This window comes from Lissotriton vulgaris, chromosome 6, assembly GCF_964263255.1.
Source record: "Lissotriton vulgaris chromosome 6, aLisVul1.2, whole genome shotgun sequence".
Classification (NCBI taxonomy): domain Eukaryota; kingdom Metazoa; phylum Chordata; class Amphibia; order Caudata; family Salamandridae; genus Lissotriton; species Lissotriton vulgaris.
The window spans coordinates 49,637,968-49,710,056 of NC_141694.1; positions in this window are offsets into that span (position 1 = coordinate 49,637,968).

Below are 72,089 nucleotides of genomic sequence, written 5' to 3' on the forward strand. Positions count from 1 at the left end.
GTGGGCTAAAGAACGGTGATGGAATAAACCCAGATCTGTTGACTGGGTGTGAGTGTTTGATTGATTCAGATGCTCCGTCCATCACCACCCTCTTTTGTACCGCTTTGTTCGCCATAAGTTGGCAGGGTATGCTCAGACGTGAGTCCCTTGCTCACTTTGCCACTGGATTCAGCAAGCCTGGCTGAAGACGACCGGAATGCCAGAAACCAGTCTTAGGAAGCTTGTTTCCGGTCCAGGGAAGACATGGCTTGGCAGTTCGGGCTGGACTGTTCCCATGAGGCACAGGGTCAGACTGATTTGCATATTGCCATGTCTGAACTGGGGTGGCAGAGTGGGCAAAAGAACAGTGATGGATTAAACCCAGATCTGTTGACTGGGTGTGAGTGATTGATTGATTCAGATGCTCCGTCCATCACCACCCTCTTTTGTACTAGTTTGACGTAAAGTCGGGTATAATAAAATCATCAAAGAACCCCAAGGGAATGGTAGTTCTTTGAAAACTCTATGAGTTCTTGGACACATCAATATTCAAGCAAGGGGATGTCCCTGACTGCTTTTTTTTTTTTTTTGAAAATCTGTTTATTAGCATAGTAGTTGGAGCAGATACATATATATTCGAGCGCAGCAATAATCTGGATGTCACATGCATCTGCTTGCTCGGTACGTACAAGTACATAGTATCATTGATTTTTCGTTTTGTTGTCCAGAACCATTTTAACATAGCAATCCCCTTGTTGTTCCTGAACCCTCCCCCCACCCTCAAGAATCCCTCCCTACACTCCTTCAATATGCGTATAACCGTAGTATTTACATCTGGGTCACCCATGTCACCGTAAAATGCAGCTTTGTCCATACACACAGGTTGGTAGGGGTAGAATTATCGATGGTACAGGGTTCCTCGTACCATATCACAGTGCACCACAGTTCGTGACGATACATGGAATGTCAAGGAGAGGTGGACATGTTCATTCTACATGCAGCAAGTCATTTGTGTCCCCATCGTCCCCATCATCCCCAGCTTCAAACATTCCCACTATGGCAAACCAATCCAGTGAAATCAGTGTTTTCCTGAGGCCTCTGTGTTCCTCCCGCTGTAGTGCTTCGCCTTCTGCCTTGCCCCACCGAATCACCTCTGCTTTCCATAAATCAGGGTCGGTGGTCTGGATGACTTCCACCTCATCGTGACTGCTCGCTTCGCTAGTAATAGGGCCATGTCTGTAAAACGTGTTGCTACGCTTCTTGTACGTGATGACGGTCCTAGCCCTAACAGTGTATATTCTAGGGTGAGTGATTGGGACAGGGTGCCAGCTCCCTCCAGCAAGTCATTGATAGTGGTCCAGTAATAACCCAACTTAGGGCATTGCCATAGCATGTGTATTAGCGATGCGTCGGTAGTGTCACACCGGGGGCAATTACCATCCGCATCAGGGAACATCATGTGTATGCGATGTGGGGTCAGGTAGGCTCTATGTAGCAACATCAATTGAATAAACTTAAACTTGGGGTTTCTAGCTACCTTCTTGGGAAACTGGAGGATACGCTCCCACTCCTTGTCTCTCAGTGGCCTCCCAATATCTCCTTCCCATGCCGCCCTGAGAGGTGACAGAGGGATCGCCCTCCCCGTTTTGATGCTAGCAGTGAGCCATTTGGTCAGGTGGCCGCCCGTGCCCATGAGGTAGTGCATTGTTATTAAGGGGTTTATATCTGGCTCTTGTCCCTCAGGTGACCACTTGTGTGTTATATAATGGCGAAGGCCTGCGTGTAGAAGGAATGAGCCCCTAGGAACGCCATGTGCGGCTCTGAAGTCTTCAAAGGACAATAGGCGCCCCTCCGCAAACAGGTCACCCACATGCGACACTCCTGCATCGTGCCAGGGCATCAGTTTGTTCGTCATAAGAGTTCCCGAGCCCAGCGGGATACCTAAAAGCGGGATCGTGGGGGCATAAGATGTCGTGGGGGATGTGTACTTTAATGCCTTCCGCCAGTATGTCACCGCCAGCCGGAGGAGCGGTGGGGTGTCTCCCGGCAGATCCGATCGGGGTAAAAGCAATGCGTGTACTCCCCCTCTTGCATGTTCATACTCCGACATGTTGATCTCGTGAAGGTTGCGACCTGCCACCCAGTAGGCCAGCCATTGCAGCTGGCACGCATAGTTATAAGCCCTAAAGTCCGGTAGGCCCATACCACCGGAGCCAGAGGGGAGTTGTAGTTTAGCGAGGCCTATGCGTCTGCGCCCGTGTCCCCACACAAGTTCCGTGAGTAGTGTGTCGAGAGTCTTAAATGTCACTGCTGGGATCAGGAATGGTAGGTTGGTGAAGTGGTAAATGAGGCGAGGGAGCATCACCATCTTAGAGATGGTCACTCTGCCGGCTACTGAGAGGGGCAATGTTAGCCAGAATTGAATTTGCGATTTCAGTGCTCTTATGGCCCTCCCAAGGTTGCCGTCTATCATCATGTCAGCTTCCCTGTAGATGTGCATCCCAAGGTATCGGAAGGTGGTTCCCGCCATCTGGAATTCGTGTGGGGCGAAGGGTAGGGGAGTAGACAAGCCTGCATTCCTAAAGGTGAATCCATAAGACTTAGGTTCGCTTATGGTGAGGCCTGAGATCGACCTGAAGTCCTCAAATATTTGGGGTATAGGGCCCAGGTCACCCTGCAGGTCCTGAAGGTATAAAATGATATCATCAGCATAAGCGGACACGATGTGTACCGTCCCGTGCCTCTGAATACCACAGCGGGGGGCCGCCGTCCTAAGCCTACAGAGCAATGGTTTGAGGGCGAGGATAAATAGGAGAGGGGAGAGTGGGCAGCCCTGTCGGGTGCCCCTCGCTATTGCTATGGGTCCTGAAATGTGCCTGGAGGTACGCACTCTAGCCGTGGGGAGGGTATATAGCAGTCTGACCCAGGCGATGTATTCGGGCGGTATCCCGAATTTCAAAAGTGTGGCAAACATGTAGTCCCATCTAAGGGAATCGAACGCTTGCTTCAGATCCAGCGATATGCAGCCCTCTGAGACTGCGCCCATCAGGTTTCCGAGCATCAGCTGGGCTAAGCGCCGAAGATTCATGGCCGTATTGCAGCCCGGTACAAAACCACATTGGTCTGGATGGATCAACTGTGGTATGTATTGCACTAGTCTCGTCGCCAGCACTTTGCTCAAAATCTTGTAATCGGTGTTGAGGAGGGATAGGGGTCTGTAGTCGACCAGCTGCAGTCCGTCCTTGCCTGGTTTTAAGAGGGATGTGATTAACGCTTGCATGGATGATTGTGGTAGGGAGGCTGTCCGTAGAGCTTCCAAATAGACAGCGTGTAATCGTGGGGCTAGGAGATCAAGGAACGTTGCATAGAATTCGGCCGGTAGGCCATCCGTTCCGGGGGCCTTGCTTTTCGGGAGAGCTCGTATTGCCTGCCTAATTTCCGCTACTGAGATGTTGCACTTCAGGTCTTTGCTTTGCCTGTCAGTGAGTTGGGGTAGGTCCAGTTCCCTCATGAAGGCCTCGAAGGCGGCCTCTGATAGGGGCCGGGGGGGGCTGTACAGTGTTGTATAATAGTCTTTGAATGCCGTATTAATCCCTACTTGGGTTGAGGTCGTGAGGTCGGATAGCCTGCTTGATCTAGTATTTCCAGAATTGGGTGGCAAACTGGGGAGTCACGTATAAGACGGGCCAATAGGGGGCCAGCTCTATCTGCTTGTGTATGCTGCCTATTCGTGTATTCTCTATAGTCCAGTAGCATCAGGTCTTCTAGTAGCTCTGCATGTCTAATGTGAGCCTCCTGTAGTGGTGTGAAGTGTGCATTTGTGCCTGCAGCCTCGCTCTCTAGGGACGCTAGTGAACCCTCAACTTCCTTCAGTTGACTGATTACCTCTCGCTTCCTGCCCACCCGAGCGGCCATCGCTTCTCCCCTGAGATAGACTTTGAAAGCGTCCCATTCTATCTGACGGGTGCTGGCTGTGTTCACATTCGTGGAGAAGTAGGCTTCTATAGTGTCAGACAGGGACGACCGGAAGACCGTGTCTTCAAGTAGATCTGGGGGTAGTCTCCAAGTCGGGATGGGGGCCAGCAGTCTGCCCCACTGCCAAGTGAGCTCAACGGGGTTGTGATCGGACAGGGTTTTCCCCATGTGTTGGGTCTGAACAATTGAATCTGTTAGGGAGCGGGAGCAGAAAACATGGTCGATTCTGGTGTGGAGCTGGTGAGGTGGGGAGAAAAAGGTATATTCCCGCTCTAGTGAATGCGTGCTGCGCCATGCGTCTGCCAAATCCCAGCCCTCAGCCCATCGTGCTAGAGCGTCTGCCTGTTTCCTGCTTTCAGTGGCCTGCAGGGGGGGGGGGTGACCTATCCAGTGTAACATCGAGCACAGAGTTGAAATACCCCCCAATTATCCAGTGGTGATCAGCCCAATCTGCAAGTATCCCGTTTACAGTTAACAAAAACTCCGATTGACCTGTGTTTGGTGAGTACAGGCAACCAAATACAATGGCATCCCCGTCCAACAAACCCCGCACAAATACATATCGTCCCTCCTTATCAATTTTCTGCTCTAAAATCTTGAAAGGAACAGAGTTGCGAAGCCAGATAGCCGCCCCCCTGGAGAACGCCGAATAGGAGGTAGCAAATAGCTGCCCTCTCCATTTTTTGCTTAGCTTCACGTTTTCAGCATTGTTCAAGTGTGTCTCTTGTAGGCAAACAATCTGTGTCCCTCTGCGGTTGAGTTGGGCTAAAATTCTGTGGCGTTTGTGTACCGAGCCCATGCCCCATACGTTCCAGGTGCACAATCGATAAACATTAAGAGGCTCCATGACCATCTGTGTGGAGCGGTAGAGTGGAGCACATGGGTGACCATGCCAGATCTGTCCTGCTACAAGGTAAGAGTGTCTTGCGAACATGTAACCCCTTAACAATAAGGTCCCCAAGCCAACGGGCTCGGGAGCCAAACCAAGGTGCCCAACGTGGGCACAAGTCAGTTAGGTCCATGTGCATACTGGGGGTAGTAGACCACCGGTGACTGTCACTTAATGGCCTGCATTGGCATGGTAGCCCTCAACAGGGTGGGCCCTCATGCAACCCACCAAATATGAAGGAGGGGATCAGTTATACGTTACCACCCGGAGAGGATCAAGTGTGCTGCCACTCAGAACTCTGCCGCCATCTGGGCTGTGATCTTTGGGAACAGTTGTAGGCTGTCCACTGATCCGGATACCTCAGTGTGGGTGTCGGAGGTGACGGTGATCCTGTCTCCGGTTGCTCCCGCATCGTGAGCGGCCAGTGCCTCCTCCGTTAGTCGCATCTGCGGTGACGAATGACCAGCCGACTGATCTCCTGTAGGTTGAGCTTTCGTTGGTGCCCCTTTTGAGGGTGGTGTCCGGTGTTGGAAGTGTTGTCCCTTCGGTCCGGCGGGTTCCGGCGACTGTCGCTGTGATTATCTGCAAATGGGTCTTGCGAGGCCGGCGGGGTTAGTGTGACTTCCATCCATTCTTCCACCTCCTCCGGCGAGTCGAAGAAGTGAGATTTGTTGTCATGCAATATCTTGAGTCTTGCGGGGAACAAAAGCGCATATTTCATATCTCTCTCTCTCAATTTGCGCTTCACTCCCATGAAGGTGGACCTGGCTCGTTGTACTGTGGGCGTAAAGTCGGGGTATACCGATATGTTTTTATACTCGAAGCGTATTGGTGCCTTCTCTCGAGCCGCTCTTAGAACAGTGTCACGATCTCTGTAGTGGAGAAGGCGCGCAATCAAGGGGCAAGGGGGTGCCCCCGGTTGCGGGGGTCGTGACGGCATCCTGTGTGCTCGCTCCACACTGTATAGGGCAGTAAGATCTTCCTGGCCCACTAGTTTCCGCAGCCAATCTTCCACGAACTGGGTGGGATTCCTCCCATCACTTCTCTCCGGAATGCCCAGGATGCGGACGTTGTTGAGGCGGGCACGTCCTTCCGCGTCGTCCACCCTGTCCCATAGCTGTCTGAGCTGTTTCTCTACGTTCTCCAGTTTTGTGGAATGTTCCGTCTGTTAGGGTATGAGGTCACTCAGCGCTATCTTCTGTTCCGAGACCCGCTCCGCCAACTTGTTATGGTCAGCTCACAGTAGGGATAGGCCAGTTGCCATACTGTCTATGCGCAATTCCAACGCCTCGCGTGTCGCGCGTATTTCGTTAAGGATAAGGTCCAACTTGGCGTCCTGGGATCCCTTCCCGGTCGGCGGGATGATGTCCGCGTTTGAAGAGGCTAGCAGGTCTTCGGAGCCCGTGGACTGCATGTCTGTCGGAGCGCCCTGGTCCTGATTTCTGCCCCTGTGTCTGCCCATTGACCTAGTAAGCAGGGCGACGCTGTAGTAGATGCGGCTGCCGGCCTCCACCCCTGCAAGTGTCCACTCAGAGTGCCGGACAGCGGTTGCGGCGTTTCTGGGTTCTACTGGAGGAAGGCAGTTACGGTGAAGACCCCAGCTCCGGCAGGGACAGCGTTGGCCCGCTTATTGCAGCGCTGTTGTAGGGTGGAGCGGCGTTCCGCTGGGGACCTTGCGAGCTGTTATGGTCCCGGTCCTGCAAGGTGTAGGGGGGAGACCGCAGTCCTCGGGTGATGGTGAGGAGGACTCCCTTCAGTAACCGGGAGCGCAATAGGCCCCAGGCATCCAATGTGGCGGCAGGGCTCCGCAGAATGTGACTCTCTCCTCTTCTGTGGGCCGGGTCTGCCAGCTCAGTTGCTTGGGGTCACACGTCTCATTGCAAGGTGCATGGGCCTCTGGTGCGCTGCGCCTCGTGGCTTGTCCCTGCACACTGCTCGCTGTTGTGTAATCCAGGGGTGGGCAAGGCGCCGCAGCCGATACACCGGGGCCCTGGTCCCGGCTCCGGCGCGGAGACATAATGGCGCCAGCAGGACTGCCTTGGTGTCGGGCCGCTCCGTGCTCCTCAGCGCGTGGTGCAGTCAGAGGACATCGGGACCCACAGCGCCGCTGGCGGATCTCGCGCTCTTCCCGACCCGCACTCCTCACCCGCGACGATGACGGCGTGGGTGCCTCGGATGGTTGCAGGCGGGCGGCGGGCTGGTCCTGGAAGCTCCCGCGTCCCAAGCGGGCCGCACGGCAGGGTAAGCCGGCTGGGGGTTACCGCAGTTGGGGGGGAGGCAGTGAGGCCACAGGCGGAGCGGGGACCCCCCGCCGTACCCCGATGTTTCGGCAGGTATCGTGCCCCACTTCCGGTCCGGGGCTCCATCGGGAGCGAGTCGGCGACTGGGGGCAGGTCGGGTAGGCCACTAATCGAGGCCGAGGCTTCACGCTGCTTCGCAGGCCGCAGCAGGCACCACGGCTCTGATGCCTCTCCGGCGATGTCCGGGGGGAGCAGCACTCCTCCGCTGCACGCCGCTTACTCCCGGAGACTTCGTACACAGGATTCAGGTGGGTTGCAAACCGGGTTGCAGGATAAATTGCTCGTATTTGGGGCTAAGGACGGAGCTCATGGACTACACGTCCACCATGATCGGCTCTTGGCCACCATGTCCCAGACTGCTTAAGCCGATTTTTCCAAGAAATCGTTGTGACTTTTTGGAACGGGTGGAAGTAGCCATGCCTGTATTTGGACAGCATGGTCTATGTCTAAATATGGTTATGATTTATTTGCCTATATAAGGGCAATGTGAATTGTATCTATATAAGGGCATGTATCGGCAAATTTCCCTCGGGTCCTAAAACGTCATACAGCAGTGCAGCCATGCGTTTCTGAAGTGGTGGAGTGTGGTGTTAAGCCAGGAGGGCTAACACCTCACTTCACCACTTCCCTTGTACATATTCCCCAATGTCTCCTTCACGGAGAAAAGTCTGCCAGGTCCTCATCCAACAGGAGCCACAGTCTTGCATTGGAAGTCCCCACACTCAAGATCATTGCCAGGCTGCCATCTGGGAAAGGGATGCAAGATCAAGGTTTTCCACACCACCCTTAGGTCCTCTGCATACTCAATGTATTCTTGTGAGTCTCAGCTAGAGGTTGGTGAAATTGCATACTTTTTTCTCACATACAACATGTTGATTTATTTTTTAAATTATCATTTTAGATCAAACACATTGAACAGAAAGTGTGCATGCCACTTGTACTCGAGGGCATACGTTGTATACAAAAGTCAAATAAGATACAGATGGGAGATTGGTTCAACGAGAAGTTGTCTCTCAGCCACTGCTCTTTAACTGTGCTTTTTCCACGCAAAACACTCCACCAATAACCACAAGAGACTACAACAATGTGAAGCAAAATGTTCCCAAGCCATAGTTGACTCCTTTCAGCTTCTACACCCTCAATTACTGAGTGTAACACTACTAATCATGAAAACAACTCCAAGCTATCATCCTGGAAACCAATGGCCCTGCTCGCACCACACTGTAAAGAGTGATCCATCCCCACCTTCCACTGGTACATTCATCGGGTGAACGTGCAGAGACCATCTCTGGGAACAACTGAAAAAAGGTAAAATAAATACCCATCCTACATCACCCCTGCAGAACTCAGATCCTGTAGGTGCACTTATAAAAAAGCTTCTCTACAAAGTTAGGCCTCCATTCTTGACAACAGACTACAGAGAGCAAGAAATGCCCCATATCCTCTTTAAGATTCTTAAGCAACAGTCCTCCAACCACTACCACTAGCTCGATGAATCAAGATGTGATGTGTCGGGAAAATTATTCTCCAGCAAAATGATTATCCTCAGATTTAGCATTCCCTCACCTACCACTGAAGAAACACCAACCTTTACACCAAGGAACATCTCATTGAAATGCGCCCCTTTCTGCTTGTCTCTGAACAAAACATTGAAAATCAGTTAGTGAGACTAAACCCTCACAAATGTACAGATGTGCATCATGCAGAGAACTTTAGACTACCACATCTGGCACACGCTCTTTAGAAATGTGTTTCCATCCAACTAAACAAACACATCAACAATGGCAACTCTTTGACCCCGTCCAATCAGGATTCAGAGCGAGGCACAGTACGAAAACATGTCTCCTCCTCAAGACTGTACATGGCTCACTCCAACTTCTTGACAAGAAGAACTCATCTTCTGTTATCATCCAAAACATCTTCAGCGTTGAAGGCAATGGGTGACAACCTCCTCCTCATTCTTAAAGTTTCAGTCCTACCTCTTAAACAGATTTCAACATGCGAATGAAGGTAACTCATCATCAAGACTTTTCCTTCTCCCATTCACTTCAATATATATTCGAATCAGTATGAGAACTCTGCCTGAAACCTGGTGTCTTCTTTCACCAGTGCACAGATGACATGCAGCTGGATCTAAAAACGTTTTGTCCAAGTCGCCTCCATATTTTAACAACCACAATAAATGGAATTCAGTCCCAGAGGAGATAAAGAGGGTCAAACGCAACTCTTAAAAGAGATAGAGCTCCTTATTATTTCTCCAAAAGAAAATCATAATCTTCTAATAGAAGAACATGAAGTGCATCTTATCGAAAACAATCGCTGGCAACATGTTCCCAAAGGTGTTCAGTGAAGTGGCTGCAGAGGGGGATGTTGAGGACAAGTTTGGGTGCAGCATTTTGAACATTCTGTAGTTTCTTAAGGAGTTTCTGGGTGACGTTGACGTAGAGTGCATTGCTGTACTCAAGTCTGCTGCTGATAAGAGCATCGGTGATGTTCTTTCTGGATTCAGTGGGGATCCATCTGAATGCCTTTCGAAGCAAGAGGAGCGTGTGGAAGCCAGATGAGGATACAGCGTTGATCTGGCGCTTCATAGCGAGGAGTCTAGTATGATGCTGAGGTTTTGTGTGTGGTCTGTGGGGGTGGAGAGGGGGTTCCCAATGCAGCGGGCCACCGAGAGTCATCCCATGCTGAGGGGGTGGACCCCAAGATGAGTACTTCGGTCTTGTCCGAGTTGAGATTGAGGCAGCTGTCCTTCCTCCAGGTGGCAACTGACTTCATCCCACAGTGGAAGTTGGTTCTGGCAGCAGTGGGTCCGTTGGGAGACGATCAGCTGGATGTTGTCCACAATATTGAGTCTGTGGTTCCTGACGATGGCTGAGAGGGGGGGCATGCAGACAATGAAGAGGGTGGGGCTCATGGAGGGGCCCTGGGGCACTCTGCAGCTGATCTCTGTAGGTTTTGAGAGGAACTGAGGTAGTCTGACTCGCTGTGTTTGATTGGTGAGGTAGGAGGATATCCAGGGCCTTGTCGCAGATGCCAGCATCATGGAGTCTTTTGATTAGGGTGCGGTGGGAGAGGGTATCAAAGGCAGCCAAGAGGTGCTGAAGGATGAGTGCTGTGGTTTTGCCCCTGTCAAGGAGGGAGCTTATGTCGTCTGTGGTGGTGAGGAGTGTGGACTCGGTGCCGTTGTTGCTTCGGAATCCGGATTGGGAGGTGTCGCGGACGTGGTTTGGTTAGATGAATTCAGAAAGTTGGGCATTGATGGCCTTCTCGCTGACCTTGGATGGGAAGGGGAGCAGGGACATGGGTGTGAAGTTCTTGAGGTCTGTCAGAGAAAGAGTGAGGGTTGAGATTCTATTAAGGCCCAGTAGGGGAAACCAGGACAGGTGCTTAACAGACCAGAGGTTCAGGAGCTCACCACAGATCATTGCATTGCCATTTCCCCCTGTTTCTGCGCAATACAGCGATCTCCTGTAGTTGCTTGTGCAGTGTCATCTTTCTCTGGGCTCCGCCACTGCCAGGCAGCCATCATTGGGTGCGCCTTTAGACATAGTCTCCCTGCATTGGCACCATCAACAGGCCTCTCTCAGCAGCAATGCAGGCTCCTTATCCAAAAGAGATCCTTAGCACCTCCAGCAAACAGCTTCAGACATCTGAGTGGCATGTTTCCTTCTTTACTGGGACACTGGCTGTGAAGGACATCAGCTCTACAGCTCATATGACTCTCGAACACCCTGGGGGGTAACCCACACTAGTAAGGAAGTTGCCCTGGAACTTGACCTGTGGTATTAATTCCGATCTCATATCATATTTGCAGACCGTTTTAGTATTCCCTAGTACAATTCTGGGACTGGTTTGGGGCAGTGAAGGCACTTTAACTATCTCTGCCTCCAAGTGACATCAGGAAGGAGGATGGAGCTAATATTCTCTTACATGGACCCAAAAAAGGTGACAAGCCTTTAACACCTGGCACTTATCAGCCATTTGAGAGCAGCAACTCCAGGGGAACATAATCTACGTCTGGTTGGAACACTAATTCTGCACTTTCAACAAGTCCTCTGTCCTCCCACAGTGCCTCTCAACCTGATGGGGGATAACATCTGAAGGTAACAAAGGACAGGGCCTGCATGATGGACATCTGTACATTTGTGAGGGTTTAGTCTCACTAACTGATTTTCAATGTTTTGTTCAGAGACAAGCAGAAAGGGGCGCATTTCAATGAGATGTTCCTTGGTGTAAAGGTTGGTGTTTCTTCAGTGGTAGGTGAGTGATCGCACTCACTCTTGCCTGGGGGCTTTCTGAAGCTTCCAGGGTGTCAACAATTAAGACTACTGGTCTCGCAGGCTAGGCTAAATCCAAGCTCCAAAGGGCACACTTTGCTGCCAGTGGAGATTCCAGTAAATTCCACCATGTCCACAGTCATAAATGACTTACACACATTCCTGGTCCACCCTAATTCAGACATAGCATACATATGTACCTTACCATGTGCACTGAATGCAAGAAAGGGCCAAACATCTTAAAAAAGCACGGGCCAGTAGGCCACTGCCCAAACAGGCCAAAGACCTGCTCTGCCACAATAAATGAACTGAATGCCACCACTTTCCCCATAGTGTGACCCACCTTCTACAGTAGTCACGCTTATTATGGTGGGCACACATGTTGCCTCCCTTCTGGACCCAGAGCCACGATCTAGGTCTCAATCCATAACTCTGTGACCCTCTGGGTGCAAATGTGGTTCATGTGTTAGAGGCCAAAAGAAGAGTAGGTTCAAAATACCAGGAACCTACTTTATCATTCACTCAGGGCACGGGGGACATAGTCGAAAAATCGGGCAACGAGACATTTCTGTGAGAGCAATTCCCTTACGGTGTCCCTTCAGTGTCGTCAGCACCATCTAGTGTCAGAGGTCCAGTCTCTGAGCACAGACCACCTACCTACCTATTCACTTTGCAATGTCATATTGGAACAAGCACATATTTTATGGATGCTGATGTTTAATGTAAGCAAATGTATAAAATATTCTTTGATTAAAATTCTAAGATTGACTTTTTGTGAGTACTAAGAAACAAAAGAATTTTGCTCGAAATATTTTGTTTGAAAAAAATGTAAGCAAAAGGTAAGGTCAACTTTCTCCAGCATTCATTTCAGGCTATTTATAGGTTTTTCTAGCAACGGTGCCCTTAAACAAAAGCACTCATATCTATTTTCTCACTTACCACTGTACCTTTGTTTGGACCCATTCTACTCAGTGGTCAGAGGAGATGTGTCTCTTCTCAAGGCCGGGTCACCCCCTTGCTCCCCACGCCTGCTGATCGCCAGCCTCCTTGCCTCCTTGCCAGCCTCCTTGCCTCCTTGACGCCGACGCCGACACCGTCGCCCCCCAGCCCCCCAAGCGGCCCAGCCACTGCTGAGCCGGCCGCTCGCCACTTTTCCCGCCGCTGGCCCCCTGCGGCCCCGCCCACCACTGGCCCATTGGCCCAGACGCTAGCCCAGCCCAGCTGACCCGCCCTCCCGTCCCCCTCTTAAGGGGAGAGCCTGGTTGACCGCGGGAGTGACCGCTGTGCCTTTTTCCAAGGCCGGGTCACCCCCTTGCTCCCCACGCTTGCTGATCGCCAGCCTCCTTGCCTCCTTGCCAGCCTCCTTGACGCCGACACCTTCGCCCCCCCGCCCCCCGAGCGGCCCAGCCACTGCTGAGCCGGCCGCTCGCCACTTTTCCCGCCTCTGGCCCCCTGCGGTCCTGCCCACCACCGGCCCATTGGCCCAGACGCTAGCCCAGCCCAGCTGACCCGCCCTCCAGTCCCCCTCTTATGTCGCCCCCTCAGCGACCGCGCAGCAGACGCGCGCAGCGGGAGCACCGATTGAGCGCCGAAGGTGCGCCAAAGGTAAGCCCGTCTGCGCCCGTCCGCGCCTGGACCGCGCCCAGCGCCAGGACCCCTGGCCCCCGCAGAAACCAGCCCACCCGCCGGACCTACAACGCCACCGAACTCCATGCACTCAACACCGGAAGAATCCCGGGGTGCTACCGAGCCACCCCGAGACGCATCCACGGACCCTTCTGCTGCAACTCCTGCAAGTTCACCTGCATCCAGACCTCCACTACACCAGAACCGACCAAGACCAAGACGAGCAACAGCCACAGCCACCTGAAATGCATCCTGATCAACACCCGCTCCGTCTACAGACACGCCGTCGAGCTCTGGAACCTGCTCGACACCACTTCACCGGACGTCGCCTTCCTCACGGAAACCTGGATGAACGCCTCTTCAGCGCCTGACATCGCCATCGCCATCCCAGACGGCTACAAGATCATCCGAAGGGACCGCATCAACAACACAGGAGGAGGCATCGCCATCATCATCCACAGGAACACCATCCGCATCTCGACCAACACCGACGACACCCTCGCACCTGCCGAGCACCTTCACTTCCAGGTCCACATCAACCCCAAGACAACCCTCAGAGGCACCCTCATCTACACACCCCCGGGACCACGCACACAATTCAGCGAACACATCGCCGACTTCATCAGCCCGCACGCCCTCTGCTCTGCTGACTACATCCTCCTCGGGGACCTCAACTTCCACCTGGAGAACAACAACGACCGCAACACCACCACCCTGCTGGACAACCTCGCAAACCTGGGACTCAAGCAGCTGGTCACCACCCCCACCCACTACGCCGGACACACACTCGACCCCGTCTTCTCATCCAGCAAGGACATCGCCTTCAGCCACCCCACCGGACTCCACTGGACGGATCACAGCTGCGTCCACTTCAGCTTCAGAAGGACCACGATCCGCCACCACCAGCAACAGGTTGCACGCAGAAGCTGGAACAAGATCACAGCCGACCAACTCACGACCTCCCTGAGCATGAACCCTCCCACCAGCACACCGAACCCAAGCCAGGCGGCCACCAACCTCACCAAGTGGATCAGCGACTGCGCTGACGACCTCGCCCCCCTGGAGGACCCCGCCTAGCAGACCCGGCAGCAAGAAAGCCCCATGGTTCACCGACGAACTCAAGAACTCCAAGAAGAACTGCCGAGCCCTCGAGAGAACCTGGCGCAGAGACCCAACTCCGGACAACATGGCTGCCCTCAAGCTCGCCACCCGAAAGCACCACCAACTCATCCGCGCCACCAAGAAAACCGCATTCAAGGAACGACTGGACAACAACGCACACAACAGCAAGGAACTCTTCAACATCGTCAAAGAGCTCTCCAACCCCAACGCCGGAAACAACGACATCACCCCTTCGCAAGACCTCTGCAACTCCCTCGCCTCCTACTTCCACAACAAGATCGCGGACATACACAACAGCTTCAGCACTCAACCGACGCACGCCACGACCAAACCCCCGCCCCCCACCACCACCCTCCGCGCCTGGACTCTGATCAACACCGAAGACACCATCCGCACGACGAACTCCATCCACTCCGGATCTCCGACCGACCCCTGCCCTCACCACGTCTTCAACAAGGCCGACGCTGTCATCGCACCCCACCTGCGGGACATCATCAACACCTCCTTCGACACCGCTATCTTCCCGGAGAGCTGGAAGCATTCCGAACTCAGCGCCCTACTCAAGAAGCCATCAGCCGACCCCACCGACCTCAAGAACTACCGCCCCATCTCGCTGCTCCCGTTTCCTGCAAAAGTCATCGAGAAGACCGTCAACAAGCAGCTGGCCGCCTTCCTCGAGACGAACGGATCCCTCGACCCCTCGCAGTCTGGCCTCCGGGCAAACCACAGCACCGAGACCGCCCTGATCGCAGCCACCGATGACATCCGTGCCCTGCTCGACAACGGAGAAACAGCGGCCCTCATCCTCCTAGACCTCTCCGCGGCCTTCGACACTGTCTGCCACCGTACCCTAGTACAGCGCCTCAGCAACGTCGGAGTCCAGGAGAAGGCACTGGAGTGGATCATCTCCTTCCTCGCCGGGAGAACACAGAGAGTCCGCCTCCCTCCGTTTAGATCGGAAGCCACCGAAGTCATCTGCGGCGTCCCTCAAGGCTCCTCGCTCAGTCCAACCCTCTTCAACGTCTACATCGGCCCCCTCGCAGACATCGCACGCCAGCACAACCTCAACATCATCTCCTACGCCGACGACACCCAGCTGATCCTCTCCCTCACCAACGACCCCGCCACCGCCAGAGACAACCTACACGAAGGGATGAAAGAGGTAGCCGAATGGATGAAGAACAGCCGCCTGAAACTGAACTCGGACAAGACGGAAGTCCTCATCCTGGGATCCACACCCTCCTCCTGGGACGACTCCTGGTGGCCCCCCGCCCTGGGCAGCGCACCCCAACTTACAGACCACGCACGCAACCTGGGCTTCATCCTGGACTCCTCCCTCTCCATGACCAGACAAGTCAACGCCGTCTCCTCGTCGTGCTTCAACATCCTGCGCATGCTACGTAAGATCTTCCGGTGGATCCCCACCGAGACCAGGAAGACGGTCACCCAGGCCCTCGTCACCAGCCGTCTGGACTACGGCAACTCCCTCTACGCCGGAACCACCGCCAAGCTCCAGAAGAGACTTCAGCGGATCCAGAACGCCTCAGCACGTCTCATCCTGGACATCCCCCGGCGCAGCCACATCTCCGGACACCTGAGAGACCTGCACTGGCTCCCGGTCAACAAGAGAATCACCTTCGACTCCTCACCCACGCACACAAAGCCCTACACAACCAAGGCCCGGGATACCTCAACAGCCGCCTCAACTTCTACGCTCCCAAACGCCAGCTTCGATCGACCGGCCACGCCCTCGCCGCCGTCCCCCGCATCCGAAGAGCCACCACAGGAGGACGGTCCTTCTCCTACCTCGCCGCCAAGACATGGAACTCCCTCCCGACCCACCTCCGCCGGACCCAGGACCACCTCGCCTTCAGGAAGCAACTCAAGACCTGGCTGTTCGAGCAGTAGCGGACCCCCCCTCCCTAGCGCCTTGAGACCCTTTGGGTGTCTAGTGCGTTATATAAATGCTGTGATTGATTGATTGATTGATTCAATATATCACCAAACCCTGAAGCACAAACTTCCCTTGGACACTTGCATGTTTGCCTGCATCCCCAGTGCCAGCAGTGGGTGGAGAGTTCCTGCCGGCTGATTGGTAAATAAACAGTCAGGAGCCATCAGTCTACTTATTCTTCCCAAACAGAAATATACCCCTTATTTACAAGGTCTGCTTGTCCTCTGCACAGCTGGAATCTGAGATATGCATTGGCATTCACACCTGTGCCAGGTTGACTGAATTCAGATGCAGATGTCCCCTGACTTCCCTGCTGCCGCCATGCCTGGACGGGGAGGCTATCATCAGAACAGCATATTTGCTTCAACTCCTGGGAGGAATATGTGAAAGCTGCAGACTTTCAAATGAGAAGCACAAGCTGTGCCAAAGATAAGGGCTTGCATGGAAAACAACGGATGCAGAGGCGTCTCCTGCGCCATTAACATGAGCCCTGCATGAGGCCTCAGCAAGTGCTTTGCAAACTTGGGGGCATATTTAGAACAAAGTGACGGAGGCTTAACGCCCCATTCCTCCACTTCAGAAACGCTATTTAGAACAATATGGTGCAGCCCTGCGATTCCCACTGCGCTGGTGCTACACTTAGCAGACTAGCGCTAACGCAGTTTCTGAATTGAGGGAAAGATTTGTTTAAGTGCAGAAAGGTCTTTAAATGACATTTTGTAACTTTTATGTGTGCTGCATAATGCCGCACACATAGAAGTTGCAAAAGGTCATTTTTTTATCGTTTATGTGCAGGAAGGGTCACCTCCCTGCACATAAGCACTCAATGACAATTTGCTGTTTTTATGTGTGCTGCACAACGCAGGCACACATAGAAACAGGTTTTCCGTGGTCTTAATTTTGGCGCTGCCGCCTATTTACGCCACCCTTGTAAATAGGGGGCAACATCAAAATCAACGTCCACCGCAACACCCTTTGCCCTCCCCTTTCACGCTAAGTACATCATGGTACCGTTAAGTTGCTGCATTGCAGTAAGGCAAAGCCCTATCGCCATCACAATGTCACTGAAAGTGACGTTGTGGTAGCAATAGGGTCTTGTAAATATGCCTTGTGATGTTTCAATGGCAGGGTAGCCAAATTGGTGTGTAGAAATATTTTAAAAAATTAAAAGAAGCGAGGCAAAAACACAGTAGTGTGGTAAAGAAGAGCTTTTGGAGCGCTTGTGCACATACTTCCTTATTATTGTTAAATTCAGTCATTTAACCTTAGATTTCTAAAGATCTGCCAATCCCCTTCCTGTCACTTCAGAGCACTCTAGTCCTGACAGGTTTGGAGGTGAGAGGATGCCTCAAAGAGTTGAACCCTGGCAGCTTAGACTTTAATGTAAACCTTGGCATGGTTAACTGAGCCTTTCATGTTCCAAAGGTGGTCAATTCAGAGCCATGATAAAGGGTAAGAGAAACAGCAGAAGTGTGGCATTGAGTGCATTTTAAGAAATACATTTATATTATATAAAGTTACACTTGGTGGATGCTTTTTACAGAAAACTCAAGGATTCTTCACCCGTGCCTAGTCTGCATGATTGGGATTATGTCCATTACTCGGACGGCGACCCAACAACTCGAATTCTGAAATGAAACCTTCAGAAAACAAGAATCCAGAATCAAAATCATAAAGATTTATTACAATTTGGAATCATTGAAGATGGCAAAAGATTGTGAGTGAGGCAGCTAATTCAGTCATTCATAACAAGCAAGACGTTGTAACATAAGGTGTCCTCCAGAATAAATCAATAGCTAGAATCAAAAAATATTCAAAGTACAGAATCAGATAGAAAACTAACAGTTTAAGAGGCAAGAAAAGTCAAATAATATATCTGAGTACAAAATCAGCACTCAGGACCGACATGAAGTCTGCCTCTGAAGAATAGGCAACAAGCTTTGGCACACATCCCAAAATGACTGGGGTAATAGGTTTCTTGTGATTGAAACACACACACTCAACATGGGGTGAATTGAGGTAATAATACAACATTCAATAGTTTGTCATAAAAACACATGATGCATTAACTGCAAGATTGCTAAAGACGCCTTCAGAATGCATTATTAAGGAGAATGAGTTCATCTTTGCACGTATTTCAATACAATGGACCCTTCAGCCACTGAAGGAGAGGAACAGGAAAAGTCTTGATGTTGTTGCATGAGTAGCTGCCTTTAGGACACAGCTTCTCCAAGGGCATCAAATAAATCAGGAAAAACAACACCACAAACGAATTCCCATTTCTGCTGTTTTCTGTTAATGAAAAAGAACACCAGCAGACCTTTTAATGGTAAAATATAACTTAAATCAACAACTAATTACCATTTTGTGTTAATGAATACATCTGCTCTAAGAAGGCCAATCTGGGGGGAGAGTAGCCTAGAAAAATAGTCTTCAGTCATGGCTAATATTTGCTTGGAGATGGGTTGTAAGTAATTAAAATTGTTATAATGCTATTTTCCTGAAGCGTATGTGGTCTGTGGTACTCTTAGGTTAGGGTTCAGTCCAGTGTGACCTCTGAACCAAATCTCACACAGCTTTTGGGGCCAGGCCATTACCAGTCCCACACAACTCTACACCCCATATCACTGCTGACCTCACCCTGCTGCTGGACTGTACAGAGTACTGGACATCCCCTAAAATTAAAATAAATGTAAATCCATATTAGTAAAGCTCAAACTATTCACGCGTACGGGCCTCAAGGAACTGGGGGCCGTTGTTGAAATTAAGTGAGCTATTGGCCAGAGTCACACAGTGCTGAGCTGAGCTGACGCCGGAGCCGGGGATCGAGCCGTAAACCCTGTGCTCTGAAGTCAGCTGCGCTGGCCGCTGCACCACACCTCTACACTATATCCAGGATCCTGCCTATATGGACAGGCCTGTTGATGTACCAGGAGTAATGGCATTCAGAAGACTGGCCTGTGTAGATGTGTGTATGCCACTGTCCCAGTTGAAGTGGTCAGTGATCCAAGACTTGACCTGTGAGTCTAAGGTGGAGGAAAGGTCTGTGGTGATTAACGGTGGTCTGTGGGATCCAACCGGGAGATCCGATCTGGGAACTGGCCTAAGTAGTGCAGATGAAGTCATCACATCAGCGCCATTTGGAAAGGGTCCAGTACAGTTAAAGAACACATGAGAAACAATTTTCAGGAAGGAATGTTGCTGCATCAGCACCATCGGTGTGAAGAGGCCATACAGCAACACCAAGAAAATAAACAGTGCTGTGCTTTGGCCTAAAGATAAATCCATTTACATGGCTGGTGGCAACACTGTCACAGGCATATTACCAAGGGCATTATCAACGCATTAGCAGGAGTTTTTCCCGCTAAAGCGGCGATAATTGTATCGCCCTATTACCTAGCTGTCGCTAACACCAGTTAGCGACAGCTAGTAGGAGATAGCGGGCATTTAGGTGCCCACTTTGCATGTCAGCGATAATTATCGCTAATGACATGCAAAGTGGGCCTGCCAAGATGTTAGCGACTGAAAACAGTCGCTAACATCTCTATCTCCTATTACCAACTTTTGGAAATAATCGCGCTAAGCGCGAATATCTCCAAAAGCTAACGCCTGCCCAGAACTGTTCTTAGCCATGTTATCCAATGGTAGGTGGATAACATGGCTAAGAGCATTTGCTCGGTAATGCATAAATATCGCTGACTTTACAGCGATATTCATGCATTTCAGCCAATTTTTATCGCTTAGGAGATAAACCTGGATAATAGCAAGGCTCCTAAGCGATAAAAATCGGCGGAGCTCGGCGATATTAATATTGCCGCTAAACCAACATAGCGATAATCATCGCTAGTTGTTGGTAATATGCCCCTCAGTTCGGTAAACTGTTTGTCTGGGAATCAGAATTTGAACAGCATTTGAACCTCACATTGTGTTATGTTATAAAGCTGAGCCGCAGGAGGGACCGTATTTATCACAGATATAGTAAACGTTGACTGCTGTTTACGGATCATTTTGTGCTGTATTATTCCTGTAATATTCGGTCACTGTAGCAACCTCTATTTTTGCAGTGTCCACGGAAACCTCCTTGTCAGAACCCTGTACTAGAGAGCCATAGGAGAAGCAGGAGCTTCTGGGCTCAGCTGTGGTGGTTGAGGCCTTTTAATTCTGATGTCCTGGGGTCGGACCTGCTATCGGTCCTGAGCAACTTGGCAAAGTACCCTGAGCACTTGAGTCTCAAAGGTAGTTGAGCAGTCCAAGGCTTCTCGTGGGTTGAGCAGTCCAAGTCTTCTCATGGCTGAGGTCAGTGCAAGGTGTACACAGGCACAAAACTCAAAATACATCCACTAGCCGGAATAAAGGAATATTCAGCTCAATACTCACTTTTTTGACAAATTTGTATTTATATACCAACACAAAGTGGAATAACGCATTTTCAAAAAATATACAGAGCCCTCCTTAGGCCCTCACTCTAGCTTTGCCAGGGCAGGGTCCGAGCCCCACTTCCCTGTGTACTGGCAGTGGGTATTTCCCATTTATGATAGGTAACAGTCAGGCCCCACCACTAGTCTGACTCAGACTCTTAGAAGCCATCAGATTTACTCGCTCCCGCTGTTGTTGCAATACAGAAAACCTCAGGAACATTCTGTACTCCAACGCCGTGGTGGACTGGAGCAGATGCCAGCGATGAGCGGTAATCTCATTGGTGCAGGCAAAACAGCTGGTGATCTTGACTGCCGTGGGTGACAATACCCTCTCCCAGCTGGGAAACTGGCACACCTTGAGCCCCAGTCTTGGTCACATGAGGCAGAGGTCATGCTGAGCTTCTCTACGTCTAGGTACAGCCTCGGCTGACTGCTTAACGACTTAAGCTCCCATTTTTATAATCCCTTCCCAGACACAAATGTGAATTATTGTTTCATGCTTAGAAGTTCATGTTGAGGGGATTGTCTTCTTTGAAGTGCCCAATGCTCTGTCCTGTCCTTTGCCCACGAAGCAGTCTGTCACAGCAGAAGCGACTCCAACCCAGATGGCCCCACAACACAGACCATTGGAGTTACTCATTGATCTCACCTGGAAATCTGCATCACCAATGTATTTATTTATTCATTTCTTCATGCCTAACAAAAGGGTACAAAGGCCCCAGCTCTACCCTTTCTGATTACCTTATCAGCCCCATCTCCTTCCTGAGATGTGCCCACACCCCACTTACCAGGGACCTTTTCCAAATCAAAGAGCCCCTTTGGCGTCTCTCCCTTCCTCCTGTGTGTGATACCAGCTCTCAGGAATGCAGCAATCCACAGATCTGTCCGGGGGACTCCTCCAACTCCACAGACCTTTCAAGGGCCTGAGTTTCCAATATGGAACCCACAGGACTCCATGTATTGGACCACTCACAGGCACACTTACATCACAGCGCACACATGTAAACACATGTGCATTGCGCAGCCCTACATACTAAGATGATGGAGGCCAAGGATTAGTTAGGCACACAGCAGTAGAACTTTTCAAGAGTGGGACGTTAGCCCCCACTCCAGTGACACATGTACAAAGGCGTGTTCACACTATTGATCATCATTACTAAAACACGGGATGCTGCCAACACTCGTGCCACTTAACTCCTGGCAAGGGCAATGAGGGTAGCACTTTGGGACCCCTTGTAGTAACTCCGACACAGGTTGAGTTGATTAAATGGTTTATTGAAGAAGAAGTGAAGCAGTAAGTATAAAAGGTGCTGCCAGCTTGAAGGAGAATTCAGATCTGGCAAACACTCTAAGCATCATACAACATGACATGCAAACATTCCAAAATCACATTCTACAGCTCATGTCCACAACTCTAAAGAGAATAAGCATCACTACACACCCCCCTCCTAAAATATACAAAAATAAACAAAAGATAAAAGAATAAAAAGAACCCAAATCAACAGAGAAATAATTATTTACAAACATAATCATTTAAGAATTTAGGAGCCACAATTTTCCTTCCACTTCTGGTGGAAATTTGGAATTGCAACTTCTTATCAACAGACTACGAACCTGTGCATGGTCAGCTCAAGACTTTGAAAGAGTGTGTGGGAAAGAAGATTGAGGAGATGGAAGTAATGACTCAGATGAATCTGCAAGGACCTCAGAGTGACCCTGTGGAACCATCGGTTGAAGAACCATACTGTTATGAGAAACATCCTTGTTAGAAGAAGCAGAACTTCTGTCTGAGAGCACAACTGGAGACAACCACCAAAATTCACCAATATCACCCACATCCTCCTTCTTTATTTTAAGAGGATCAGAAACCCTGGCAAAAGCAAGCTTACTCATATGATGAATGGATCCATCATCCAACATAACAGTGTTACGCATAACTTTAGTTATGGTTCTAGGATCCGAAAAACGAGGCTGCAATTTACCAACCTTCCTAGATAACTTGACTCTAACTAATTGACCAACGCCAACATGAGTTTCCTTAGTTCCATGTTTTTTTATCATAGTAAGATTTACTCTTGTTCTGAGATTTGCAAATGTTATCAATAACCTTCTCAGCATTCCAAATATATTCCCTACTTCTGCCCATCCACACCGGATTCAACTTGAAATAAGTAAATCTGCCTCTCATCAACCCAAAAGGACTTTCACCACAAGTCTCAAGAACCGTAATTCTATACGACCATAACATTTTATCTAATTCATTGTACCAGTCTTTCTTATTCTTATTGGCAAGTTGCAAAGTCCCTTTAATGACTCTGTTAACTCTCTCGACAACAGAATTACCTTGAGGATGGTATAAAGCTGAAAATCTTTGTTTAATGCCAGTAGATTCCATAAAAACTTTCATAGCATCGGACTTGAACTGAACACCGTTATCAGTTAATATAGAAGCAGGTAAACCTTCCCTGATAAAACATTCATCCAAAAATGTTATAACGGTGTCAGTGTTTACTCTATCAACAACCTTCAATTCAATCCACCTCGAGAATAAGTCAACTAAAACCAAAATATACTTGACAGAATCATTTTGCCACATGATTGGCCCCATAATGTTCAAAGCTAATTCCTCCCAGGGTAATTTGGGGCAATTAAGAGATGACATTGGGGGATTGAGCCTACTTAGAACAAGACAAGGATAACTACCGCAAAGCCCGCAGGGACTATCAAAAGCTTATCCTGAAACATAAAACTGAATACTTCTCTGAAAAAATACTCAAAGCTCATAATAAATCCAGAGAACTGTTCAACATAGTGGAAAACCTCAGCACCAGCGACAGAACCTCCCTCCCGATAATTCCCACTCAAGAACTTTGCAATTCACTTAATTTCTTCTTTTTTAATAAAATCTGTACCATCAAACAGAGTATCCCTACCACTCAGCCCTCCCTTTTGTTTTCAGACATCTCTCACAACCTTGCCACTCTGGATTCTTATCCCCTTATTGACAATGTCACCCTATCCAAACTTCTTACCAAAATCAAATCTGGCTCCCCCGATGACATTTGTCCTCCTCATATCCTGAAAGAAGTAGGCACCCACATCCCTGAGGGATTACTTCCCTTGTTAAATGGATCACTCACTCAAGGGAAAGTCCCAAGCAACTTTAAAAAAGCCCTTCTCATTCCCCTCTTAAAAAAGACAGGAGCCAACCCGTTAGACCCACTCAATTATAGGCCCATTTCTCTGTTGCCATACTGCGCCAAACTTTTGGAATCCCATGTCTGTGACAGTATTTCTACTTTCTTAGAGAAATCTGAGTACCTTGCACCTAACCAGGCCGGCTTCCGCCCTTGCCATTCAACCGAAGCAGTCATTGTCTCGGTGCAGAACACCTTGAGGCGGAATGCGGACGAGGGGATCCACCAGGCTCTGGTGCTGTTGGACCTTTCTGCTGCGTTCGACACGGTCGACTATACCATCTTGGTCGACCGTGTCGAGCAGGCAGGCCTTAGGGGCCCGGCACTGAGCTGGATCCGCTCGTTCATTTCAGGCCGAACTCAATCGGTTAGACTGGGTACTTTTACAGCTCCCACCATATCTACCAACTGTGGAGTGCCTCAAGGCTCTTCGTTGTCCCCCTTGCTTTTTAATTTGTACCTGCGCCCTCTTTTGTTTTCTCTCAGAAACGCCAAGGTAACCATTTTCAACTATGCAGATGATTTGCAGCTCATCTTCCCTCTTAACACCAAGGACTCTGTGGTAGAATTTCAAAACACCATGTCCCACATTCTGAGTTGGATGAGTTGCAATCATTTGAAACTTAACCCAGGCAAGACCGAACTGGTCTTGCCTGGACAGAGTATACATAGTTGGAACCCCAGCTTCTGGCCCTCCTGCATGGTTGCCCCTCCATCTAAGTCATCTTCGGTCAAAAGTCTGGGCATCCACATCAGTGAAGACCTTTCCTTGAAGAAACAGGTGGGAGCAGTCGTATCCTCCAGCTTTTTCCAGCTGAAAAAAATCAAAAAAATTGCATGTTTCTTTTCTTCTGCCGCTCTCACTCAGATCGTTATCTCCTTGGTCTTATCCAGATTGGACTTTTCTAATAGTCTCTATCTTGGCCTCCAAAAAGGAGAGCTTAAACGCCTCCAATTGGTTCAGAATCAAGCAGCCAGACTTCTTCTGAACATCCCTAGAAGGCAATCAGTCAGACCTGGCCTAAAACAATTACACTGGTTGCCGGTGGAACAACGTGTGGCCTTTAAAGTAGGCTGCATTTTATTCAAATCCCTACATGACATTGGCCCCCAATTCATTAGGGACCTACTCCAAAAATACAGCCCCCCCCGTTATCTCCGGTCCACCCATAAATCCCTCTTGATTGTGCCTCCGTACAAAAGGAAACGCCTCGGAGGCAGCTGCTTTGACCATCTCGCAGCTGCCTTCTGGAACTCTCTCCCCCCTCATCTAAAACTAAGTGACAACCTCCTTAGTTTCAGACATCTTTTGAAGACCTGGCTCTTTTCTCAGGCACATCATTGAGCTGCCTCTTTCTATCAAATGACTGACGCGCCCTGTTCCTTCCTACAGCGCCATGAAGCCTCCGGGCGTACGAGCGCTCAACAAATGACAGTTAACATTAACATTAACATTAACATTGAGTGTCTTTTGACTTTTGTCAGAACACTCACATTGAACACAATCACGAACTGACCTCTCAATCTCCATATCAATTCCAGGCCACCAATACAAAGCTTTTACATTCTTTACCAGGGTGTCCCTCATGCCCTAGAGATATAATCTTCTGACGCACTCCTGAAGGTGGCACAAGAAATCACCATCAACACTGAGTTCATCCTTGACTTCCCAGAATGGTCTATATTGGACATCAGCTTTAGACTGGTCAAACCAACCTTGGTTAATTTTGGTCTTAATTGCTTCAAGTGTTATGTCCTTAATAGATTCAGATTCCCACTCTTCTTTTGATAGACCATGAGAACTAGAAAAAACTCCTGCAACACAACAATCATTCCACGAATTTAGATCAATTTCTTTCATGGGTAAAGGCAGCCTACTTAAGAAATCAGCCACCACATTCTTTGCTCCAGGTATATATTCTATGGTATACATATAATCCTGAAGCCTCATTGACAGCCTTGCAATCCTGGCTGATGCCCTGCTCAAACCTTCCGTGGTAAGAAGCTTAGTCAAGGGTTTGTGATCAGAGCGTAAAATGAATTGTTTACCCCAAATAAATTTGCGAAAATGTTCCATTGACCACACAACAGCTAAGGTTTCGCGCTCGATCACAGAGTATTTTTCTTCACAAGGCGATAAAGAACGAGAATGCTATGACAACTTCATTGCCTTGCACAGAAACCTGTGACAGAACACTACCCAAACCAATCCCGCTAGCATCAGTGGTAAGATAAGTCTTTGCAAGGGGATCAAATCCTTGCAACATAGGTGCATTGATTATTGCAGACTTAATTTCATTAAATGCATTCTTACACTTTTCATCCCACAAAAAAGGTGATTTGTTCTTCATTAACACACGCATATCAAAGGTTTTCTGTGAAAACTGGTTAACAAATTTTGAGTAAAACTCAGCTAATCCTAAAAATGATCTGAGCTCATCCTTAGACTTAGGTTCTGTAGAATTAATAATGGCCTCTACTAATTTTGCTTTGGGTTTAATACCTCCATCACAGATTTCATGGCCGAGGTACGTAACAGACTTTTCAGAGAATTTACATTTGCTAAGTTCCCTGACTAATCCATTATCTGCTAGGATTCTTAAAACTTTTCTCAGGAGACTGTCATGGTGAGCCTTATCCTTCCCCATGATCAAAATATCGTCCTGGAAGAAAATTACCCCTTTGATGTGTCCAAAAAGATTAGCCATCAACCTTTGAAATACTGCCGCGGCAGATGCTAAGCCAAAAGGCATTCTTTTAAACATAAAGCAACCAAACGGAGTGGCAAACAAAGTTAAATGTCTACTCTCAGGGTCAAGGATTACCTGATGATAGGCTGCAGATAGATCTAAAGTGGAAAATACCTTAGCATCTTTGGTGAGTGACAGCATTTCATCTATACGTGGAAGTGGATATTGAGCAACCAAAATCTGGCTGTTCAAATATCTCAAATCCACACACCAACGGGCCTTTCTGTTGGCCTTTCGAGCGACGACCAACGGAGAAACCCATTCAGCAGCTTCTACTGTTTCAATAATATTGGAATTTAGCAATTCATCCAATCCAGATTTGACTTTATCTTTAATGATGATAGAAATATTCCTAGCTTTATGGATTTTAGGAACTGCATTATCCTTTAACCTGATTTGGTGTGTAAAACCTTTCAGTTTACCAATGGTTCCTGTGAACACAGACGGAAATTCATCCATTACCCATTTCTTAGTGTCTTCACTAGTACAAGAGACCAAAACCTGTTCTTTACTGTTTGGATCTAGAATTATATGTAGACTTCTCTGATCCCTCCAACCAAGAACAGATGGTCCATCCTTAGAGACATATAATTTACAAGTAGCATGTCTCCCTTTGAATCTAAAAATTAAAACCCTGAAACCTAATATATCAATTGTGTTATCAGTGTAGCTCACTGGTGAAATATCAGAGGGTTCTAACCAATTTCCAATTTGGTTAATAAATTTCTCCTCCCATACATGCTTATTAACAATAGTATAGGGTGATCCTGAATCTGCAGCAAGTTGTGTAAGAATTCCCCCTAGAGAAACTTGACAGAAAGGTTTGCTTGAATCAACATCAGAAATATTCAAAACAACCTTCTTTTTAACTATGTTCTGAATTTGTAATACTTCATCATCAGATGATGAACTAACATCATGTTCAGTTTCTTGAATACATGCAATTTTGCTTTTGAAATTATTATACATTTTCTTTTTACAATCCTTGGAAAAATGCCCCATAACACCACAAACTAAGCATTTGGTATTTTTAGCTGGACATTTAGGATAATGAGCAAGATGAGAATGACTCCCACATCTATAACAAACAGGATCAGCACTTTTTCTTGAATCAAAGGTTTCCCTTTTCATACTTCCAGACCTGAAATCTTTGTTATTTTTAACAAAAGTTTTACCCTCAGAAATTTTGTTGACGATTTCAGTTTCTTTTTTGTCATTAGAAAGAGAAGCTTTAGCACAGCGTTCAGAAAGTTCTGCATTTTTAACCATGGCAATGATCTCTTTCAAGGTTCCATCACCTTCAACCCACAACTTGTTTTGTATGGTCTTGGTTTTAGTGTACATTACAATTTGATCACGAATAAGATCATCATGAAGTTGGGTGAATTTGCATTTGACAGCTAATTTCCTTAATGCAGAAACGTAATCCTCAACTGATTCACTTTTCTCTTGTTTGCGCTGGAAGAAGGAATGTCTGGTGACAGCAATGCAGACACAAGGAGAAAAATAATCATCCATATCCAATAGCGCTGCATTGAAAACATCAACATCTCCAGCAGATCTATCAGTTTTATCCAGTTGATTATAGATTCTCAATCCTTCAGGACCAAGACCTAATAATAAAATTCTTTTCTTCCTTTCTGGTGTAAAAGAACCACTAACATCCTCAAGATTGGCTACGTAATTTAGGAAATACTCCTTCCAGTCTAGCCATGCAACAGGAGGATCACCAGGAATAATTAAAAATTCTCTGGGTGCATTTAAATTCAGTCCATGTACAGGCCTTTCTCCACTTGCTGTGCTATCATTAGTATCAGGCATAATGAAGTACTTTAAACTATGTAATGTAAGTAGATAGCAATATATTGAAGTTCTTGAAGGAGAAAAAAAAAATTTGCAGGCAGCACCTTTACTTAATAGAAAATTCACAGTAAATAAATAAGTAAATACCAGGAAATAATCGAAATAATCGTATAGTAAAATACCCTGAAATGCTGTTCCAAGTCTTCAACTTGATCCACGATGTAATCGCGGTGAAATTTGTCTAAGAAACCAATCCAAAATGGCCGCCGACGTGACCTTGCGTCGGGTCGTACCCACAATGCGCTCGTACCCACAATGCACTTGGAGATCGCAGTGACGCGGAGCAACAAAGAAAAGTTCGGAAGGAAGATGCCGTGTCCTTTGAATTCTGCGATGCTGAAGCAATAGCACCGGAGCAGTTGGGCAACCGTCAAGATTCAAAGAATGCCGAGGTAAAGGAAGCATAGGATACGAACAAAAACAAATAATTTGCGAATAGGTTCTCACCGCAATTGATTTACAAGGGTTCCGATAATAGTAGAAGTTGAAGCTGGATTTTTCAATTAAATTGAATTCGTTTGGTCGAATAAAAGTCAAATTAGGTCAAATCCAATAAGTAGTAAGTGAAGATTTCCAATTGAAGTGAAGAGTTTCCCTCGTCGCCAAATATGTAGTAACTCCAACACAGGTTGAGTTGATTAAATGGTTTATTGAAGAAGAAGTGAAGAGGTAAGTATAAAAGGTGCTGCCAGCTTGAAGGAGAATTCAGATCTGGCAAACACTCTAAGCATCATACAACATGACATGCAAACATTCCAAAATCACATTCTACAGCTCATGCCCACAACTCTAAAGAGAATAAGCATCACTACACCCCTCACAAATAAAAAGACCATAATCTGTGAGACAGGCCCAGGACATCACACACACACACACACAAACACATGATCCTTGTACACCCATGAACAAAAATCAGCACCAGGTAGACCGATATGGTTGTAGCCTAAGCACTCATGCACGGGTGCACATCCATCACCATGTGAGTGGCTTTTTCATCTCAGTATACTTGTTTGAAGTAGAAATTTTGAAAATGATTTATTAGTCATTGATGCTAAGAAATAATATTCAGTGAAAAAGAAAGCACTTTGATTTGGGTGTTTAGAAACAGCTGGACAAGAGGTTTTCAATTACCTACCAGAAACAGAGCCCTCCCAAAGCAGCTTAGGGACATGGGATGCATATAAAGAAGCAGCTATCCATGATGAAAAGCAGTTCAGAGAGGAGCCCAGTGTTGTAATAAAACACTTCAATTGAGGAATTCATAAGGAAGTCACGAGACAGTCCACAAGTACTTGACCAAACACATATTAACAGCTCCTTGTGATTTCAATAACACTGTTGACACTTATTTGAGAGACCAGCTGGTCCTAGGTTTTTTTTCAAGAAACAAAATACAGGAAAAATTGTCATGTTCTAGAAATCTAATTTTAGAAAAAGCAGTTACCATGACTAAAGAGATTGAAAGAGCCATGCATTCCTCTGGAGCATTGACTAGTAGGCTGGAGGGAAATGCTGCATAAACTGCAGAGATATTTGTGAAGGAGGGGAAGTATAAGGATGAGAGAAAAAGTGTTGCAGACAGAGAAGTGTGTCGTAATACATGTGGCTAAAAGATGCATATGTGGATTTATTCTCAGGGTGTCCCGTACTAGGCAGAAGTACAATAAGTATTGGAAAGTTGGCCATTTTTTAAAAGTGTGAAGAGGAGATGGGCAAGTACGGAGAAGATGATGTGGCGCTCTGGCCAGAGCTGCCAACTTTGGAACTGGGGATCAGGTTGGAGTTTCGCGTTGGCTCAACATCCTGTGATTCTGGGCACAATCACTTGGGGCCATATGAAGGTAAAAACTAATTTGTGATTCTGAAATTGTGATTTTCAGCGAATCGCATTTTGAGAACTTTGAGAAACGCAAAATCCGATGTAGGTAAAATATCGCAAAAAAATAGCAATTCCAAAATATTCGCAGAATTTCATAGCGATTACTTGAATTGCGATTCCTCAATTGCGAGAACGCAATTAAGGAATCGCAATTCTGAGAATCTGCATTCCATGTGCAGAATGATGACATCACAATCAGGAAGTGTGACTGCCCATGCTGCACCTGATTGCCAGAAGCTGAGTGAGAGCCTGTGAGGAGAGTTGGAGATTTGTGCTCAGCAATTGAAAACAGGAGAAATGGAGTCCCAGGGCACAGAGAAGCAGCAGAAAGAAAATCCCAGAAAGAGGAAACAATAATTTAGCGAAAGGGAGCTGGAGGTCCTACCCATGAAATAGTCAGCAGCCATGACCTCCTGTTTGGTAAAAATTCACTACGTATGCCAGAGGCACGAAAACAAAAAATATGGACTGACTTCCAGGAGAAAATCAATGCAATTGGCGTGACACACCGCTCAGTCGAAGACCTCAGAAAAAGGTGGTTCGACATGCGGCAAAGGTCAAAGGAGAAGGTGGCTACGAATTTGGCCAAGGCCTAAACGACCGGTGGAGGGATGTCTACAGCAAGAGACTCAACTCCCCTGGAGGAGCTGGTGGAGGGCACCCTTCAACCTGAGAGTGTGAGTGGCCTGGCTGACCTGGACAGCGCCGAACACCTAGACACCAATCAAGGTAAGATGCATGCCAAAACCTCCTGATACATACCCAAACCACTCACACCCCAGACACAAAACACCAGACACCAGTACATGTCCACAAACACACCCAGAAATGCATTATGGGAGATGTAGTCACATGCACTGATACCTGAAGCAGTGAGACACAGCAAGGTGGAATAGGGATAAGTCATCCAGGAAATTAATAAAACAGACAGATAGTACTCATGTGATTTAAAAATTGTAAACTGCAATGCATTACAAATGCGAGACAGGACATAGAATAAATGTGTGTATTTAAATTCACAGCACCCCCAACAACACAGGAAACTATGGCAGCAGGGGAGGTCACACCAGAAAATGAGGACGAGGCAGGGCAGGAAGAGCAGGGTGAAGCTAGACCAGCAAAACCTGCACCATGCAGACAGCGCAACATGGTGCCACCACTACCACTGCTGGAGGCAGAGGCAATAGACACAGCAGGAGAGGCATAGCCAGTCCAGTAGCAGCGTGCAGGACAGCAGACAACACAGTCCCCTGTACAATCCAGTGAAGGGAGTGGGTCGCTGGGCATGGCCGTCCACCAGCACTGCTCCTGTCGACAAAGACACAGTGTTCTCAAGCCTTGAAGGCAGCATGCTGAAAGCACAGTGCCTACAAGGTAAAGGGATAAAATCAATACAGCACCAATTGTCTGCAGACAATCATAACATGACAGAGGTGCGGGTTGGTGTAATGGCCATGACAGGTGCACTGGAAGGACTGTGCAGGGAGATAAGGAGAGACAGGGCAGCCAGGCGCAGGGAGAGACAGAATCTTCACAGCCGGCTGGACTTGTACACAAGAGTTGTCAACCGCATGTAAACCGCAACATCCCTGCTGGTGTGAAGATGTGTCAGTATGCAGCATGAGATGGCCCACTGCTGCCAGGATGTGGGCAGGGGCCTGGTGCAGGTTACACATGCCGTGGACCAGATGTGCGCAGCTGCGACAGGTGGCATAGGCCCACTTAGCACTTTGGATACGGACGAAAAGTCCAGCAGGAGCAGCATCACTCCACCAATTTCACCAGACAGACGCCAGAGTGCGCGCCAGGGGAGAGTAGATGATGACTCCGTGGAGGGCAGTGGGCCCCTGAGCGAGGGGCAACATGGCGTACACGTAGGAGGTGAAGAAACATCAGGGACTTATGACTATGTGTGAAGCAACACATTCCATCTGGACTTATTGGCTGACGGAAATACTTGCACTGTGGCACAAGGATGTATGATGCTCCATTGCAAACTGGAACAACGCATGCTATTACCACGCAGTTCTTACAACGGAAAAGCAGTCACCTCGCACGTATTTACATCGCATGCCGTTGCTACGCGATTGTAGTATCCCAGATGTCTTTTGCCATTACAATGCACTCCAGAACTTTTCCTCCCGTTACAAAGCTTTTATTTTGGAGTGCAATAACTCCCTGGGCCGGAATCTCGGGAAACCAAGGGTTTTAGGCTGGGGTAGTGTAGAAAAAATTTCAAGATAAAAACAGCACCTGATTACGAAAATAAGTACTCAGGTATTAAAATGTTTACCCGTGTATTATTTTTTGAAGCGTAAGCATTTCTTTTTTTACAATAAATGACTAAATTATATATTGATAATGTATACATAATAAGAATTAGTTATTATTAACCCACAGTAAGAACACAAAGCTGTGTAACCTGTAAGCCTATCAAAAAAACTAGGAACAGCGAGCCATCATTTTACAAAGCACCACCACAAAAGTCCTATAACACTTTCAATGAATACACCACAACACACAGGTGTAGTAAATGGCGGTTTTCCAAACCCCTCCCTCCAATATTTAAGTTTTCCTAGTTAAAAAGTAAATTTGTTGTTTTCACATGATAATAACAGGCATAAAAAAAGGTAAATTAAACATATTTCATTACAAAATCTTAAATACTAAAAGTAAGGTATAAAGGGAGGCACACTCCATTTGCAGGCCAGTTGTGACCAGGTTCCACGGCACACCAGACCCCTTTTGCTAACATTGTGACTACTACCTTGAGCGGAAGCATTCAGCCAAACAAGTAAGTAAATTAAATCCAATTTTAACAGTCTCTACAATTGATTAGAAATAAAAAAGTAATCCAAGCAGACTAATTCATTATGCGGAGCTGAATAAAAAGTATCTCCCGGATCATTTTATCTATCCCTATACAAAGCATCCACCAGCCCATGTTCTCTAATTAAGCTTTGGAGAGCTTTGAATACTTTTGCTATTCTTCCCTGATATGGAGACTTACTAGTTATGTCAAAATCACTGTCTATATGAATATTGAAATCTCCCCACAAAATTAAAGGATGCGGCCATAGTGCTAATTCATTGCTCAAAAAATTCAATACATCCGGATCATCTAAATTAGAACCATAAACAGAACAGACTGATATAGGAGAGTCATAGATCACTATTTCTGCGATGACCCAACGTCCTAAGACATCTTCCTTAAGACGTTTACAAACTCAGAGACCTCGTTTTGCCAAACTGGCCACCCCTTCATATGTTGTACCTTGTCTAGTGTAGGCTAGTATCTCAAGTCCTAAATCTCTCAACCATCCACTTTTGTCCCAAGAAATGTGAGTCTCTTGCAAACCTTTCAGATTAATCTGCATAAACTGTAGGATTTTAGCTGTAAGACCCTTTTTTTCCTGTCAGTCAGGCTGCATATATTCCATGAACACAAATGAATTCTACCCATCATCCCTGTATCGAAGATACTCAAACTCCAATCTTGCCAACAGAGACCAAATACAAAAGTCAATACTGTTCAAAAACAATTTTTTTCCTATATAACAACATATGCCATGACCTAAGATCACACAAAACAGCAGTGCCGCCCTCTTCCCCCACCCCAACCCAATAATCAGCTCCCCGCCCCCATTCCCCTCCCTCCCAAATGAGGCAGCTCAGAACCTAGGTCCTCTGCGATAGGAAGCAGTTACTCACCCTCCCATTCCCCTCATTCCCCCCAGAGAGCATGAACAGAAGGTGCGAAATAAAAGAAACCCCAACAAGTAGAGAAGAAAAAAAAAACTATTTAGAAAACTCCCCACAAAAAGGCGGTGTCTAATTATGACATTAAACCTAGACTACAGTGACTAAAAGGCACCTTATATTACTGAATTCAATGAATATATTATGTTCCATTATAACCATATGTCCACCTCACAAAGTATTCAAATATTCCTTGGCGAGGATTTCCGAAACAAAAATTTGCATCTGACCCTTAACTATTATTTTAAACTTGACAGAGTTCAATAAATAAATCTGTGCCCCCTTCGCCTGGAATAGAGGAATCAATTGCTGAAGGTGCCATCTTCTCTCAACTGTGGCCTGACAAAAGTCAGGTCGTACAAAAAATGTGCATCCCTTTCCTGCTCTCTTCCTGTCCGATCTGGATAAATCATATATTGCTTATCGAGCTAAGAAATTATTGAGGCAGATCAAGATAGCTCTAGGTCTTTCAGGGGATGCCCCCATCTTTTTCCGTTGATTAGAAGGAAACTGATGAGCCCTTTGCAGTTCGACTTTTCAATCCCATTGTGAAAGATTAGGAAATGCTACTGGGAAGAGCTACACGACATATTGCCTGATGTCATTACCCTCCACCCCTTCAGAAACCCCCAAAATCCGCAAATTATTTCTCATCAAGCGATTTTCCAACTCAGTCAATTTCCAAATAGTGTAATCTTTCTGAGCCTTCAGAGATTCAGTGATAGATTTTTGCTATGCTAACTCATCCTCCAGTGATGAGATTCTAGCTTCCGCCTCTCCAAATCTAGTTGCAAATTCTGAGCAAGTCTTAGCAACTCTACGCACTGAGTTCTGCAATTTCTTAACTCAACCCTGGGTTCATGAACCTTCTGCCCTGGTATCCTCTCTATGGGCCATTATACTCTGATATATGGTAAGAAGAGTCATTTCATCTTGTAACTCTGTATTCAGCCCAGCAGTTTCCGTGCAGATTCGTCCTTGCCCGGCTTAATTAATGGTTAATTCCAGGGAGAAAGAATAGTCCCAGACCAGTGAACCAGCTGGACCCAAATCTTTATTTACTAGAGCTGCAGGTTGATCCCTATGAGTCCAGATAGTTGCAGTATAAGCTGCTCGTGTCACTTTCTTTCTCAGCCCAATCTTTCCCAAGGCTCTCATCCCCCGAAGAATTAGAGGGGTCCGACATGGAATAAAACGTATCCACTGGAGTCCCCTTCTTTAGCCGATCCATGACTGCCTGGACTGTATTTGGTAGAACAAAAATTTCTTCTGCTCCTCTTTCATCGTTAGGTGTTACAAAGTTTTTTCTGTTAACTTCTTGTTCTTGCTCATTTCTTTGACCCATTTAAACTTCTGTACTGGTTGTTTGGTCCTTATCCGGAGTACCCAAAATGCAGGTCCCTGCAGTGATCAGCGCTCTCTCAATTACAGATGGGTCATTATGGTCAAAATAACTAGTAGCTCCCTTCAAAATCTCTTTCGACCCTTTCGAGCCTCCCTGGGACACCCCCTTACTCCCCCTCTCCTCGCTCCCATTAGCCACATAAGCTGAATCAGTACCCTGTGGGAGGATTTCCTGGGGAGGCACAGGGGCTTCTGCTGCAACATTGTTTCTTCCCGTCTGAGCATCCGAAACATCCGCAACATTCTTCCCTTTGCCGGCTTGGTTTTTAAACAATGCGAGAACTGTGAGGCGACCACGGGCTGAGGCGCCTCCCTTTCCCGCTGAAACTGGAGAAAGACCATCCGCCTGTCGGTATGTTCTGCCGTCGGCTACTTTTCCACTGTTTGTCTTTACGGGGCTTCTGGCTGCAGTACCTGCGGCCACAGGTAGCCCCCGGGTCTTAGTGCCCTTGGCGGCATTGTGGTGTTCAGGCAAATGACTGCAGTTGTATATCGCCAGCAAAGAGATCCTGCCCAATTTGATCTTAAGGGCAGCGGGAACACCAAACGCCAAAAATAAGACCTCCAAATCATGCCTTTCTACGCTCTACTCGCATCCAATCTCCTTCGGGAAAATGCCAGACCGGAGACATGGGGGGTGGGGTGTTGGGTCAGGAGAAAACCGAAAACCAGCTCACTCAGCCGAGCGCACAGCCGCCATCTTGCCTCCATAAATGCCTCATACTACTCTGATTTGGTGTGTGATTATGCAATTGTTACTAAGCATTTAAACAATTCTAAGACATAAAGGAAAATTCAAATGGGAAGACACCGACCAAGAAGCATTCTATGACAAAAGTCATAATAGTAATGATGCACTTGAATGGTGGGTAAATCACATCTGAAGATCTTCAGGATCTGGGTTGCGAGGGTGTATGAAGGTTCCAAGAGGGTACCTGGCGTCGAGGGCAGCGTGCCAATTACGCCACCACTCCCCTCCCGTGATCCATGGTGTGTAATTTACCCGCCATTCAAGTGCATCATTACTATTTTTGAGGTTTCCTAACCAAGGATTACCTAAGGAGGAGTCCGCTCCCCCAATGCACTTTCTCATAGTTTTTACATAACACGTCCCGTGGTTAGGGTGGGCCTTAGAGTGCCCATACCGCCAGGGTTTAGTTCACTTTTTTGTCCTGATGAATGCCTGGTAAATTGACACCATTTCAAGGCAGAAACATGTTGACTGACGATTAAAATTCTGGAAATAACCAAACAATTTATTTGGACCATTTTCCCATACTAATTTTATTTATGTCCTTGTGATCAAACATTAAATACTTTTTTTGAGACACATAAGACATTTTTAACCATCACTATCACTGTTAACTAATTCACTTCACGGCTATTTTCACAAAACCTGCTCCACAGTAGATCTGGCGTCGAAGCACACTGGGGGAGGCACTCGCCTCTCCAGTGGAGCCCGATGATGAAGCATGTCACCAACCAGGTTGGTGAGTGAGGGCTTTCTAAGCTAACCTGAGTGGGGTTAGTTCCATTCCCCCAGCTGCTCCATTTGCTTTTCGAATTGTGTGTGCCCTTTGGTCACTCTTTTCTTGTTTATCAATACTTAACGGGGACTAAGAGTGTTCCTCATTCTCCCTATCTCTCTTGTTGTTGTTGTGGCATTGGGTTGAATCCATCTGGAGACTTCAGTCATGCAGGAGGAGAAATTAGTCCAGTTGTTTGGCTTCTTGTAGGCGAGGGAGAGCATTGGCTGGGTGTAGTTAGCAAAGGATATGATGTTGATTCTGTGGGTGCAGACTGTGCTGGCTTGTGGATCATGTCGGTGTTGAACAGAGTAGGGCTGAATGAGGACCCTTGTGGAACTCTGCAGATGAGGTTGACGGTGCTCAAGATGAAGGGGGCCAAGCCCTTCATTAATGTTTGTCTAAGGTGGTAGTATGACAACCTAGAAGGAGCTGATTGTGATGAAGATTTCCTTAAGAAAAGGGTTGAAGCTAGGCAGGCGAGGTGTTAAACTTAAAATGATAACAAATTAGATGTTATGGAAACACCGTTTAGCATTGGTGAATGGGTTATACTAAAAAAAGCAGGCTTTGTGCCTAAAGGAATTGCAACTTCACTGCACGTCAGCATGGGTTCAGTGTCTCACCTCAGCAAGTGGTCATTGCCGTGAAGAATTCTGCATTATTGATGGATGTTAAAACAGTGTGAGTAGAGTACTTACTTCACAGGTTATATATAGACCCCCAAGAGTCTTCAGGGTTGGGTGGGCATTTGTTCCCAGACTCTGGTAAAGAAGTCTGTGATGCTTCTTCGTGTGGTTGTAAACACAGCAAGGTGTGGGATTGGAGCCTGAATGTGAGGCTGATGTGTTGGAAGCCAGTTCTGTCAAGTTGCTCCCACTGCTGGTACAGGAATGGAGACTTCCGGGTGTGTGAACAGAGCACATTGCCCTTTGGCACTCCCTAAATGTTTTGCTGATTACATTAATAACTATATGATGCATTGAGCATTTTGGGGTATTTTAATTAGGTGGGAGGATTGCCGTATCAGGGTTATGTAGCCATGTTATCATATCTTAGTGTTATGTTGTCATAGCTTGTTGTATGGCCTCAAGCCTCAGGTTGCAATGGCCTTGTGCCTTAGACTGGAGCAAGTGAGGGTCACAGCCTGAGAATGCTGGAATTTTTGCAGTTGAACAGGTGAGCTAACGAGTCAGTTTGCAGGGAGTGGTGAGTGGATGTTCCATCTCAGCCTGGACTCCTTTTACTTGAAGTAAACTTTCTTATTCAGTACTGGCCAATCCACCCGGTCACTACAACACACTCCTCAACAGTAAAGTCCAAACAACATTGAAAGGTGGACGATGGTGGTCTCAGATCAGGTCTTTGTCTTAGTAGTATATGACCTAGAAGTACTTGAACACGGGCCTGTGGTCATATTTACAAGCCCCTTTGTGTTGCTCTTGCACCACGCAACGTGATGTTTATTTAGAGTCAATCAGAAACAATATGAGCACAGAGAAAAAGCAGGTTTGCAACCCACCTTCTACCGTAAAAACCACATGGCCCTAAACACGATTGTGACAAAGCCCATAAAAATGACAAGCACGTTCTAAAGTTTCTTTGAATCTTTTAACCCACAGAAGAAGGGCAAGCTAAAGATGCGGGAGGCTCCTGTCCAGACAATTCACGTACAGGAGACTAGATCAGACAATAACCAGGATGTATCAGAAAAATTCACTCAAGTATGCCAAATGTGTGAAGAGATGTTGGGTAATACAGTTATATGGGGCAGTCAGACATACTTCCAGAGAAAATAGAAAGGAGAGATAAGTAGGAAAGAGGACCGATATCCCCTTGTAGAAGAGGCAGCAAGCAAAAACCTAGGAGAGCACAGCGCAACCACGTCGGCCAACCAGCACTCAGCCAACAAACCAATGGTACTCAATGAACTGAAAGAAGGCCTCCCTCCAAATATGGACAGGCAAAAACATGTCATGTCTGGGAAGGATGGATGCCCTAAAATGAACACTATACACAAGCTACTACATTTAGTACGAGTCGTACCAATAGGTTTTCAAAAACTCTAAATTCAAATGCTGACGTTTGCCTGGCAAGACGAGCACCCGAGACTATCAGTAAAACCTTTGTATAATAACAATTTAGAGGGGAGGCTTGGGCCTTCCTGACATAAAAATCAACTGTGGAGTGAATGGACTCAGACAATGCAGGTAACCCTAGCTCCACATGAGCAATAGCAGAGGGGTGCTTAATTTGAGCCAGGGGTTTTCGATGCTCAGCACCGACACTTAATTATCAGTACCAGTGCTTGTGACAGCCTCCCACTAGGTGGCACTGTCTGCCACATTTAGAGATGACCACAACAACAGTTAATAATTAATTCTATATTCATTAAAAATTACTATTAACCTGCGGCTGAAGCCATTCTTAAAGTTTTAGGGGCCTGAAATAGTCTGAAATGTCCCACTTGTAAGAGTGCGATGGTTAGTAGTTGTGTTGTTACTATCACTGTCAGCGCTAGGAGGAGCATTGGGTGGTAGAAGCTGCCGTTCCTCCTGATGAGAGCCCTGGCATTTATTTTTTTAACCAATTAAGCACCACAGACAGGGCCCTATGGGGTGTTATATGGATGTGTAAAGCTAGAAGACTTGTTAGGCTTGACTACAGCCAGATCACTATTACACACATGGAATGCAACTGTGCTAACCAGGGCACAAGTCATAAAAAAAGAAGTGGGGGACGCTTTCACTGGAAGTGACGTCACAACAGGAAGTGACGTCACGAAAGGTGGCTTGCAAAATTGAGCTCATTGCCTCCCCGTGTGTTTCCAAACCCGATAGAACCACCCCCTCCCCACACCGCCCCACCTCACGCCAATGAGGGCAGCCATGCTGTGCCAGTGATCGCATGAACATAGGGAGGGGGGGATGTCACATCCCTAACTTAAAAGCCATCTGCCCCTTCCCCAGAACAACTTCCTCGCACTGAAGAGAACGGGACTCTGCTATTCCCCCGTTTTCTGTTTCTGGCTCCCCTAACCCTAGTTCCCCCCCCCCTGTATTTCTCCACCCCACCTCCTCCTCCGATTCTCTCTATTCTTCTAACTTCTCCAGTCCTGCATCTGTTGCTCAGCCGGCGGCTTCTTGCGTCCACCGTCCACAGATCTCACCACCCCCTCGATTTTCCACAATGTACAGTTCTTATACACTGCCCCACCTCTCTTCAAATGCCCATCTGCTCGTGGAATGTGCCCGCCTTACCACTGCGTCCTCTCTGGGACGAGATCGGAGCTCACAGCGTGCTGTGAGCTCCGATCTTGTCCCAGAGAGACCAAACAGTGAAGTCCAGCTGTTTAGCAGGGGGGACGGTGTCCCCCCCGGTAAAATAAGTGGGGGGACGCCATCCATCCGCGTGGTACCCCGACTCGAGCCCTGGTGCTAACCAGGGAACTTAGTACATACCCTTAACTACACAGACTATCCGTCAGACTCGCCTTGGAGGCCGCTCCTTCAGTAATTTGGGCCCAAAGCTATCGAATGACCGCCCAGAAGCCTTGCTAAACTGTACCCCTCTCACTATCTTCCGTAAAAACCTTAAGACTAGGTTGTTTTAACATGGAAGCCGATTCATCCTGCCTGATCAAGCACAGGGAAACCCTGTGGGGTAGCTGTGCACTTTATAAGACACAATTTATTTATATTTTATTTTGATAGTTTCATATAGCATAAACATAACCCTTGCGGGTATGAGAGCGCTTTAAAGGTATACAGATAGCAAAGCAATAACAACAATAACATCCTATTCGGGAAAAATACAGGATAAAATAGTGATCAGAGCCAAAGGGTAAGCTTACATGATCATGTAGTGTTAAGAAAAGTGGGGGTAGTGTCGGGAATGAGAAATTAGGAAAAAAAACTTTAAAAACTAGTTTGGAGGTATGCCGTAGTCATGCGGAAAATAGAGGAGTCATGATGGGTATCATAGGCTCAAGGAAGAAATCTATTCAGAAGGAGGTCTTTGACTTCTTTCTTATAGGATAATAATTATAATTGTACGCATCAATTTACTATAACCCTGATTTGTCCTCAACAAAAGATGGAAATACATAGACCAAGTAGAGGTAAGGTGACTGCAGTAGGCTACCAGAACTGTTTGAGAATTGGGAAATAATGTCATTTGAGAACTGCAAGTCGCCATTGAGAGAAGGTGGGTTGGTATATGCTGTCCACTAATAAAGTGGGCACCTTGTACCGGTCCACACGACTCTTATGATGTATGAGGTCAAAGATAAACTTTATTGAAAGCTATCCTAGTGGTAGCTATGGAGAGCATCCGTAATCTTGAAGGAATGTAAAGCAGCTTGTTTTATCACAATATCACCTCCTAAAATCTAAATGAAAGGAAAACTACACAGTGTTTATATAAAAATATGTATCCATACTAATATAATTAAGAGAGAGCCCAAACCTTTGAGGCGGGTAATCTCAGGAACGACAGCACCAATCACAACACCCAATACAGCGTTGGAAAGGGCAGTTGCAGCAGAAGGACATAGGCTATGCAGACGCCCACCATATACATTTAAAAGGTAAAAGAACCGTGCCAGCAAAGTAGTCCCTTGTGGGCGTGTCTGCGTTGTGCTGTGGGCATGTGCTGGAGGCGTGTGGTATGTTCCGCTCTTCATGCCATGTCTCATCTCATATCGTGTGCTGTGGGCGTGTGCTGTGGGCATGTGCTGGGGGCGTGGGCGTGTGCGGGGCACGGGATCACAGGGAAAAAAAAGCGAGCGTTGTGCCCAATATTTCATTGTTTTATCTTCCCAGGTTCTGTACATTCCAGCTCCGGGTGTCTACCCCGCTCCCTTTAAATAACCCTGCACCCCATATTCATAACCCACCCTTACTCCTTAAAATACCCCAACACCCTTAAACACTAGCCCATCTTAACCCTATAAATATACCCTGTACCCCAAAACCCAAACCTATCCCTAAATCCTAAAAATACCCCTGTAACCCAAAACCCAAACCTATCCCTAAATCCTAAAAATACCCCTGTACCCCAAAACCCAAACTTAGCCCTGAACCCTATAAATACCCCTGTACCTCAAAACCCAAACCTACCACTGAACCCTAAAAATACCCCTGTACCCCAAAACCCAAACCTACCCTGAACCCTAAAAATACCCCTGTACCCAAAACCCAAACCTACCCCTGAACCCTAAAATACCCCTGTACCCCAAAATCCAAACCTAGTCCTGAACCCTTAATATACCCCTGTACCCCAAAACCCAAACCTACCCCTGAACCCTAAAAATACCCCTGTACCCCAAAACCCAAACCTAGCCCTGAACCATAAAAATAACCCTGTACTCCAAAACCCAAACCTATCCCTGAACCCTAAAATACCCCTGTACCCCGAAACCCAAACCTAGCCCTGAACCCTAAAAATACCCCTGTACCCCAAACCCCAAACCTAGCCCTGAACCCTTAAAATACCTGTGTACCCCAAAACCCAAACCTACCCCCGAACCCTAAAATTACCCCTATACCCCAAAACCCAAACCTAGCCCTGAACCCTAAAAATATCCCTGTACCCCCAAAACCCATACCTATCCCAAAACCCTAAAACTACCCCTATACCCAATAACCCAAAACTATATCTGAACCCTTAAAATACCCAAACACCCCAAAACATATACCTAAGTACCCCAATACATATACCCCTATACCCATACTTACCTTATCCAAACATTTAAAAAAACATGCTTTTACCATTCATGCATTTACAACGAATTTCGTTGTAAATGTATGCGTTGGAAAAGCATATAAAATGTAATGCCATGCGTTATAATGGCATTGCGGAGTCATGGTACTTTCGTAATGAAAGTATGCGGAGTGATGGTATGCGGAAAGAAAGTTGCGGAATAATGGGTGTTTACCCTCCCCCGGTAAGTACATTGGTGGCACGGCGGCCCACATCTCCAGCAACATACTTTGAATTTGAAAAATGCACAGGTCTCTCTCATTGATGGCCAGCACCGACATACACTTTTAGACACACCTCCCGCCACAAGTTCTAGAATTGCGAACTTTAGAGCTGGTGAGCTGCGTTCGAATCTCGGCATCAGCTCAACATCCTGTGATTACAGGCAAATCGCTTTGTCTCCCCGTGCCTACCACAAATGAATGTGTTCTTCTGTAATGTAAATTGTGCTCATGCCATGTTGTCGAGTTCTCGCTATATAATATTGCAAGGAAAAATAAAGTAGGGAAACTCGAGTTCACACACTACTGAACGCGCACTCTTAAGTGCATCAGCAGTGCACTGTGAATCGGAGCGTTTCACAGGCCTGTCACAGATAAGAAATGCTATCAAAACGAAATCCTACAAAACAATATACTACTGGCTGGCAGCAATTTATACCCGGACAACGTCGGGACGGGCTGCTAGTTTATTAATATAACACTCTCTACTAGTCTCTATGCGAGACTAGGGTACAAAGCACACAATACTGAATCAATAGAGCATTCATAAATAGCACAATACACAGCGTGCTCCAGGGGGAGACCGAACCATATACTAAAGAAAATGGTATAACAACAATGACTTAACTAGATGCAGATCCTAGAGCACGTAGAATCGCTGGGACCCCAAGGAACCACCCAGAGGAGTGACACAGGGAGCCCATGGAGGACAGGTGCAGTGAGGAAACACGGACGCGTGCTCCGTACAACTCTATGGGAAAGTTGGGGTTGGAAAATTACAATTTAAGGACACTGCTAAGAGGACTTCAAGCAAACCCTTTGGAACATAGGATGTTCTAAGGCCAACCCACCAGTGAGTACCAAGGTACCCATGTTACCAATCCCAGAGGAGCCGGATGCATAGGTGTCAAGTGGTGTCAGAAACCTTTGTCGTTTTCAATGGAGAGCTGTAGACGTACTGCTGCCAGGAAAGTGAGTGTCTGGTGGAATACAAGCCTTGATTCAAGGTGAGAGGGACCTGAAAGCATAGGGGACAGAGTCTGGGTCACTTCTGGTGACCAGGGGCTCGGTAGTCGAATGCCCACCGATGTCGGGTGCTTCAGGTACAAAGAAGGGTTGCTTGACTCTGCAGCCACGGGGACCAGGAGACATCTAGGATGACCAAAATCCAAAACTGAGCTGTCCCACAAAGGGTGTCGAGAGCTGAGGGGTCAATGTCTGGCTCGAGCACCAACAAGCCTTGGCAGCTGGAACCCATGCAGTCAGAGGAAACAGGTTACGGTGTGGACCAGCAAGGTCAGGGGACTCTACAAGCATTGGAAAGTCAGGGTACATCTGGAGCAACCAGGTAAGCCCAAGAATTCACAAGGTGACCCTCACCAAGACCCACAGACCAAAGGACCGGGGATCCTGAGGAGACCTCAAGCAAGTATGCAAAGGACCAGCCCACATGACACTCGTGGAGTGGAGGCCGGAATTCTTCAGTGCAAATACTGCTTGAGGTCAGGACTATACGGAGTCCAAAGCACAGGCTCAAGAATCATCACTAAGCATATGCAACTGCAAAACCATGCGGCGCACAGGGGTTCGGGTTGCACGCTCCCCACAAGGGATACTGGGGCATATTACCAAGCAATAGCGATAATTATCGCTATTGCTTGGTTAGCGTGAAAAAATTATCGCCGAGTTGCGGCGATTTTTATCGCAGATAGGCCTTGGTATTACCAAGGTTTATCGCAAATGCGATAAAAATTGGCCCAATGCATGAATATCGCTGAAAAGTCAGCGATATTCATGCATTAGCGAGCTAATGCTCTTAGCCATGTTATCCACCTCCCATTGGATAACATGGCTAAGAACTGCTCATTTAGCGCGAATATCTCCAAAAGTTGGTAATAGGAGATAGCGATGTTAGCGACTGTTTCCAGTCACCAGCATCGCCCACTTTGCATGTCATTAGTGATAAATTTCACTGACCTGCAAAGTGGGGCCCAAGATGGTCGCTATCTCCTACTAGCTGTAAAACTAGTGTAAGCGACAGCTAGGTAATAGGGAGATAATTTTATTTCCGCTTTCTTGGCTTTTAAAGCCAAAAAAAGCGGAGATAAACCCCCTTGATAATATGCCCCACTGGTCTCAGAATTTCTGAGAGGGCAGATCGACCTCAGGGATCTTCCGGAACCCACCTCCTGTGTTGCTGAAATCATAGGAGTCCTCAGGAGTTTGGGAGAAGCAATCCGGGTAGATGCATTTTGGGTGCCAGCTTTTGCAGGGGAGTAACTCCTTAACTCCAAGGGAGATTCTTCAGTCATGCAGCGTCGTGCAGGCAGTCAAAGTACTTGGTCTCTTCTTAGCAGAATCTTGTCCAGGTAAAATGCAAAGTCCTGTGATCAGGTAATCCACTTTATGCCCATGGGAAGGGGTTGGATAGATTCTGTGGACCCTCCCGTGAGAGTGGCTATACCCATGTCCTTTGTCCAGTTCGCACCAGAGCAGGAGCCAATACCTCCCAGAACTGGTTTGAGCCAGACTATGCATAGGGACACCAAAGGGCCTTCAATGAGGCCTTATCGTTGACAGTCCACTTGCTCACCGCCAACCAGCTTAAACTCAACGCAAATAAAACTGAATTTCTTCTGATCTCTCCACCCAATCCCAATCCAGACATCCAGGAATGGATCAGGACCATCTCAGCACTAAACTGCCCTCCTACCATTGTTGACTCGGCGAAATCTCTTGGAATAACCCTGGACGGCAGCCTGAACATGCGTCTTATCTTATCTTATCTTATCTTCACAAAAATGTATACAGCGCGCGTTCACCTGAGGGTTTCTTGGCGCTAACCAACATATCCAGAAAACTACCTAACGGAGGACAGTAGAGGGACTAGGCTAAGGTCTGGGCAAATAGCCAGGTTTTAAGTTGCCACCTGAACTGAAGGAGGGTGGTACAAGAACGGGTGTCTTGAGTAAGAGAGTTCCACAGTTTAGTGGCAAGCGTGGCAAACCTACGACGTCCTTTATGTTGGAATTTATAACGGGGGACAGCCAGGAGGATTTATGAAGCAGAGCGCAGGCTGCGTGTGGGAGTATATCTAGGTAGGAGTGCCTGGATAAACTTGGGACTGCGTGCATGAAGGGCCTTGAAGGTTATATAGGCGGTTTCAAAAAGTACACGCTGTGTGATCGGAAGCCAATGCAGTTGCTTCAGCAGGGGTCTTGCTGATTGCCACCGCGGAATACGGTATATAAGCCTGGCTGCCTGGTTTTGGGCCACCTGGAGGCGTTTACCAAGGGTAATGGGAAGGCCCAGGTAGATAGCATTTGCGTAGTCTAAGTGTGACAACACCAAGGCTATCACAACCTGGGTCAAGGCAGACTGGGTGAGCATCCGACTGATTTTTTTTATTTTTCGGAGCTGAAAAGGGCTGGTTGACACCACCGAGTTGACTTGAGGCCTTAATGAAAGCTCTTCATCAATGAGTACCCCTAAGCTTTTCACCGAACTGTTGGGAGTAGGGGGTAGGCCCAGTTCGGGAGGCCAGTAGTGAGGGCCCCACAAAGACTTGCTTTTACCGAAGAAGACCAGTTCTGTCTTCTCGGGGTTCAATTTTAGTTGGTTGCTGTCCATCCAGTGGCGTATGAAGAGCATGGTGGACTGAAAATGATGGATAGATTCTAGGGAGTCATCAATGGTGAAAGTGAGTTGCAGATCGTCTGCGTAATTGAATGTGGTGACTTTGAAAGATCTTAGTGAGTGAAGTAGGGGGAGCATATAAATATTAAACAAGATCAATCAATCAATCAATCAACCACATTTATAGAGCGCACTACTTACCCGTAGGGTCTCAAGGCGCTTGGGGGGGGGGGGTGCCGTTACTGCTCGAACAGCCAGGTCTTGAGCTTCTTCCTGAAGGAGAGGTGGTCTTGGGTCAGGCGCAGGTCGGTCGGGAGGGAGTTCCAGGTCTTGGCGGCCAGGTAGGAGAAGGACCTTCCTCCTGTTGTCGCTCTTCGGATGCGGGGGACGGCGGCGAGGGCGTGGCTGGCTGATCGGAGGTGGCGTTTGGGTGCGTAGAAGTTGATTCGGTTGTTGAGGTAGCTCGGGCCTTGATCGTGTAGGGCTTTATGTGCGTGGGTGAGGAGACGGAAGGTGATTCTTTTGTTGACGGGGAGCCAATGCAGGTCTCTCAGATGTCCGAAGATGTGGCTGTTTCGTGGGATGTCGAGGATGAGTCTGGCTGAGGCGTTCTGGATCCGCTGGAGTCTCTTCTGGAGCTTGGCGGCGGTTCCGGCGTAGAGGGCGTTGCCGTAGTCCAGTCGGCTGGTGACGAGGGCCTGGGTGACAGTCTTCCTGGTCTCGGTGGGGATCCACCAGAAGATCTTCCTTAGCATGCGCAGGATGTTGAAGCACGACGAGGAGACGGCGTTGACTTGTCTGGTCATGGAGAGGGAGGAGTCCAGGATGAAGCCCAGGTTGCGTGCGTGGTCCGTCGGTTTGGGTGCGGTGCCCAGGGCGGGGGGGCCACCAGGAGTCGTCCCAGGCGGAGGGCGCGGAGCCCAGGATGAGGACCTCCGTCTTGTCTGAGTTCAGTTTCAGTCGGCTGGTCGTCATCCACTCGGCTACATCTTTCATCCCTTCGTGCAGGTTGGCTCTGGCTGCGGCGGGGTCGTTGGTCAGGAAGAGGATCAGCTGGGTGCCGTCGGCGTAGGAGATGATGTTGAGGTTGGGTTGGCGTGCGATGGCCGCGAGGGGGCTCATGTAGACGTTGAAGAGGGTGGGGCTCAGCGAGGATCCTTGAGGGACGCCGCAGATGACTTCGGTGGCCTCTGACTTGTACGGCGGTAGGCGGACTCTCTGTGTTCTTCCGTCGAGGAAGGAGATGATCCATTCCAGTGCCTTCTCCTGGATTCCGACGTTGCTGAGGCGCTGCACTAGGGTGCAGTGGCAGACAGTGTCGAATGCCGCGGAGAGGTCTAGGAGGATGAGGGCCGCTGTTTCTCCGTTGTCCATCAGGGCTCGGATGTCGTCGGTGGCAGCGATGAGGGCGGTCTCGGTGCTGTGGTTGGCTCGGAAGCCAGACTGTGAGGGGTCGAGGGATCCATTCGTCTCGAGGAAGGCGGCCAGCTGCTTGTTGACGGTCTTCTCGATGACGTTGGCTGGAAACGGGAGGAGCGAGATGGGGCGGTAATTCTTGAGTTCGGTGGGGTCCGCTGTAGGTAGGTGAAAGCGAGGAGCCCTGAGGAACCCCACAAGTAGTGTGAAGTTTAGGAGATGAGAAAGGGGGCAGGCCAACTGCTTGCGAACGGTCATTAACACTATCACTGCTGCACCAATTCCCCCTCTGTGCTGCAGATCCTTCTTTCCCATTGTTCATGACGAGCTCAGCTCGTCATAAGCACACAACCAGTGTACTGCATGTCGAGCTGAGCTCGTCATGAGCATCGAAGGGGTTAAGAAATGACCTGACCCAATCATGAGCCGGGCCACAGATGCCAGCTAGTCTGACACGGTCGAGAAGGATGTCATGGTCGACCGTGTCAAACGCGGCCGACAGATCAAGCAGGACCAGAGCCTGAGAAACACCTAAATCAGCGTTATGACGTAGAGAATCCAGAACTGCTGTTATAACCGTTTCAGTGGAATGAGCCGGACGAAAATCGGCTTGGGCAGGATCCAGGAAGTCGGATTGTTCAATGAAGCTTGAAAGATGAGATGTTACATGGGCTTCCAACAGTTTGTCCAGATAATAGGGTAAATAAATAGGTCTGTTATTAGATTAGGTAGTGGCTTATACACCTGTTTTTTTTTTGAAGGGGCACCACCACTGCCTCCTTAAATGAGTTAGGCACTATGCCTTGGGTCAAGGAGGTATTAAGAAGTCTTAATATAGGAGAGGGAAAGGCAGTAATCACCTCTTTTAGCTCATAGGGGGGGCAGCAGTCATGTGGAGAACCCGACTTGACCCTAGTCTTAAGGGCAGACAGCGACGGAACATCCAGGAGAGGGATGTGATCCAGGGATAGTGTACTGGAAGTGTAAGTGGGGTCCAAGGAGGCAGGAGGACAAATAGGGATACTGGATTTAATAAGCGTGATTTTGTCCAGGAAGTAGTGGTTAAGGGTATTGCAAAAGTCCTGTGTGGCTTCAGGTTTGAGCTGAGTTCTGGCAGGATTCAAGAGTTCATCGACGATGGAAAAGATGTCCTTCGATTTGTTGTTACACATTTCAATGATACTAGAAAAAAATTCCGCTTTGGCAAGAAAGATGGCCTTCATGTAGTCAGAAAGGGCGGCCAAATATTGGGTTTTTCCGAGAGAGTAGTAATTTCTTTTCCTTCTGGCGAACAGTTAATTTTTTCGCCCTCAGGTCGGGGGAGAACCATTTATGGTCGTCAGATTGACGCAAGGTTTTCAATTTTTTCAACGGGGCGTGTATATCGCTTGCATTTACAAGCCAGTCGGAGATATTAACTACAGATTGGTCAAGGTCTGTATTGTGAGCAGGAATTGAGTTTCTCAGACTGCCCAGAAAAGCTGGAGTATCAAGAGAGCCCCACTTTCTAATTAGGCCTGCTCTGGTGTCTGGGTTTATAGTAGGCTTAGAGATAGAAATGCAGAATTGGATCAAAAAGTGATCAGACCAGATACATGGGGAAATAATAAGAGATGAAATACTAAGGTTGGAACTCCAAATCTGGTCTAGAGTGTGCCCTTTTATGTGGGTGGCGGTGTTGATATGGTGGCTAAAGTTGAGCCCTGTAAGGAGATCGAGGAGCTCGCTCGCTAAAGGGCCGCCAGATGAACTATTGAGCCAGTAATTGAAATCGCTGATCAACAAGATCCTCGTATAGGCAGTGACCAGTGTTGCCAGTTGGTCGCACAAAGAAAAAGGAAACGTGTGCATACTCTGGGGGGGTCTATAGATCAGCACACAAAGAAGTGGGCCCAACTTAGAGTCCAGTCTGATAACCAAGTTGTCTGCTACAAGGAGGTCAAGAGACGTCAATTTAGAAAATCCTAGGCGTTTATTAATAATAGCAGCTACCCCACCACCCATTTTGCCTGAGGCATGATCTACCTGCAAAATGTAGTAGTTATCAGGGAGCGCTGCTAGTATGTCCAGGGAAGAATCAATGTTAAGCCACGTCTCTGTGAGGAAAAGAATATCCGGTTTTTGGCAAGCAAGAAGCAGGAAAATGTCCATTTGGTGTTTCACAAGAGATCTAGTGTTAAGATAAAATATATTTATTTGTTGACTTTCTACTGGGGCAGGCCTCATTTGCGGAAGCCAGTGACGTGTTTGTGACGGAGCCTGGTAGATACCGTGAGTGGACAGAGAGGGCCGGCCAAGCCTCGGAGGTTCACCGGGCTCTCAGATGAATAAGTCGATGGAGATGCAGGGGATATAGCCCCTAGCTCCGGCATGGTGCGGACTGGCGCAGACGGGCTTGCCTTTGGCGCGCCTTCGGCACACCATCCGCGCGCCTGCTGCTCGCCTCCGCTGCACGGTCGGGAGGGGATGCACATTATATGCAGATAAGGAGCTGGTGTGAGGAAGACTGCACCGTCAACCCTGGGCTACCCGCAAGATAGGGGATCCCCTGCCAGTCCCCGTGACAGCGCCTAATCGGCTGCACGGGAAGAGCAGGCAGTGTGAGGAGTGGAGGGAGGGTAAGTGCGCCGAAATAAACAGTCAAATATGTTTTAAAAGAAAGCAAAGCAGTTTAAAATCAGAACATTTGATGCTCCCGGCTTCCGCCCCAGGAGTTTACCGCAAATAGTTGGAAATGCGTGGCCATATAATCTCGATGGCCAAAACGGCTAAATTCTACCTGAGTTATCTAAGAAACCTAAAACCCTTCCTCGATGTGTCTGACCTTAAAATGGCAGTACAGGCACTAGTCATTTCCAGATTATAATATGGATGCTCTACTCTTGCAGGGCTACCCAAAAAATCTCTGGCCCCATTGAAAGTCTGCCTCAACATCGCCGCCAGACTACTAACCGGCTCAAAGAAATTCAACCACATTTCTCCCCACCTCGAAGCGCTGAACTGGCTTCCTCTAGAGGCCAGAATCCAATTTAAACTGGCCTGCATTACTCACAAAGCTTTATAACAACTCCCCTACATTTCTTGCACAAAAACTTGTGATATCAGGAGGACCCTATAAGATTTCAAGGAATATAATGTTTCATTGAACGGAATTTGCCAGAATAATAGGAAACAAGGAAGAGGAGATTGTCACACTCAAGGAGAATTTACAAAAAGGTACTGTGTTTCTTTGTTCATATTTAAAATATTTGGCATAGTAAAATATTCAAAAGTAAGCTTCAACGCTTACCGACAACGCGCGTTGCTTAGTTTTAAGTATAAACATCCAGGCCGACGCACTGATAGATTCCAGACTGCGGCAGCATTCGGTTGGACTGACGTATGGAAACACCGTAAGAACTTTGAGACAGGCGCAGTGCATAATGGGAAGTACGTAATTACGTAAGTCACGCAGCGGCCATTTTGGGTGTTTCTTGGATACACCATAGCAACAGAAAAACGCTAGCTGTAAAAGACACGAACAGATTTCAAAGAGTGTTTGCAGACTTAATTTTCACGGAACGAAAGAAGTAAGTGATATTGTGCATAAACAACTTCAATGTAAAGAGTTTAAAGGATATTGGGAAATTCTTATTAACCAAAGAAAATAATTTGTTACATTTTAGCGTGAGGAGGATTAAGGAGAAAAATGTGTCAATAATAGTGATATTGTTAAAAAAAAAATTGGGAGCAACAAGATTTTAAGGAACATGGCAATGCAATTTGATCCTCCGGCAAAATTTCTACAATCTAAGGATGAACCACCATTACCTTGGGCAAGGTGGAGGGAAGAATTTATAAACTATATGAAAGCTATTGATGGAGAAAGAATGGGGGCGGAAAGAAAGAAAAGTATATTACTACACTGTCTGGGATCAGAAGGCCAAATGGTGTTTAGAGCATTAAACAAGTCACCCTTGCAGATAATAATGAGGCTACTAATGTGTACAATGAAGTTTTGATACGGATGGAAAAAAGATTTAAACCAACAAGTAACATAGCTCTGAATAGGTTTAAATTCTATACTAGGAAACAAGAAGAAACGGAATCCTTTGATGACATTTTAACAGCTCTACGCTCTTTAAGTTTACATTGTAATTTTGGAAGTATTTCGGATGAAATGGTAATGGATCAAATAATAGTACATGTTAAATGTAAAAGAACGCAGGAACAACTATGGGTGATCTTCCAAAGACCTACTGCTGCAACCTGCATGCTTCCGGAAGAAAAAAACCTACAATCTCTCCCACCCACCATCAGAAGACTTCCGTCCTTGGCACACTTTAAGAAGGAGACCAAAACCTTCTTAATGGGTAAATACCTCGCCTAATGAACACGTTACAATATCTTTCTATGGACAATACCTATTCCTGCACTCCTGGGCATTCACCCAAGAGATGAGCCTATGTGCCTTCTTGTACAATGTATCTACCTGTTTTAATTTATTTCCCACATGTAGCTGGGACTTTAGACTGCGGGTTTTCTTGCATTATGTATCCTCTATTTTACCCAAGTGATCCCTCCCTTCCCAACGATTTGTACTTCACCCTTAATACTGTAAAGTGCTCTGACACCCTCACAGGTTTGGTTTGTGCTCTATAAAACTATAAAATAAATAAATAAATAAATAAATAAATAAAATGTGCCCCCAGTACAGACTTTCTGGCACTCAGAGAGTGCATTCACCCAGCCCCAATATACTAAATCCTGTGTGGGAGGTGGTTACACCTCTCGAATTTTAAACCTCTGGCAAGTCAAGCAAATGTCTTTTATCATCCATATAACTTAATTCCACCTGATTTGAATGGAGTCTGTATAGCTCTGATATCTTTATCCGTTCGTATTATTCCCTTTCCCACCTACACAAAAAAATACTGGTATATAAGTGACATATTTCACACTTAGGGGCAGATTTAGAAGCAACGTTGTGATGACGATAGGGGCCTTGCCTTAGTTCCAAGGCAGCATTAAGCCGCTTAATGTGGCCTAACGCTGCCTTGTAAATAAGGTACCCCTGTATTTACAGTGAAAGGGGAGGGTAATGGGTGTTGCAGTGGGCTTTCCACCGCAAAACCCACTGATTTTGACACTGTGTCCTATTTACAAAGGCACCGTAGATAGGAGACAGCTCCAAAATGAAGACCAGGAAAAACCTTGTCGTAAATAGGTGAAAAGGGCCGGACTGGCAATAGCGGGCACCAAGCGTTTCCCCGGTAGGCCGCTAGGGCGGGGGCCGGTTTTGGGCCCCTGGAAGGGCTGTTTTTGTTACCGGGGGTCGGCAATGTCGGCCCCAGGTAACAAAATCGTCCGAAACCGGCCGTCGCAAACTGCTCATCTGCACTCCCCCTGACCCCGGGGGGCCAGCTGAGCAGTTTGCCAGGGCCGGTTTCTGTTCTCAGTCCGGCCCTGTAGGTGAAACAAGGAGAGATACTTTATTTCTCCTAGTTTTTGCTGCATACATGTGTGCCTCCTTGAGCAGCAGTCATAGAAATAGCAAATTGCCTATGATTGTTTATGTGCAGAAAGGTACCCTTCCTGCACATAAGCAATCATTTTAAAAAAATGCAGTTTTGCAACTTCTATGTGCGCTGTATTAAGCAGCACACATACAAGTTACAAAACGGTATATAAAGACCTATGGTGCAACGGGTCCTGCGTTGGTGCTAGGATGCTAAATTTAGCACCAGGGCAGGGGGAAATGTTGTAAATATGGTGCAGCCCTGCGTGGCATAGTGCGATTTTAAGCCTAAGAAGCTAACTCTGCACTCTGTCACTTCTTAGTAAGTATGCCCCTGAGAGCAGTGCCACAGTCAGGCTAAATGTTTTCACTGGTTTCAAAAGTCAAAGCGCAAGCCGGAAAGCCTATATACATGTGCACTTATCAGATGATTCCATTACAGGGGCGTAGCTAGGCAGAACCCCCCCGCCCCCATGCTACGCCACTGGGGCATCTAGTTTGCAGTCATGGGCTTTCATTTACTAAATTTCAGAATTCTGGGCTTTGCAGTCTTGACTGAACGTAATTAATCTATCGGAAAAGCCCACCAATGATTTGTAGAGGAAAAGTTAAAAAACAGAAGTTGTGTCCAATGACAGGCACTTGGTTATTCGATGTAACTCATTGTAGTCTGAACAACTATTTAGAACACACTATCAACTACAGACAAAATCAGAAATCTTTATTGTATGATTAAAAAAACCTTTGCAAGTTACAGAATTTTAAGAGCGATATATCAATGAATACATATAAAAATAAGTATAAGATCATATGCGTTATGAAGATTATAAAAATGTGTAAAAAACATACTTATAAAAAGGAGAGTTAAGGATCATGTCCATTATACAATAAGGTGGCAGTTGGAACTAGGCTAGTAATTGTGCTGTTGAGAAATCGCATACTTGGGACTCCTCACCAAGTTTTTTATCTGCTTGTTCCAAAAACCTTACTAGGGCACAGTTTAATTTAGTGTTCCGAGGGTCAAAGCAAGCCAAGACTGCTGCTCTACACGATCTAATCATGTTTGTGTTCCAGAGTTTCCTCAGGAGGGACCGCCTTTCGTTCAGCAGGTTTGGGCAAAGACAAAGGATGTGTACTATGTCTTCTTTTTGATTTCCGCAGAGTCTACATTGTTCCTATCCGTGGGCTCTTTTCCATTTTGGCAAATGGACCAACAGGTTGATTACTCCCATTCTCAACTTTAGGAACCTTGATTTTATTCGAGCAGTGAATGGTTGAGTTAGGTACTCCTGTGGGGTCAACAGGACATAGGATTGCAAGGACATCCATCCGTGACTTCTTTTTGCCAGCCGAGCCTTGTCTTCCACGGAAGAGAGCTTTTTTGTGCTTATTTTCGCTAGTCGTTTGAATTCATTATGGCATACTTGCATGCCCCAAAGGTCTTTCAGGCCTAGTGTTCTTAATCCTCTATCCCAATATGCATGCCCTGCTCGCCATAGATTCATTTGAAGGCAAGACCATAGATGTTGTGCTAGGCTGCCTTCCTTCGATGACCTCAATTTATCACAAAACACTATCAACTAAATCACTTTGGGTCGGTGCTTGAGAGAGATGTATTATGCACAACTACCCCAGGTGTTTTAGTAGGATCACTGACAGAACACCGACAGTCAAAATATCGAGAGGGCAAAATATCGAGTAAAAAATATCGTCTGCAAGAATATCGACTTCCTATCTTCAAACAGGTAAGTACAAAAATATCGACTCCAAAATATCGAGTGTAAATATTATAGACTGTCAAAATATCGAATTTTTTAAATGTCTTAAAAGTAAATTAAAAGTAATATAATAATAAATTAAATTAATTTAAACATTTAAAATATTAATGTAACTTTAAAAAATATATATATTTTTAATACATATATATATATATATATATATATACTAGCAGCCCGTCCCGACCTTGTCCGGGAGCAATCAGGCTTCAGGGCCCCCGCCCGCCCCGTGAGCGCACCCGTGGCTGCTTCACTTACCTCCGCATGTCCGCCGGTCCTCACCGCCTGTACTCTGCTGCTCCTCACCGCTCCTCCCCCCCTGTCTGCCGCTCCTCACCGCCTGTCCGCTGCTCCTCACCGCCTGTCCGCTGCTCCTCACCGCCTGTCCTCCGCTGCTCCTCATCACTCCTGTCCGCCGCTCCTCACCGCCTGTCCGCTGCTCCTCACCACCTGTCCACCACTCCTCACCGCCTGTCCACCACTCCTCACTGCCTGTCCGCTGCTCTTCACCGCCTGTCCGCTGCTCTTCACCGCCTGTCCGCTGCTCCTCACCGCCTATCCTCCGCTGCTCCTCCCCGCCTGTACGCCGCTCCTCCTGTCGCTCCTCCTCCTGGTTGTCTGCAGAGTGTACCTCTGGTTGTGTGTGCCTGCCTGGTTCTCTGCAGTGAGTACCTCTAGCTGTGTGTGCCTGCCTGCCTGCCTGGTTGTCTGCAGTGTGTACCTCTGGCTGTGTGTGCCTGCCTGCCTGCCTGGTTGTCTGCAGTGTGTACCTCTGGCTGTGTGTGCCTGCCTGGTTGTCTGCAGTGTGTACCTCTGGCTGTGTGTGCCTGCCTGCCTGGTTGTCTGCAGTGTGTACCTCTGGCTGTGTGTGTCTGCCTGGTTGTCTGCAGTGTGTACCTCTGGCTGTGTTTGCCTGCCTGCCTGTCTGCAGTGTGTACCTCTGGCTGTGTGTGCCTGCCTGGTTCTCTGCAGTGTGTACCTCTGGCTGTGTGTGCCTGCCTGGTTGTCTGCAGTGTGTACCTCTGGCTGTGTGTGCCTGCCTGGTTGTCTGCAGTGTGTATCTCTGGTTGTGTGTGCCTGCCTGGTCGTCTGCAGTGTGTACCTCTGGCTATGTGTGCCTGCCTGTCTGGTTGTCTGCAGTGTGTACCTCTGGCTGTGTGTGCCTGCCTGGTTCTCTGCAGTGTGTACCTCTGACTGTGTGTGCCTGCCTGCCTGGTTGTCTGCAGTGTGTACCTCTGGCTGTGTGTGTCTGCCTGGTTGTCTGCAGTGTGTACCTCTGGCTGTGTGTGCCTGCCTGCAGTGTATACCTCTGGCTGTGTGTGCCTGCCTGCCTGTCTGCAGTGTGTACCTCTGGCTGTGTGTGCCTGCCTGGTTCTCTGCAGTGAGTACCTCTGGCTGTGTGTGCCTGCCTGGTTGTCTGCAGTGTGTACCTCTGGCTGTGTGTGCCTGCCTGTCTGGTTGTCTGCAGTGTGTACCTCTGGCTGTGTGTGCCTGCCTGTCTGGTTGTCTGCAGTGTGTACCTCTGGTTGTGTGTGTCTGCCTGGTTGTCTGCAGTGTGTACCTCTGGCTGTGTGTGCCTGTCTGCAGTGTGTACCTCTGGCTGTGTGTGCCTGCCTGCCTGTCTGCAGTGTGTACCTCTGGCTGTGTGTGCCTGCCTGGTTCTCTGCAGTGAGTACCTCTGGCTGTGTGTGCCTGCCTGGTTGTCTGCAGTGTGTACCTCTGGCTGTGTGTGCCTGCCTGTCTGGTTGTCTGCAGTGTGTACCTCTGGCTGTGTGTGCCTGTCTGGCCTGCAGTGTGTACCTCTGGCTGTGTGTGCCTGCCTGTCTGGTTGTCTGCAGTGTGTACCTCTGGCTGTGTTTGCCTGCCTGGTTGTCTGCCGTGTGTACCTCTGGTTGTGTGTGCCTGCCTGGTTGTCTGCAGTGTGTACCTCTGGCTGTGTGTGCCTGCATGTCTGGTTGTCTGCAGTGTGTACCTCTGGCTGTGTGTGCCTGCCTGGTTCTCTGCAGTGTGTACCTCAGGCTGTGTGTCGCCTGCCTGCCTGGTTGTCTGCAGTGTGTACCTCTTGCTGTGTGTGCCTGCCTGGTTGTCTGCAGTGTGTACCTCTGGTTGTGTGTGCCTGCCTAGTTGTCTGCCGTGTGTACCTCTGGTTGTGTGTGCCTGCCTGGTTGTCTGCAGTGTGTACCTCTGGCTGTGTGTGCCTGCCTGTCTGGTTGTCTACAGTGTGTACCTCTGGCTGTGTGCCTGCCTGGTTCTCTGCAGTGTGTACCTCAGGCTGTGTGTGCCTGCCTGCCTGGTTGTCTGCAGTGTGTACCTCTGGCTGTGTGTGTCTGCCTGGTTGTCTGCAGTGTGTACCTCTGGCTGTGTGTGCCTGCCTGCCTGTCTGCAGTGTGTACCTCTGGCTGTGTGTGTCTGCCTGGTTGTCTGCAGTGTGTACCTCTGGCTGTGTGTGCCTGTCTGCAGTGTGTACCTCTGGCTGTGTGTGCCTGCCTGCATGTCTGCAGTGTGTACCCCTGGCTGTGTGTGCCTGCCTGGTTCTCTGCAGTGAGTACCTCTGGCTGTGTGTGCCTGCCTGGTTGTCTGCAGTGTGTACCTCTGGCTGTGTGTGCCTGCCTGTCTGGTTGTCTGCAGTGTGTACCTCTGGCTGTGTGTGCCTGTCTGGCATGCAGTGTGTACCTCTGGCTGTGTGTGCCTGTCTGGTTGTCTGCAGTGTGTACCTCTGGCTGTGTGCTCCTGCCTGGTTGTCTGCAGTGTGTACCTCTGGTTGTGTGTGCCTGCCTGGTTGTCTGCAGTGTGTACCTCTGGCTGTGTGTGCCTGCATGTCTGGTTGTCTGCAGTGTGTACCTCTGGCTGTGTGTGCCTGCCTGGTTCTCTGCAGTGTGTACCTCTGGCTGTGTGTGCCTGTCTGGTTGTCTGCAGTGTGTACCTCTGGCTGTGTGCTCCTGCCTGGTTGTCTGCAGTGTGTACCTCTGGTTGTGTGTGCCTGCCTGGTTGTCTGCAGTGTGTACCTCTGGCTGTGTGTGCCTGCATGTCTGGTTGTCTGCAGTGTGTACCTCTGGCTGTGTGTGCCTGCCTGGTTCTCTGCAGTGTGTACCTCTGGCTGTGTGTGCCTGCCTGCCTGGTTGTCTTCAGTGTGTACCTCTGGCTGTGTGTGCCTGCCTGGTTGTCTGCAGTGTGTACCTCTGGTTGTGTGTGCCTGCCTGGTTGTCTGCAGTGTGTACCTCTTGTTGTGTGTGCCTGCCTGGTTGTCTGCAGTGTGTACCTCTGGCTGTGTGTGCCTGCCTGTCTGGTTGTCTGCAGTGTGTACCTCTGGCTGTGTGCCTGCCTGGTTCTCTGCAGTGTGTACCTCTGGCTGTGTGTGCCTGCCTGCCTGGTTGTCTGCAGTGTGTACCTCTGGCTGTGTGTGCCTGCCTGCCTGTCTGCAGTGTGTACCTCTGGCTGTGTGTGCCTGCCTGCCTGTCTGCAGTGTGTACCTCTGGCTGTGTGTGCCTGCCTGGTTCTCTGCAGTGAGTACCTCTGGCTGTGTGTGCCTGCCTGGTTGTCTGCAGTGAGTACGTCTGGCTGTGTGTGCCTGCCTGGTTGTCTGCAGTGTGTACCTCTGGCTGTGTGTGCCTGCCTGTCTGGTTGTCTGCAGTGTGTACCTCTGGCTGTGTGTGCCTGTCTGGCCTGCAGTGTGTACCTCTGGCTGTGTGTGCCTGCCTGTCTGGTTGTCTGCAGTGTGTACCTCTGGCTGTGTGTGCCTGCCTGGTTGTCTGCAGTGTGTACCTATGGCTGTGTGTGCCTGCTGTCTGGTTGTCTGCAGTGTGTACCTCTGGCTGTGTGTGCCTGCCTGTCTGGTTGTCTGCAGTGTGTACCTCTGGCTGTGTGTGTGTGCCTGCCTGGTTCTCTGCAGTGTGTACCTCTGGCTGTGTGTGCCTGCCTGCCTGGTTGTCTGCAGTGTGTACCTCTGACTGTGTGTGCCTGCCTGGTTGTCTGCAGTGTGTACCTCTGGCTGTGTGTACCTGCCTGTCTGGTTGTCTGCAGTGTGTACCTCTGGCTGTGTGCCTGCCTGGTTCTCTGCAGTGTGTACCTCTGGCTGTGTGTGCCTGCCTGCCTGGTTGTCTGCAGTGTGTACCTCTGGCTGTGTGTGTCTGCCTGGTTGTCTGCAGTGTGTACCTCTGGCTGTGTGTGCCTGCCTGCCTGTCTGCAGTGTGTACCTCTGGCTGTGTGTGCCTGCCTGGTTCTCTGCAGTGAGTACCTCTGGCTGTGTGTGCCTGCCTGGTTGTCTGCAGTGAGTACCTCTGGCTGTGTGTGCCTGCCTGGTTGTCTGCAGTGTGTACCTCTGGCTGTGCGTGCCTGCCTGTCTGGTTGTCTGCAGTGTGTACCTCTGGCTGTGTGTGCCTGTCTGGCCTGCAGTGTGTACCTCTGGCTGTGTGTGCCTGCCTGTCTGGTTGTCTGCAGTGTGTACCTCTGGCTGTGTGTGCCTGCCTGGTTGTCTGCAGTGTGTACCTCTGGCTGTGTGTGCCTACTGTCTGGTTGTCTGCAGTGTGTACCTCTGGCTGTGTGTGCCTGCCTGTCTGGTTGTCTGCAGTGTGTACCTCTGGCTGTGTGTGCCTGCTGTCTGGTTGTCTGCAGTGTGTACCTCTGGCTGTGTGTGCCTGCCTGTCTGGTTGTCTGCAGTGTGTACCTCTTCTCTGGCTGTGTGCGTCTGCCTGGCTGGCCTGTAGCATGTACCTCTGGTTGTGTGTACTTTCTTAGGGCCGCCCTGGCACTCGCCCCACGGGGAGCTCTCCGGGTATTGGTCATGAGTTTCCCTCCCTCGGTTGTCACCCGAGCCAGTCTGACTGACTGGGTATTCATCCTGCCAGCAGGCTGTGTATCCGAGCCCCGAACCACCGAGCTCCAGCAGGTGCATGAGAGGAGGGGGTGCCGGGCGCGGGGAGGGAAAGGGGGCCAAGGGGGGAGCCCCTCGCCTCCATTTATGAGGTGCCCGCCTGATGCCATCCAAGCCACATGCCCCCTGGCCTTGCTACTGGCGAGGGGGGCATGTATCAGGTTTAAATCAGGTACTTTATATGTTTGTTGCAGCTTTACATAGCGCTAACTCCACCCGAAGGGATTGCAGCGCTTTACGTGAGCACCAGTCACATTTCAGAAGGTCACCCCACGTCCTCCACTTCCGTCCTCCTCAGCGAGCCTTCATCCTCAAGGTCATGACCTCGGAGACGGGCCACCCCTCGGCTTCAGGTGGGTGGGCATCTCTTGCACTATGGTTGTGCAATGAAACCCCTTAAGAATGCTGGAACCCCTCGTTAGCGTGGTGCACACACTGGTTCATTTACATGTTCATGTGTGTCCATTAACACATTCATTCACGCAGGCAATTATTTCAATCATTAGCGCACAGATTGATACATGCAGACACTCGCATGTTGCTTCATTCATTCATATGTATTCATTCAGATGTTCATTAAAACATTCCTTCACACACTCGTTGCTCCATTCTTTCACTTCTCCACGGGTTCCTTCATCCACCCACCCTGGGTGTTTCTAGTAATAGTTATGTTCTGCAATAGCGCTACAATTGGTGCCGATAGCTGCACTGACTCGTCATCCACACATCGAGAGAAATGATAAGTGCAGCTATCGCCCGGCCTGTTCCCCGCCTGCCCCGACCCCTGCCCCCTGCCCCCTGCTGCCTTACCTTTGCCTCCGCTCCTCAGTCCAACGCTCCTAGCCGCTCCTCCCCTGCTCCTGACGTGACCACGCACGTCGTGATCGGTGCTACTTTGGGGGACTACTTTTTAAAAAAAAATATCTTTTTAAATACCGTTTATTTTGAAAATGTTTATAGCCTATAACCATCTACACACCCTGACGTTTTCTACGATGTATCGGGTGTGTAGATTGGCGCTGTGGTTCCCGAGTTTACCTGGCCAAAAGGTGCAAGTTCTCTCTTTATAATAGTAGTATAGATATATATGTGTATATATATATATATATATATATATATATATATATATATATATATATATATATATATATATATATATATATATATATATATATATATATATATATATACATATTATTTACAAAACATATACAATATTTTTACCGTAGGTTAGCGAAAGGGTTACATTTACTGTAACGACTCCAGTGAGTGCAACAGTAGGGAAAGCATTGGTTAACGTAGGTGTAAAAATTACTATTCCCACTGCAGAGAGTTCAACAGTAGGGGCAGCGTTGGATAGCGTAGGGGTAAAAATTACTATTCCCACTCCAGTGAGTGCAAAAGTAGGGAAAGCGTTGGATAGCGTAGGGGTAAAAATTACTATTCCCACTCCAGGGAGTGCAACAGTAGGGAAAGCGTTGGATAGCGTAGGGGTAAAAATTACTATTCCAACTCCAGTGAGTGCAACAGTTGGGAAAGCGTTGGATAGCGTAGGGGTAAAATTACTATTCCAACTACAGTGAGTGCAATAGTAGGGCAAGAAAATACTTCTTATTTAAATATAAATATTATAAATAGTAACACCAATTACAAATTAATAAAAATATTTTACAATTGTGTAAAATATATTAAATAATCAATTTAAAATACAAATAAATAATTAAATAATAAAAATGACCTACTAATGCTAATTATTTACCTATTAATAATAAAATAATTAACAATTTAAAAGTATTTTGAAAAATTAACTCAATACATTTTTTATTCAAAAATGTAATTACTTACAATTAAATTACTTCACAAGCTATTCCCCTAAAAACACACAACCCACTACAGAAATTAATTTAATAAAAGTAACATAATTATCAATTAATCAGTTACAATAAATTACAAAATATATTTCAATTAATTAAAAATGTATAATTAATTTACAATTAATTCTAAATAAATACCAATAATTAAAACAACATATTTAAATAATTATAATTAAATTACTTCCTACCCTATTCCCCTATAAACCCACAACCTGCTACATAAAAAAATAATAACATTAACATATTTATAAATGAATCAATTAAAATGAATTACCAATTATATTTTTACTAATTGCCAATTAATAATTAATTAACAATTAATTCTAAATAAATACCCAAAAATTAAATTACATATTTAATTAATTATAATAAAATTACTTCCCACCCTATTCCCCTATAAACCCACAACCCGCTACATAAACAAATTAATAACATTACCATATTTATCAATTAATCAATTAAAATTAATTACCAATTATATTTTAATTAATAGCCAATTTTTAATTAATTAACACATAATTCTAAATAAATACCAATATCTAAAATAACATATTTCATTTATTATAATTAAATTACTTCCCACCCTATTCCCCTATAAGCCCACAACCCGCTACAGAAAATAAATTACAAAAAATAAAATATTTATCAATTAATCAATTAAAATGAATTAGCAATTATGTTTTAATTAATTACCAATTAATAATAATTTAACAATTAATTTTAACTAAATACCAATAAATAAAATAACATATTTAATTAATTATAATTAAATTACTTCCCACCCTATTCCCCTATAAACCCACAACCCGCTACAGAATTATATTACACAAAAATTAAACATTAATATTAACTTACCTTACATTCTATATTTTTGTTGTCTATATTCTGTCTAGTCGATATTATGTCCATTGTATATTTTTAACTCGATATTATATCTATTTGAAATTAAAAACTCGATATTTTGATTAGTTACCTTGGCTGTGGAGAAGCAAGCAATATGAAAAGTGTTTGGCAGAATATACATAAATAGATAAGAAATATCACTCGTTAGAACTTTCGCTGAGTCCTTAGTACTTCGCCAAGTCTTGGGTTTCACAGTTTCTGCATTATATCCTTGGCCATCATCCACCAGGGGACCACGGCTAGTGCTCGCCCGAGACTCGAGTCTAGCCTGCCGGTGTTGACTGGCTCGCATCAATTTTTAATGTAACTGTGTAGTGACAAATAGCTCTGAGGGCGCAGGTGTAAGTAGAGGTGGCAATACTGAGCCCTGTGGATCCATCAAAGATTAGAGTAAGATTGCCGCGTGCCGTGACTTCTGTATCCTCCAGAGTCAGTGGGCCTGGCTCCTCCGCTGTTGGGCAGACGACTTAACGCTGACTTGAGCGGATGGTCACGTAGATGGTGGATCCCCTTGTGAGTTTTATTACCCACAAAGAATTAGAGCCTAAAGTATTCTCTGCCAAAGAATATTTCCTATATCTATGGTGGACAGAATTCATCATGCAAAGCTAATGTCTCAGGGGTCATACTTTCTTGCACAGTTCTGATATTAAATGTTATGCCTCTTTACATCATGTGTAATTTAGCTGGGTTTAATATTTTTATAATAATAATAACCTGAATTTGTAAAGCTCACAGCTACCTTCGAAGTGGTTTCCCGGCGCTGGGGGCCCTCGGGAAGACTAAGCGAGCTATTGCCCAGAGGCACATGGTGCTGGGCTGACCTGCCACCTGTACCGGGGATCGAACTGTGAACCCCGTGGTCCGGAGTGAGGCACCCTGACTGCTACGCCACACCTCTTCCCAAAACGTTGCTTCCTGGCGGAATTTGCACTGTACAAGTACATTTGTAATATCTGTTGGTGCTTTGAAGCTGTTTGGAGATAGCGAGTGTTTTATGTTAGATGGATCGAGCGGCGCCTCTTGATACTGCTGTATGTGTGCAGGTTCCCGCGCAGTCGCCTAGGATACAGGCACGGGAAACTGACTGGTCCCAACCGCCTTGCTGATCATAGGGCAAGGTTTTTGATGGTGTTTTTTCCTGGCAGCCACTGGTGCGGAAACATATCCACTGCTATGTAAAATGTAATGTGACATTTCATTTGTAACTTCTGATGGGAAAATAGGATCAGGCCCACTGGGTGTGGTGGTCATATGTATCATAGCGGAACAGGTCCTTGTTCGTCATGGCTGCCTCCTGGAGGCAGATGCACAGATTAGCCGATGTCATGGAGACTACGGGCGTGGACACGACTCTCGGATTGTGATTGGCTATAAGGTAATATATAGATAGGACAAGTTGTGTGGATTAAGTGCCTGAGGTGCCTGGTTTATCAAAGACTACATTAACCTTTGCCTTGTGGGTTTAATGAAGAATTGATGGTTACCATGGCTACTGTTAGTCCATTCCCTACTAAAATAGTGGACGTTTGTGCACTGTGGCTCAGTGGTGTCACATAATAAATCAAATCAGGAGGTGGGAGCCAGTATGACCATCTCAAAGTGTATTTATGCAGTTCTTTGTTTATTAATTTGTATCTCTTTATTTATATTTTCCCAAAAATAATTAAATACAAGTTCAAGAAAAATGTACAGATAAGAAATGCTTGTGGCAGTTTGCTGTTGTCTGGCGACCCTCCCACCACCCCCGTTTTTTGCCTTTTTCTACTCCTATGTGAAAATGTAGATGGTGCACTTTGAAGTTTAAGAAAGAAGTGCGGAATAACCAATAAAGTTACAAAGAGGAAAATAATACATTTTAGCAAAAATTGCTACGTCTTTTTTATAGAGCAGAATTATATTGTGGAATTTTATAATACATTTCTGCAGCAGAATTATATTTTGTAATTCATTTTCTGGAGCAGAATTGCATTTTAAATATTTTTTTTCCTTAGCAGAATTACATTTTGTAATTAAACACTGGGCCTAATTATGATATCGGTGGGTCTGACTCCGATGGCACGTAAGTGTCAGACCCGGGAAACAAGCGTTACAACGCAACTTTTACAACGCACTACCATTACAACAAAACGTTTACAACGCAACATCCATTACAACGCAAGCCATTACAATGCAACCATTACAATGCATGACACTACAATGCATACCACTACAACGCATGTCATTACAACGCAGTCATTACAACGCATACCATTACAACGCATAGCATTACAACGCATAGTACCCTTACACTATCCAACACTTCCCTACTGTTGCAGCCCCTGGAGTTAGAATAGTAATTTTAACCCCTACACTATCCAACACTTACCCTACTGTTGCACCCCCTGGAGTTAGAATAGTAATCTTTACCCCTACACTATCCAATACTTACCATATATGCTATGTAATAGTATGCGTTGTAATGGTATGCGTTGTAAAGGTAGTATGCGTTGTAATGGAATGCGTTGTAATGGTAGTTTTGTGAAATGCGTTGTAATGGCATGCGTTGTAATGGAATGCGTTGTAATGGATGTTGCATTGTAAAAGTTTCGTTGTAATGGCATGCGTTGTAAAAGTATGCGTTGTAATGACATACATCCGTCAGACCCACCGACACCTGCCCCTGAGGTCCGCCTGCCACATTAGGATGCAGTGGGTAGAGGCATCGGGCAGAGGAACCGTCCGCAGCGCTTCCTACGGGCATCAGGATGACAGTATAATCCCTTAATGACTGTGGTTCTGCCATCGGAATTATGATGTCATTTTCCGACAGCCATTCCATGTCGACCTTTCTGGCATGGAAATGCTGTCAGAAAGCGACACTGGGGGCTCAGAGCAGGGCCCCTGCCCCTATGGCTCTCCACAATGGGGCTTGGGGGACACCTATGATGCACCCTCCATCATCAGCATGGTGCCTGCCACACGGTGCAGGGATGTTTGCAAACCTACATTCTACAATGGAAGCTTGTGCTGTGGGCCTTTTCCGCCCGCCACACAAGCTTATATTGTAGAATGGATGTTTCCGACCACCCTATGGGCAGTCGTATCTAAATATGGTCGGGCGGTTCCTTTCCCGCAACTGTTGCAACTACCCGACATCGTAACAAGCCCCAGAGTGGTGAAAGGAGAAGAGGTGATAAAGGATAGTGTATGGGTTGTCTCACATTAGAGAGAATGGGGTCTGGCCTGTCACTTCCAGCCACAGCAGCCACGATTTCACTGACGCCGTCTCAGGCCGCTGTAAACTCTGAGGCCTTGTCCACAGGGCACTGCCTTGACTGGAGCAGGGAAGCACACATGTCTCATCGCTGACAGAAGGGCTGGTTTAGCTAGTGTCTACAACCTCCATCCAGGTCAGAGAGGCTGCTGGGCCCCACCTTGGGTTGCCAGCTCCAGCAAATTCCAAGTGACCCAATGAAACATGCTAGATGTCAGTCAGCGTGGCAAGCTGAGGCCCTCTGAAGAAAAGACCCCTACTGAGCCTGCATAAGAAATTCTACGCTGGAGATAGGGCAGGGAGTTCTGGTGTGCTTTGTTTCCTTCAGGATGACTCAAACCCTGCAGCCTGCTACTGAGGGTTGCCCCCTCGGGCAGGCTTCACTGGTCTGGCCAGTGTTTTTCCATGGAGGCCAGCAACAAATGGTGGGAACACTATTGCTAAGGTCAAGTGAAGGATGTTGCACTATTTAGTCCCGCACAAGACAAGTTTCATGTATAAATATTGGACCGCCTCTTTGGTACACTGAGATACTTCAGAAGAAGGACTGCTCTGCTGCTTGAGGCCTGCCCTGCTGTCTGAGAAGACTAGACCTGCTTCCGTCATCCCAGGCTACCTGAAGTGACTCCAAGGGTCAGCTGAGTGACCTCCTCTTTAGAGCTATAGGGATATACCAAGCTCTAAAGGCCTCCCTGCAACTGCCCAGGTGACCTGCTGCACTGGACCTGCAAGTGGACCTGTCTGAGCCCTGCTGGCCTCTTTCAGAGTGAGTCCCTACACCGAAGAAGCACCTCCCCAGGCCTTGTGCCCTCGGTTGTCGGTGGGTCCGACACCGACGAGACGTCAGTGTCAGACCCACCGACATCTGCCCCTACGGTCCGCCTGTCACATTAGGATGTGGCAAGTGGAGGCATCAGGCAGAGGGACCATCCGCGCTCGAGGTGCCCGTTGGTATGACGGTATAATCCCTTAATGACAACGGTTCCGCCGTCGGAATTATGAAGTGAAGGGCATCAGAGTGCACTCTTCTGAACACAAATGAGAAATCTTAAAGTTTCGGGCTCTTGGAGACTGTGAATGGGCCAGTTTGTACCATGATCTCTCTGCCTGCACGACCACCACCACACCCACAAAGCTGTGGTGAACCCAAAATGTTAAGCTACATCATCCGCCAGTGATGACTGGCAACATGAAATCTGCACTTCTCGCTACAGCATCGGCAGCCCTCGGTGGCCTCCAACACAGAGCTCCAGCAATGACCTGCTGTGATGACCAATAGGTCTTCACACTACAGCGACTACACGCTGATTGGATTTTTGTCATTTTTATGTCAAATAATTTATTATGTTTTACTCTATTTTTCTAAATTGGTTTGGGATTTTTCTTGTGTTGTGTTTTCACTTCATTACTGTTTTTGTGCTGCATAAATAATTTACACATTGCCTCCAAGTTAAGCCTGCCTTCTTTCGTGCCAAACTGCCAGGAGATTAAGCGCACATTAATTTAGTGACTTTTGTGTTCAGTCTGACAGGCTGTGGCTGTTGCTTGACTAGGGTTTCACCCCCTCAACCAACAACCCAATTTCTCACAGGAACTAATATCAAGTTGCATAGTACTGAGAGTGTGCAATTACCATTATAAAATAGTAAATAACTGCCAGTGCCATGCAATTACAAGTCTAACACCTCGGATTGGGAAATAACTGTCTGGACATGGAATATCTGTTCTGCATGGTACTCCCTATTGTGAAGGGTTTAATGCACACATTTACCACCTGCTCATGATCTGGCTGCTGTCTTGCACCCCAGGCCTCATGAGATTTTCCCAGGAGGAATTTTCTGCTAATAAAATTGTGTTTCACATTCCCGCACCTAGGAAATCCAAGGGCGGAAACACGGGTCGAGTCCTGATGCACGTAGCTGCGCTTAACTTTAAATCAGGGTCCTAAATAGAGGCACTCCTTGTTATATGGGCTTGTTGATTCACTTGCCAATCAGCCCTGTGCCTCGATTCCCTGAGACTTATTTATGAGCCCTTGCATCACTTTTGCGCCGCCGGTGCGTCACTTTTTGTGACACACCAGCAGGGTTAAAAATGCACCATGTTGCGTCATATTTACAAAGTGACGCATCTAGGTAGATGCGTCGCTTTGTAACCCCCTGCACCACATTATACCTGCGCCAGGTATAATGTATGCAGGGTGGGCGTTTTGACGCAAGTAAGCATCGTAGAAGTGACGCAGTGAAATTTATGAGATTTCACTGCATTTACTCTAGGATGCTAAATGCGTCAATATCTTACGCCTGCATCACAGCAGGCGTAAGACTGACACAGGCCCTTTCACATGGGACTGTCACTTGCCCATGTGAAATGACCCATTGATGGAGTTGCATCACTTTCGTGACACACTCCAATTCGTAATTTTTGCGCCTACAGATATGTCAGAAATACTGACGTATCTGTAACTCCTTGCGACATGATGCGTCATACTGTAAATATGACGCATCCAGCAGGTCACAAGGAGGGCGCAATAAAAAGTGACGCATCACAGTTTTCACGCAGCGGTGCGTCACTTTTCATAAATGAGGCCGCCTGTTTCTTACTTTGTGTTCAATGGCAGGTTTGTGATTCTGGTGGTGTCTACATGAAGAACGCTGAAGGAGGGGTGCGGAAGGCTCTGCAGCGCTCCCAAAATAACTGACCAGCAGTCCAAGAGAATTAGTTGTAAAGAGGGCTTTAGAGTTTGTTTTGTCATGCTGCATTTGTTGTCTGTTCAAAGACAGAGGTCAAATGTCAGGCAAAGTCTCCTGACAAGCTGCTTCTTATTATTTTAACACTGAGGTTGCTGTTTGCATTTTCTTTTAACTAATGACAAGGTGAGTAAAAGTATGATGTGAACCACGTGACTTGCTTGCTGGGGTGAACTTACCACGATGGAAACGCTGTAACTATTTTCTAACACATAATAAAAATGTAAATACTTGCAAATGAACTATACAAATATATAAAAGGAAAGCACAAGGACAGCAGAAATGAGATATATTTCCTTTTTTTTGTCATTCTTGAATTTGATGGAAACAAAGATTTTGATAGGATCAAACATATCAGAGCGCAGGCGTAGTGCGCAAATGACAAATTTGCACTAAAACTGATTTCCATGTGTTATCGATTGTAAGACATATTTGTTTTGTAGTTAAACTGATAGGCACATTAACTAAACTTTCATGCAATGCAACATAGCAAGACAACTTGATGCACTGCATTACGCGAAAGGGAGACCGCAGAAATGCACCATATCTGCTCATTTTTTCAGTCTCCTAGCGCAGGCGCACTTGTGACAACCTAACGCCAGTGCAGACACCCTTGCACCATGCAGCACGGGTGCCCGCGTTATGAGGAGGAAGGGACACGTGCTTACACAAAAACAATCCTTTGAGGCATTTTGCTCTTTCAAGCACGCATAGAAAGAGGAAGTAACGAGGAGAAATAAAGACAAATATTTCTACTTGTTATGGCTCGGACAGAGAGGAACAGCATTTTGGCGCAATCCCAGGTTTACTGACCTTAGTAAATCTGGGATTGTGCTAAAAACCATGGGGCAGATTCATAAGAACTGACCCATCTCTGCATATTAGCAGAGATGCGTCAATTCAATTGTGTCACGCAAAAAAAACCTTACGCCACCATGGATGCGTCGCATTTACAAAGCGGCGCACCGTGGTGCAAGGATTGACAGATGTGTGACACATCTGTTGGCGTAAAGGCAATGCATTGCAAGCACGACGCAACTCCAGCAATTCTCAGGAATGCCTATTCCTATTATGCTGCGTCACTCCTTACACCTGCTTCAAGGAGGCGTAAGGTTTTGACGCAGTGGCGTCGTAGAAGTGAAGCAGTTGTCTCACTTTTACGAGGCTTTCTTGCGTCAGAACGCCCACCCTGCATACATTATACCTGATGCAGGTATAATGTAGCGCAGGGCTTTACAACGTGATGCAGCTCCCTAAATGCGTCATGTTGTAAATGTGTCACAATGTGGCACATTGTTTACGACAACGATGCTTCACAAAAGTGATGCAACAGCGGCGCAAAAGTGTCGCAAGGGGCATGTAAATCTGCCCCCATGTTTGGATGCGTGGGAACACCCACACTGCACCCATGGAACACCTCCCTGCCAGAAGGTGAAGCAAAGCAGCAATACTTTGGATTTACTACACCACGCAGAGACACGCAAGTTGGCTTTGCATGGCTTAGTAAATATTGTCTAAGGACTTGTATTGCCTTCTGATGACTTGTGCCACGCAAGTGCAACGCAAGCCCATAGTAAATATGCCCACTGATGTCTGATGCAAATTTAATAGCCATTTCAATTAAAAATGTGTTTTTTATAAGTGACAGTACCATGCTTGTATTATATATTCGGAATAGAATGCACAGCCAAACCCATTCCTTCCCCTATCAGTCTCGTGACGTTGATGGCAGCACCCTTTCTCTGAAAATTGCTCCAGCACCATAGGCCTATGGGAGGTGAGCAGCCTGTTGCTGGGATTTTCATTTTGTCATTTGTCTGTTACTAACTTCAAGTCCCCAGCATAAGTTTAAGGTTTTTTTTTACAGTTGTTTTACACAGCGCAAAGTCGGCCAGAAGGTATTGGAGCCCAGCGTCGTTTGATGAACACATGGCCACTCACGTTCGTGTTTTTGAGGAATTGGCAGATGAAGTGATTTGCTCAGAATCACAAGATGTTGAGTCTACTACGCCGAGATTCAATTCTGGTTCACCAGTTCCTAGTTCAGCAGCTCAGACCTTAACACCACACCCTCCTCGCACGTCTTTTGTGTGATTTGGTTGCATTAAATACTGTAACGTGTCACTGGAAAAACAAAGGGTCATATGTATCAACATTCCGTTTTGCGATTCCTAAATAGTGATTTTTAAGGAATCGCTGTTTAGAAATCGCAAAATGGTATGTATGTAGAAAATCGCTTCTTTTTAGCGATTCCTTAAAATTCCATAATTGCGATTAGCAAATTGCTAATCGCAATTAAGGAATGCATTCCCATTCATTTCTATGGGCCAGGAGGCCAATAGGAATGAAGGGGAAATTTGTGATTCGCAATTTGCTAATCTCAAATTGAGAATATTTTCAAGGGTGCATAGGTGTCCAAAGGACACCCTGTTGCACCCCTCAAATCTGCATGGGTGCACATGTGGCGCACGTACATGCCCTAAAGGCATGTATGTACGTCACATGGCACTTTGAAAAATGAAAAAATATGCATTTTGAAAGGAATTCTCAACTTACCACCAACTAGAAGTTGGTGGTAATTTGCGATTCTTTAAGGCCATTTTGCGAATTTTTTTGGCTTCTTACATGCATTTAAGGAATTGCAAAATTTGCGATTCCTTAAATGCAATCGCAAAATAAGGAATCGCAAATTTTGCGATTCCTTATTTTTAAAGCACATTTCCTTCATACATACCATTTGTCCAAATTGCATCCGCAAACGCTGAAATTCTGCGAATTTTGGCGTTTGCGAAGTCAATTTGGCTTGATACATATGGCCCAAACTCATTTGATTTGACAATAGTTAGTCAGTCCCTGTGCTGGTTTGGGTGTTTGCTTTCTCCAAAGCTTATCATGACAAAAATTTTGCATTTTTTTGTTGTTGTAGTTTTATAAAGCGTGAACTCGACACGAAGGTATTGGAGCGCTTTACATGAGCACCAGTTACATTACACACTTGCCGTTTACCCATCCTAGAATAAATCTGGGCCGTTCTTCTGGAAATACTGGCCACATCCAAAGCATTGGCGACGAGGTACTGATCTATACCTTTCAATGGATAAATGGAAAATTGAATTTCTTTCATTTCCACTAAAATTCCCTGGAAAAACTCAAATCCATAGCGCTCTGGTCTGTTCCTCACACGTGAGTGATATGTCAATAAATGCA